Source organism: Ictalurus punctatus, unplaced genomic scaffold (genome assembly GCF_001660625.3).
Source record: "Ictalurus punctatus breed USDA103 unplaced genomic scaffold, Coco_2.0 Super-Scaffold_100, whole genome shotgun sequence".
Lineage (NCBI taxonomy): Eukaryota > Metazoa > Chordata > Actinopteri > Siluriformes > Ictaluridae > Ictalurus > Ictalurus punctatus.
In genome coordinates, this window is record NW_026521086.1 from 3,005,245 (window position 1) to 3,077,333 (window position 72,089).

At 39.6% G+C, this 72,089-nt stretch overlaps 4 long non-coding RNA genes across 18 annotated transcripts in view; all 4 read right to left on the minus strand.

The window, feature by feature from the left end:
* The window catches only part of LOC128629761 (uncharacterized), a 2,916-nt gene extending 886 nt beyond the window's left edge, over nucleotides 1–2,030 (minus strand). Inside the window, exons 1-3 of the long non-coding RNA XR_008394146.1 lie at nucleotides 1,912–2,030; nucleotides 403–1,369; nucleotides 61–306 (exon numbers count right to left, since the gene is read on the minus strand). This is a non-coding gene — a long non-coding RNA (uncharacterized LOC128629761). The remainder of the gene's footprint in view (nucleotides 1–60; nucleotides 307–402; nucleotides 1,370–1,911) is intronic.
* A 3,586-nt stretch (nucleotides 2,031–5,616) lies between these two features.
* On the minus strand, nucleotides 5,617–36,965 carry LOC128629751 (uncharacterized). Of its 13 annotated transcripts, none has more exons than XR_008394123.1 (14): nucleotides 36,658–36,931; nucleotides 35,712–35,765; nucleotides 35,485–35,600; nucleotides 32,492–32,599; nucleotides 32,292–32,391; nucleotides 32,023–32,190; nucleotides 31,501–31,833; nucleotides 31,056–31,215; nucleotides 22,393–26,013; nucleotides 21,593–22,213; nucleotides 20,837–21,394; nucleotides 20,206–20,339; nucleotides 19,949–20,079; nucleotides 5,617–5,700 (listed from the first exon to the last, which is right to left on the minus strand). It is a non-coding gene; the product is annotated as an uncharacterized LOC128629751 (long non-coding RNA). The 13 variants fall into 13 exon arrangements; XR_008394121.1 differs by lacking the exon at nucleotides 5,617–5,700 and adding an exon at nucleotides 17,251–18,929; XR_008394124.1 differs by lacking the exon at nucleotides 5,617–5,700 and adding an exon at nucleotides 18,990–19,429.
* An 820-nt stretch (nucleotides 36,966–37,785) lies between these two features.
* LOC128629756 (uncharacterized) lies at nucleotides 37,786–45,709 on the minus strand. Of its 3 annotated transcripts, XR_008394140.1 has the most exons (4): nucleotides 45,232–45,709; nucleotides 44,376–44,589; nucleotides 39,652–40,992; nucleotides 37,786–39,528 (listed from the first exon to the last, which is right to left on the minus strand). It is a non-coding gene; the product is annotated as an uncharacterized LOC128629756 (long non-coding RNA). The 3 variants fall into 3 exon arrangements; XR_008394141.1 differs by lacking the exons at nucleotides 44,376–44,589; nucleotides 45,232–45,709 and having other exon boundaries at nucleotides 39,652–39,798; nucleotides 40,686–41,461; XR_008394139.1 differs by lacking the exons at nucleotides 44,376–44,589; nucleotides 45,232–45,709 and having other exon boundaries at nucleotides 39,652–41,461.
* A 5,973-nt stretch (nucleotides 45,710–51,682) lies between these two features.
* On the minus strand, nucleotides 51,683–64,126 carry LOC128629759 (uncharacterized). Its single transcript, XR_008394143.1, has 4 exons — nucleotides 64,058–64,126; nucleotides 63,584–63,704; nucleotides 53,231–53,330; nucleotides 51,683–53,117 (listed from the first exon to the last, which is right to left on the minus strand). It is a non-coding gene; the product is annotated as an uncharacterized LOC128629759 (long non-coding RNA).
* Between the last annotated feature and the right edge of the window lie 7,963 nt (nucleotides 64,127–72,089).

Genomic DNA, 72,089 nt, shown 5'->3' on the forward strand with positions numbered 1-72,089 from the left:
TCACTTTAACGTTTAACACATTGGAATGAATTTGTTAAAAAACATTTTAATCATGCTTACGTAGGTTGCTAGAGCTGTGGGGATGTCCGACACAGTGATGTCCCTTCCCACGAGTGCCCGCAGGGCAAGCTTGACATGCGCAGAAATCCTGGCCTGTGTGCCAGAAAAGAAAAGCCACCCCACAGAAGTCTCATATCCCGGCATATGCTTCCTCAGGTGGCAGAAAGCTTTCAGCCACTTCAGCTCCAGCTTGGTGACGGCTAGCTTAGCGAGTCCAAAAGCAGAGGCAGGTTTGTGCTGCTTCACCTGGGAGAAAAGGACAATGAATGAAAAATATTAAACACCCCCATGTACAACACAGCAGCCCCGGAAATAAAAGTGAAATACACAGAAGTTACTTACATTGATCAGAAAGATTCAGCCTTCTCGAGGTTCTCAAACTCCTCAGTCGTGAGGTTCTGCAGGACTCCGGTCCTGTGTCCGCTGACCGAAAAGAAGTGAGCACACAGCAGCCCGATGCAATGGTTGAGCATGTCCGGGTCTGCTGGACGAGTTCAGATCATCCAGTGAAACAGGGACAGCGTCCGACAGTTTGCCGTGCAGGAGCTGTAAGTACTCCCTCACTCTTCTCCGCTCGCACGCCTTGCCTGTGGAGCACGACTCGACCGGACAGATGTCTGCACTCCCACTGCAGCAGTCTCTGGAGACTCCACAGCCTCGTGGAGCCAACTCGGCCCTCGGACAGCCTCTCATCAAGTTAATGGAGGAACTTGGAAACACGCGTCAGAAATAACTTGGCCGGAGTGACCTTGTACCGCTGGCACAATGATTTCATCCATTCAAGGACTCTCGAGACATTGTCAATGTACTTCAGGTGGGCTGTGTTGTGGATAAAAATGACATGAAATAAACATGAGGGACACTTAGTATGAGTAATATGTAGTTTTATTGATAATTCACAGGACTGGTGGGTGCGTAATCTTGAGGAGAGTGGTGGGGGGAAGAAAATGGGGTGCGTCCTGGGGACATGGGAAAGTCAGCAAAGGTGAAGTGAGAGGACCACTGAGAGTGGGGCGGACTGGCAGGTGAGAAGTGGGAAGAATGGTCGGGGACCAGGTCAGAGAAGGTGACATCTTCCTCAGACTGAAAGCTGGAGGGGGGTTTTGGCTGTGTAGAGGCGTCAATACACACGTTCACGGGGCAGATTTTGTATCGGGGGGGGGGACGGACCCCGCATTTCCATTTCCAGAGGGGGTGCTGCGAAGATAGTTAAGTAGCACCATGATATCAGCAGTTAGATGCGCAAGCTGATAATGAGTGTCCAGATCCAGATCCAGTAAAGGGGAGAAGAAGGAATGACGATGGGCACCTAGACATACAGAAGCGGTATTAGGCAGATATTGACAAATTGGATTTCCACTTTAAAGATCTTTAAGAGTACTACACTATGGTTTAATAGTCGAAGAGTCAAACAGAAGTATAAGAGCTGAGGAGTGCTAACACAGACACACACACACACACACACACACTTACACACACACACACACACACACACACACACTCTCGTACAGTCAAGGGCGGGCATGTAGACATAATACACACACACACACACACACACACACACACACACACACACACACACATATAACATTATAACTTTATAAGAATAATAAAAAGGAGTATTAAGATATTATAAGGGTAATATCTTATAATAATAGAAAACTCTATAAAATACAGAATAGTAGGATATGTAGGACAGTAGAAGGGTAATATAATGATTTTATGAAGTAGGAAGTACAGTAAATCGTTTTTCAAGCAGTATAACTATATATAAAATAATATATAAAATAGAGATATAGAGCAAATATGAAAATAAATTATAAACTAGAAATACAGGAAAATGTAACTTACTCATAATTCAGATGGTGAAGATTCTTGTCTCGCAAGGAAGGCCTTAATTTTAAGAGAAAACCATGAGGAGCCATTTATAAGGGTAGCTGAGTCAAGCTGCCCCCCCCCCCCCCCCCCCCCCCCCAGCGAGATAATAGTAAGACCAAGGTCACTCTAGATTGTTTTATCTCTCCACTTTTGAAGCTAATGGTTATTTGAAAACCCTTGGTTTTGATTATATTTGTAAGTTGAAAAGCCCTGTTTTTTGAGCTAATGGTAAGTTGAATAGCTCTTTTTTAACCCTATTGGTATTGATATCATAGTCTTCTTGAAACATATGGGTTATTTACTGTGTAATTACAGTATAAATACTGGAGCTTAAGCTCAGGGTATCAGATCACTTCTGAGAATTCTCATCGGTGTGGATCTCGTGTGGTGGAACGGAACAATAAATCTGGACCCTTGCTTCTTCTCACTCACGGCTGGTGTCTTTTTTCTATCTCCAACTGGGTTCAGAGGTTGATGTGAGTATTGGCTTCTATGTTAAATTTTAAGTGTTTTTGGGTAATGAGCCAGCAGCTGCCAGGGGACTGTCTGTGTTGGCCCACATAAAGTGAAGGAAGCGCTCGACGTGTCTCCTCTCCTGCTTGCCATTGGCCGCGGCTTTGGGGACATCTCTGAGACTTGTCAGCCAAGCCGTGTACACTTAACATTGGCTCTGGAAAAGAGAAAAAAAAAAGGGGGGGGGGGGATCAGTGAAAGAAAAACAAATTTCATCCTGGGACGTCCACCCCGGGCGACCACCTGGAGTCCGCCGCCCACACACAATAAAAATAGGCCTAGAGATAGTTTAGGTACTCACCCACAGAGCCACTACTCTTTCCGGGCTACTAGCGCTTGCAGCCGCTCAAATTCTGCGGAGAGTTTTGCTACTTTTCGATCAGTTCAGAACATTTGCAACTTTTAGATTTGTTCGTCTCACCGAAAGCTTGCAGTTGTTGCAGCTTTATTTTGGCGCTGAGCAGTAGCTTCCTGACCGTGTCCCCGGCGAGCTGGTGAAGGTGGAACAGGTGGCAGTCTAGCCGGCGGAAACCTTTCTTGCCACATGCAGACACCGGGCAGTCCAGAGCACCCGCATATCACCCGCTCGCTCGCTGCCGCCAGGTGAAGCCAGCGTTCCTCTGGACCCTGCTGATGAATCTGGGCGAGATGAGCCTGCACGTTGGTGTAGAAACGCCGACAAACTGGACACACTCTTCTCTGTGACATCTCGCTGCTCAGCACCGCTAGAGCGGGTGACTTTATAGGCAGCCAGTCAGGAGGGCGGTCCCATTAGCAGACCTAGTAGGAACCACCCTGCAGCAAAAAAACGGCATGCTCTGCCTATTAGGGACGTTTAAACGCTTAAAAATGTGCCCTTAATAGCTACTATGGTGGAATAAATTACATACTTAAAAATTACAATGTTTCAGCTGTGTTCTCTTGCTATTTAAGGACGTTCCGATACTTTCGCATGCTTACAAATGTGCTCTGAACAACTGCCATGGTGGAATAAATAACATGTTAAAATGGTACAGAATGTTTCAGCTGTGTGCACTTGCTATTAGGGACGTGCCGATGCTTCCGCACACTACCAAGTGTGCTCCAAAAAATTGCCACGTTGTCATAAACAGGGTTCCATTCTTTCCTCACACAGTTCTTTGACTATCTGCACAGGCAAGTTACCAGACATCGCATGCTTCGAACAGCCAGTGTGCAGGGAGTCAGTGTTTTTAATTCAGCACTTGAGCACCACTGGGCTGTTCATTTCAGGCTCTCCGTCACATTTTATGTGAATGTGGCCATGACATTCCTCACAGTTGCCTCTGATTTCTATGAATTTCTCTGCGGCTGATGGATAGACCTTGGCTCTTTTAAAGACAAATGTGCAGGGACCTGGCTCAAAATGAGTGTCATCATTACTGCCACTTGTTTCATGATCACTTTCATAAATAAACCCTAAAGCAGTCCAGATGTTGTCTGTTCAATTTAACAAAAGTATATAGAGCCTTTGCAGTGATCTTGTTTTCTAGCTGCTCACTAAGCTCTGTCCAGATGCTCTGATTAGGAGTAGCTATGTTGACATTTTGGACTATGGCCTCTTTTGATGAAGGGAGGACTGTGAAAATGGAATCCCTGTCCACTGCTGGTTTCTTGGGCATCTGGCATAAGCAAAACATAATTACCCACTGAAATAATCCTGATGCAAAAAATGTCATGTACAGTATAAACATGTTTTCATGTATGACTGTATTTGCCAAAATACAAGGAAAATATAATCTAGTAATAATGTATAAGGATATTATATCTTATATTAGGACCAATATGGTAATGTGGACCCTTAGATGCACAATGTATTAAAAAAACTAATATGGGTACCATGTGCAGCGGTAATTAGCATTTCATAGCTACATTAGCCATATTAGTATTAGCAGTGAGATTTCTGTTCAATAAACATTGACAATCTTAGCTCTCTTGAATGTTTTACCATTATGATTGAAGTTAACTAATATTATTGTAACTGACAGTGTTAAAACATTGTACTTACACTGGCCAGAATTTTGATTTAGTAACTATATCGACTTTCCCTATACTAACACTAATTTCCACTAGAGCATCGAGAACAGAAGTGTCCCTGACACCTAGTGGTGGGAGTGAAGTGTAACATGATTCTCCTTGTAAATAAATGAAAAGTTCAATCATGAGAGACCAGTGAATGAAGTAAAGAGAATTGTTTATTGAAGAAATGATGATATGATTTGTCTTGAAAAAGTCTTCAGCACTTCGACTCAAAGTGTGCTCACACCAAGGAGATTTGTGCATATAAGTCAATGTCTAATATTTTAAAAACAAAAGCAGCACAAACGATTGAGAATATTTGTGGTGAATTAGGAGCATGTGGGGAGTCTGAGAGACCTCAGAATGACCTATGAATATTCTTTTAAATATCTTCAAAATCGAAGCAGCACAAACGAAAATTTTTATGGCACAAACGGAGCACAAACGATTGAGACAATTTTGCCGACATTTTGCATTGGGTGAGGGTGGCAACTTCATGCAGGTCCAAACCCAAGTTATCAGAATAAGTTTTACTGGCCAAGTATGCTGGAGTATACAAGGAATTTGTTGCTGGTTTATACCGATCCTACAGTGCACACTTACACACACAGTTCTGGATGTAAACAAGACACCCAGTAATACAAAAGAGACCAATGACAGATACCACAGGACAGTTTACAGTGAAAACAATCTTAAAAACCACTCACAAAGAACAGTTAAGAGTAAAGTGATATTACTTTAAATGACTAAAAGCTTGTATGAGCCCTGATGAGCCTCATAAATAAGAGTTTGAGACTCTTTAGCTTTTATTCACAGGAACTGTAAGAGAATTGTTTTCCATTGTCATAAAGAGTCAATTTAAGGCAAGCTGAGGGATCCATCCTGTCATATCCATGTTTAAAACGCAATAATGGAGATTGTTTAACGTGTAAGAAGTATAAACACTACACTGAAGGAGCGAACTAGAGGAATAATAATTACTACTACTACTACTAATATTAATAATAATAATAATAATAATAATAATAATAATAATAATAATAATGCGCCTGTAGTAAATCTACGCTAATCAGAATCGTGATGTGTTTTATTCATACAACCAACAGAAGTACCTCAATTTACCTGAATGGAGCTGTCTCGCGCTGATTCTCAACGGTCATCTCGCTCGGTTTGAATGACGCACCTGCGCACTCAACCACGCCCACCAGATGACTAAATCATAGAAATGAATGGAATAGGGATATAAACAAATAGATCAATAAAGAAGATTGCACTTTGCATTCCATATTTTCTCCATCACAGTGATTGCAAATGTTATATTATATTTAGAGCTGCAACAACTAATCGATAATAATCGATTATGAAAATCGTTGGAAACGAATCTCATTTTCGATTAGTTGGTCTGCACGGTGCGTTTACTCATTACATTACTTCTGTACTGAAAACACACTTCGGAGAGTAAATATTAAAGTAGTGTCCTTAATGAAGTACTGTACACTTACACCATGTACTTACACTACGCACTACTCTACCGTCTAGTGCAATAAAGTCTAAAACCATCTAAGCCTAATCCGTTTGCAAAAGAAATCTGTGATCTTCAAAATACCTTCATTTTTATTTATCCTAAATACTGAAAACATTTGTTAAGTTGCTAGACATGACTGAATGCATTGCTGTCCAACTAAAATGAAGACAATATTATTTGTATATTGTAATATAGTACATAGAATAACACTTCCATGTAGAGACACTTAAAGACTTGTATTATATTTGAAAAGAGACATGGTCAATCGTATAACTGTACACAAGCAGTTTGTGCTTGGATCCCGATAATCACCGCTTGCGGCTATATCTGTATGTTGTCTTTCTTATAAGGTATCCTTGAGTGTTATGAAAGGCGGCAACAAATAAAATGTATTATTGCATAGTTCTCCCATCTGACCATGCAGAGTCCATCAGTGGTGTTGTCCCAGGAATAGCAGCTGGCTGTGTGTAGTGCCGTGTCACTCTTCTGCATTATAGCCCAACTACCAATGTACTTAATGCTTTTCCATGTCTGTTTTTTTTAAATGAGAGTACGCGCTGTGATACTCTCTGTCCACTGGTTCAGTTTGTTCCGACTTTAGTCCAACCCTGACACCTTCACATTCATCAGGCACTTACGTAAAGAGACGTTTTAGGCTGAGCTGGTGCTTTGGGAAATAGTATACTGGCCTGTGTGCTGTTTCTGTGAGCAAGGGGTCTCACTATTTGGAATGCTTTTGTGCAGCTGTGCCTTTCCCATTTTGACTCCTGTCCTGGAGTCAGGATCACACTGCTGGTACTGGCAGTGTCCGGCTCTTTTAAGAACTCACTTACACATGATGTGTCACTCACTGTAGGCCAATCAGCTACCCATTACCATTCTGTTTCTTTCCAACAAAAAGGGCTTTTTAATGCATTAAAACTTGTGTTGTGTTTCACTAAAAGAGAATGCTGCATCCATGGAATTGTCACTGCCATATCATGGCACATAGGATTAAAACAAATGCTTCATTTCTCCATATGTTGCTTGTAGCATTTTAAGACGTATTAAGGCACAAGTGAGTTGTAAGAGGCTGTGCTACACCTCGCACAGTCAGCAGAGGACAGCAGAAGTGCACCGCAAGAGTTGCCGTGTGGGGGAACTCAGTTACCCAGAATATTCCAGGCTGATTAACTGGGATTGCCTGCACTTGCCAGGCCGGATGCTTAATCCCAGACTTTGAGGCCACTCTTTGTCATACCTTTGTAGAGGGGAGAAAAATTGCCTGATGTGGGAACTACTGGGGAAGGGAATTTGGGTCAGAGCCACTCAAATGGCTCAATGCCAGGTGCCCCCTCAGGAAATTCTTTGAGGAGGGGGCTCACAACCTAGGTAAAATCATCTCCCACCCTCCCTGCTCCACTTTGGTTGCTCTGCTTCCTTACTCAGCTGAAGTCATTACTCCGCTGCGTGGTTGCACTGAGGACATCCCCCTACCCCTCTGCTCTGCAGAAGATACCATTACAGCTCATGGCCTCACCACTCTGTCTCTCTGCTCTGCCTCCAATGTCACTACATCACCGTGTAAGGCCTGACATTCAGTGTATTCTACGTTACACCCATACTGTTCCTCATTATATCAATATCATTCAAAAATTGACTGTTCTGTCTCAGATGAGTGATGAACTTGATTTTGAAGCTGTGTTTCCTGATGTTGGTGTTGCACTTCCACCAAAAAGTGTTAGTGAACCTAGTAATCATTTCTACATTTGAATAAGATCATGAGGCACATGGCTCTCACTTCACTTATTCTACAGGGTTCAGCAGGGATTTGGTTCAACCTACTAAAGAGTGGAGAAGCGGATACCAGAACTTTGCATGCTGAATGCCCAGTTTTTGTGGGCAGTACGTGGGGTAAATTTCCAGTAAGCACCTCTGCAGAAAATGCTTGGCGTATTTGGTTATTTTTATTAATGTACTCAATTTTACTGAAAATTGGAAACAAAATCAGTGCTCACTGATATCCAAGCAACTTCATAAATCTTTTGTAAATATTTCTTTTAGTCTTTGATTTAGTTGCCAATAAGTGGCTCTGCTGTCGGGGACAAGAGTTCAGGAGAAGGTGCACTCTGTCCAGGTCCGACTGAGACTGAAAATTGAAACTCTACCTAAAGCAAGCTGAAAAGATTTTCAGAACTAAGATATTTGGCATAGATCAAAGGGGCTGATTAGATTTGTACTATTTTTTGTAATGTGTATATGAAGAATAAAATACAGAATTGATATGAAAGATAAATATATTAGTTTACTATTTTACAATATTGTGTAATCTCTAGATAAAGGTGATTACTGCACTTCCCTGTTTACTGTTTTATCAAAGGCTTGACACAGTGGATCATGAAATATTGCTGCATAGATTAAATAGATTAAATTGGTCTATTAAATCATTTAAAAATTACTGAAGTAATCTCAGAGAGGCTATTCGGGTTAAATAAAGGCTAAATAAATAAATAAATAAATAAATAAAATGGCTCTTTCCACAGGTGATGGCTAATTCCCTGCTTTTTTTGTAATACTTGATTTAATCTCCCATCCCTTCAGTTTTCTCATCTCCGTGTAATGTACTTCTCTAATCAAATATCATTCGTTGGAATACCCCCTCTCATAAAGGGGTCTTCTACTCTCATGTTTAGTTAATCTGTCAAAGAGTTCTAGTCTGTTGTCTGCAAAAATACAACAAAATACAACAAAGATTCATTCTTCTCCCTTCCTGAATTCCTTTCTTAATATCCTTCTGGTGAATGAAAAAACTAAATCCTTTAGTCTAGGACTATTTGTGATGTACATTAATCTAACATGTTAATATCCCATCTGTGCTAACGAGTGATAATCCCAATAATACAGAACTAAAATAGAGTAAATGAGGTTGAGATCTAGACATGTATTTACAGTTCTCTAGTCTCTTTTATCCCACTCATTTTTATTCAAAACATCCTATTGAATTTGTTTTTTACTGTGTACAACAATAGTGTTTAGTTTAAAGGGTAGACATGCACGCACCCCTTTGTCCCTTATTAACTTACAACTGTACCACACTCAAAATATCACTCAGACCCTTCATACATGACATTTAAACTTTCTTCACTTTCTGTAAATCTCTCTAATCAGGAGTAATGCGTATGTGTATTTAACTAGTCTAACAAAATTTATCATCTATGAGCTTGGTTTCAATTTAATACAAATTTGTTTCCTTCGCTGAGCACCGTTTGTGAAAGGCGTAAAAAAGTTCCATTATAAATGTATCCATTTCATTTAAACTGTATTTGATCCTATAAAGTTGGTGTTAAGTCTACTCATGTCACGAACTACATTTCCCATCCTGCACTGCGGCCCACAAACATCTCTGCCATGTACTGAAAATCCCAGATCACACACCTGCATTAAATTCACAGCACAATCACAGCTACAGTATAAAGACTTTCAATTCACTCACAGATTGTGCAGTATACGCTCCATTCCTCGTGTTTGTGACCATTGCACTGTCTTATTTAAATATTGAGACTTGTGTTTCGTATACATTGTATTACATATCCATAGCACACCGTATATAATATATATTTGTATATTCAGACATTACTTTATTCTATTCAACAGTCTACGGTTCAGTAAAGAAACAAGTCTCTCAAACTACACTGCTGCAAAGAGACTGTAACTGAACTAAACTAATAAACATGTCACTGCAGTGAGACCCACATCAGCACAACAACAGGTCACATCAACAGCAAAAGAAACCACCACGTAACATGCAACACTGTCCGATCCAGACACATGTAATCCATGCATATCCTAATTCAACATCAACTATTCATCTTATTCTAATGTGAAGGACTCCACACATCTGGAATAGACAGAAAATGTGTTACAAAAAGTTTGAAAATAAGTGTAGACTAATATTACCATCAAATCTTACTAATTATTCATCACTGGACATAGGCACTGTTTAAAGAGGAATATACAGCAAATTATTCATCATTGTGCAACACAAATACCTCACGCCAAAAGAATTTACACTTACACTGCTCAACTTAGAAAAACAGCAGTTACATTATTATTATTATTATTATTATTATTATTATTATTATTATTATGTATTTATTTATTTTTTTGCTTTGAGTTCCTTGCAATCGTGACGTCAGTGACCAGTTGGCATGGCAACATCAGGGCACGTAAAGATTTATAGACACATACAGGAATCAAAGATACACAAATTTAGTGATGGTTATTCCAGCTCTTTTCAGTGAGTCAGTTCATTTGGCTCAGCAATAAACTCCCAAACGACTCTTCATTCAGTACGACTAATGGCTTTTATAATTCAGCTAAATTTAGCAATATTTGGACCCATGATTAGTATGTGTGCACATATATCACTTAACTTGTTCAGTGTAGGCTAATTATACTAACCTTTAATTGTACATCATTTTGGATTATGTTTCGCGTAAAAACTTAAATAATATAAAAACAGACATTATTACCCATGTGTATTAAATGTTTTATTTAGCTTGATCTATCCAAAACTCAAACCATTCCAAACAAACCACACTCACTACACTGCTGGAGTACAGGTAACAGCAGCGCACCCCTCACTCACGTACTCCAGTTTTAATTGAAGGTTCACATTTCAAATTCCTGTTGGAATCTTTCTGACCATGTTCATGTACAGTTTGTATAAGATTTAGTTCCACTTATTCCTACTGATTATTGTGAAATGTTTAACAGAGGTACAGTATATTTTCAATTCAATTAAATTTTATTTGTATAGCACTTTTTACAATAGACATCGTCTCAAAGCAGCTTTACAGAAATATCAACATGGTATACAGATATTAAAGGTGTGAATTTATCCCAACTGAGCAAGCCACTGAGTGGCGACGGTGGCAAGGAAAAACTCCCTAAGATGTTTTAAGAGGAAGAAACCTTGAGAGGAACCCGACTCAGAAGGGAACCCATCCTCATCTGGGTAACAACAGATATTGTGAAAAAGTTCATTATGGATTTATATGAAGTCTGTATGGCGTTAGGAGCAGCCGTAGTCCCAGCAGTCTGGAATTAGAGAAGATTTGAGCTCCATCCAGAGGCAGAAAGGATCAGGATCTCTAGTATCTCCATAAATTCGTGTGGGGCTCGGCGAAAGGAGAGAGGGAGAAAAAAGATAATTATTACTGCGAAGTAGTAGAACAGAATCTAGTCAGGGTAGGCTTGAGTAAACAAATACGTTTTAAGCTTAGACTTAAACACTGAGACTGTGATTTTGAGATGTTTACATAACCTTTGAAAATAAATTGTTGGTTTTAACTTTGCTTTCTGTTTCCATTGTAGAGTTTTAGCTTATTTATTAAATGATCTGGCAGACAGAAAATGGGAGTGAGAAACTTTTGGTAGGTTTAGTATTGAGCCATAAGTTTTAAAAAAAATAATGTTGCAGTGGCACGAAGCTCAGTAGAATTTTCTGGCATAAGTTTAATTTCCCCAAAGTTCTATGATTTTGCTGTAGCAGTGACATTGATTTGGGACATCCATCCATCCATTTTCTGTACTGCGTATCCTACACAGGGTCGTGGGGGGAGTGTGGAGCCTATCCCAAGGGACTTGGGGCACAAGACAGGGGACAGCCCTGGATAGGGTGCCAACCTGTTGCAGGGCACAATTGCACACACACTCTCACACACTCACACACTACGGATCGTTTGGAAATGCCAATCATCCTACAACACATGTCTTTGAATTGGGGAGGAAACCAGATCACCTGAAGGAAACCCCCGAAGCATCGGGAGAGCATGCAAACTCCATGCATATGATAGTTGTTGTTGTTGTTATTATTATTATTATTATTATTATTATTATTATTATTATTATTATTATTATTATGAGGATCCCGTTGTGTGCTGGAGACACTTTTCCAGCCTGTCTCTCTACCACACCTTAAAGCATCTTAACATCACAGGACAACAAATGAAAAGAACTATCAGGAACACCACAGAGGCTGCTGAGAGAGCTTCAAGAAGGCTCTGGAGGGTGATCAGCAATTTGGACATAGGCCAGGTCCAGGGAGTCTTAGGATTAAAGACCTGAAACACCCAGTGACTCCAGGTCCCATCACTAATGTGTCCAAGAGCACATTGCAAGATGTTTGAAAAAAACATAATATTAATAATAAAATTAATTAATTAATTCCATAAAAATCAGAAAAGTTGACTGGACTAGAAAAAACATGCACAATGACCATCCAAGCTGTTTTTTTTATTTTATTTTTATTTATTACATTATTTTTGCAGACCCAGCAGATACAGTCAGGTTCATAAATATTTGGACATTGGCAAAGTTATTGTTTTTAAAAATATATATTTTTACCACAGTATATTGGAGTGGAAATAAAATATCAATATTCATTCTTTCATTTCAACTCCAATATACTGTGTTCGACAGCTAAAATAATAACTTTGTCAAGTAACGAAGAGGAAACATTAGCATTGTCTGTACACCAAAAAAAAGAGAACCTCTGTTATGTTAGTATCAGGGTACTGGTATTGCACCTCCCCATAGTCCACCTCCTCTGTATTAAAGGTCATTTTAGATAGCAACTATAGAAAATATAGTAGTTTAAAAAAACAACACCCTACTACACACACGTCTCCTCATGCTGCAAGTGCACACTGGTTTTGGCCTAGTAGGGCGAGTAAGGGAAATTGAACACAGGTTATTGGGAAAAAATAAAATGTAAAGCAAGGCAATGCTCCTAAGCATACCTCCAAAGTTGTAACGAGTTGTAAAGACAACAAGGTAAATCTACTCGAGTGGCCATCAAAAACACCCTGACCTGATTCCCAAAGAAAATTTGTGGACTGAAGTGAAAAAGCATGTCTGAGCAATGAGGCCCTCAAAACAGTTCTGTCCGGAGGAATGAGCACAAATTACAGCAAATCATGAGAAGCTTGTGGAAGGCTACTCCAAGTTCAATCAATGAACAGGCAATACCACTAAACACTAACAAAGTGTATGTAATTAATAATCTGTCATGTACATATGTTTATAGTTGAATCATTTTCAGACATGGTTTGGTAATTCTAGACAACATGGTTCAGGTTAATTGGGAAAGACTGGAAATACAGTAAGTGAAGAAAGGAAAAGTGAAGGGATTTACAGGAAGAGATGCATGAAACACCTCACACCTATGGTTAAATGATGGGTTGGTGGTTAAATGATGGACTGATGGATTTTATGTGTATTAAATGGTGTTTTTATGAAACATCATAATAAGCAGGGAAATGAGGTAGACTGGGAAATATAGAAGTTGCCTACTACTTATTTGTGGAGGCGGGGTTTGGTTGAACACCAGTTTGTGAATGGAGGGCGGAGCCAGGGAAAAGTGAGTGGTAAGGATCTACACCTGTGCAGGATTTTGTAACAGGTGTTCTGTGTTTCAATGAGCAGGATAAAAGGGGGAGAGAGGGGACAGACACCACAGGAGACCCACGTGTCTAGATCTGTGCATAGTGAAATAAAATTCCTGAAAAGAGACAGAAATATTGAAGGAAAATAAAGAACTGATTTTTGAGCCTGCTTCCCATCTCCTCATTTTCAGTCCACCCGTATGCAGAGATTTTTACTTAGTGTACTGTGTTCATGTAACCATAGAGATTAAAGCTGTTTATTTTTAAATCCACATTCATACCCAATCTTTTATAGAATTCACTGTAAACAGATTATGTTAAAACACACACACAGAGTTAGAAAACGCCATTAAAATGTAAGTAGCATTTATAATTTATTTCTTGCCATACCAGCATACCATAGAATAAAAAAGTAAAATAAATTAGAAAATAAAACCAGCATGAATTCTTAAAATGTATGTACACTAAATAAAACTCCTGGTATATTCAGTATTAGGCCTATTAAGTAATGTTCTATATTTCTCAGTCCACCTTATTCCACTGCTTCTTACAATGTTTCATAAAAACACACACTGTAATGCACAGAAAATCCATCAGTGCATCATTTAAGCATGCAGCCATTATATCCTTTTACTTTTCCTCTCTCCACTTATTGTATTTTATGACTGACAATTAACCTGAGCCATGCTGTCTAGAATGACCAAACCCTCTGGTAATTTCCAAACCAAACTAATGTTCTGCCTCTTTTGTTACAGTAGCACACCTTATACAGTGCCTTGTACTGATATTATAACTAGAACACCACCATGAGAGAATTACTATTAACTTTATGACTTTAGCAACACTACAGTTCAAAAGTTTGGAGTCACTCAGAAATTGCCTTGCTTTTGAATAAAATCTGAATTTTTAAAATAACATTGATCAGAAATACAGTCATTATTATAGCTGGATTTTTAAGGGAATATCTACATAGGCATGGAAAGGCCCATTTTCACCAACCAGCAACTCCTGTGTTCCTGTGGCACATTGTGTTAGCTAATCTGATTATCATGGTAAAAAGTTCATTCATCATTAGAAAACCCTTGTGCAATGATGTTAGCACAGCTGAAAACCATTGTGCTGTTTAAGAAAGCCTTACAACTGGCCTTCTTTGGGCTACTTGAGAACCTGGAGCATCAGCATTTGTGGGTTTGATTACAGTCACAAAATGGCCAGAAAGAAACAGCTTTCTTCAGAAACTCATCAGTCTATTGTTGTTTTGAGAAATGAAGGCTGTTCCATGTCAGAAATAGACAAGAAATTGAATATATCTTACAAAGGTGTGTAGTAATCTCTTCACAGAACATGACATGAATGAAGTTGTTACTTCTATCATGCAGTTCCACTGCAGTGGCTTAGTAGGTGGCTTTGTACTCTACCTATTTGCATTAAAGGAATTAGATATCATTTTATATTAACAATATTTTCCCCTTCACATATAGAAGCCATGGATTTCTAATAATCTGACAATTATATGAGTGTACGATATTGATCCATAGAGTAGATACAAGTAAAAAGCAGATGCAGTTTGTCAACTTTGCTCATTTATTTATCATCAGTAACCACTTCATCCTGCTCAGGATTGAGGAGGATCCAGAGTTTATCCAGGATTAATGGGCAGGAGGCAAGAATATATCTTACATCAGTCCATCACAGGAGACCACGGACACACACAGACACAGAATCACAGACTCATTCACACCCTGGGGCAAGATAGCATAGGAGATCCACCAACCAGTAGGTCTATGTGTGGTGGGAGAAAACCTGGAGGAATCCTGCACAGACGCAGGGAGAAACTGCAGTTCCACATAAACAGTATCCTGAGCTCAGGATCGAATCAGGGAACATGGAGCTGTGAGGTAAACTGGTCTACATGAACCATACTCATACACAATATATGGTAAATCCACTTGGAGGAAGGAGTGGGGATGATTCATTCATTAATAATTATTAGGGCTGCAACTAACCATTATTTTCATAATCGATCAGTTGGCCGATTATTTTTTAGATTAATCGGATGGGGCGGGGCAAACTTTCAGTACCATTTCTTCTTATTTGAAATAAAATCCACAAACTGAGTGTTACTTCAGACTAAAACTTTACACAAGTGTTTGTCCAAAACAGAAAAGAACCCAATACACACACACACACCAGAATGTATATTATTAATTAGGACTGTAGTTTAATTCAGTGATTTTTGTGCAGCCATGAAAATAATGGATAAATACTATAAAATAAATATAAAATTTTGTGTTTGAATTAGACATTACAGATCTTACTCGCTCTACACTCTGTATCAGCGCGTCTACACCACGCGTGATCGCAACGCGGCCTCATTACTAACACATCACTTCCGTTATAATAAACAACAGAATTTACACTGCAAGTGTGCCAATACAGTAATGAATGACAACAGTAAGCATTTTTGTTGGGAGGTCACACCTCAATAATTTTGCGATCGTCAGTGTGCTGCAGCCCTCTGATAGGCATTTTACAATTTCTGACCTTTTTTTTTTGGCCCATTTTCCTGAATTGGAGAAGCTAATAATTATGCAAACCTTATATAGGATGTTAATCACTTTAAGGTGTAGTGTTTATATGTGGTGTTCTCCCAACAGGTTATTTTGTAGACCTTGATTTTGTTTGATAACGAGCTTTGCTTTCATTGGTTGGCTTAAAGGAGGGCGGGGTCACGAGTACTCTACTTTTTTCCCCTTCTTCGCACTCTTTTTGATTATACTGTTCTATCTGCTTTTCATGCACAAGTATGTCCCTGTACTATTAAGGGGAAAAAGTGCATGTGCAAGGAGATGTACTACAAATATAATCTAGAATATAAACTTACACACATTTTTAACCAGACAACACCACAGGCTGTCAAAATGGCTGACGTGGCCAGTTTTCTCCCTGTTGGGCAGAAGGATAGACTGTTATCGTAACCATAGTGCAAAGTGTGAATGAGCGAGCAAAAAAACACTGATAAGACCGATTTGAAAACTTTCCACGCTTGACCTTTGTTGATGTGAAACTCTCAGCCTGCTATGGTACTATTTGATGATATCTTTTCATGTGACAACACTGAAGAAATAACACTGTGCTACAATGTAAAGTGTACAGCTTGTGGAACAGTGTAAATTTGCTGTCCCCTCAAAATAACTCGACACACAGCCATTAATGTCTAAACCGCTGGCAACAAAAGTGAGTACACCCCTAAGTGAAAATGTCATTTTACAGTTCAACAAACTCTCCTCCAGCCCCCCAATGCTGAGCCGCCCACAGAAGACAACGTGGTGTAACCTGTGATACATCTCCCAGCCTGAAGAGGGAGCACTGCTCAACGCATACATGCTCTCAGTGGGGGGAGGGGAGGGACATCTGCTTTGTGACTAAGTCAAACTTTCTGTGAATATTTAACTGTTTGTCCTCATTCTCACTAATACGACTGTTTACAATATTATTCATATGAAGTTGGAAACTGTGCAGAGGTTTAATGTGTTTCTAATTGAAAGTACAAACTCTGAGACAAACTATTCATGCATTAGTGTTGCTCCAGCTTTTTAGTGTCCATCACACTTTTGTGTGAAAGCATCGCTGTGTGCACCGTTAATCCAGAGTCTGTGATTAGATTATCCACATCATGTTCAAATAAATATTTCTGTAGGAAACGCTTTAGAGCAGGGAAGCCTTACTGTGGTCCTGTAAGATTACAGTCCAGTACAGTTTGGGAATTTTCCTGAATCACACCCGATTTAAGTCTTCGGGTTATTAGGTAGGAGTGTTAGATGAGAAATCATCACACTGTGCATGATCACAGGAATTCAGGACCAGAGCCAGGCTCCCCTGATTTATAAATTAATTGTTGATGACCTTAAAGTAATTCCCAGTGAAGATTTATCATCTTTTTACAAGCATCCTTTTCACATGTAAGAAAAATAGAAATCACAGTGATTTGTACATTTGTGCTCTGCATTTCTTTCAGAGCCGTGGGACTGAATTGTTGTGTATATAGGCAGTTTTTTTGTGCTCTGAAATTGACCGGACTTTTGAGAAGATAGCTGCTCATGGTTTAATTCACTTTTAAAAAGGGACTGACAATATGAAGTGAGTGTACGTGTATCAAAAGGTGGTTGTGTTGAAGAAACCTTGTTGACCGATCTTTGCTAACTTGCTCTGTGTGTGTGTGTGTTTACTGGTACAACAGTGGTAGCAGATTTTCAGAGCCGAGCTTACAGTAATGAAGACGCTCAAGTGTACTTGTTTGGAAGATGTGGAAACTCAAGTCTTACATGTTAGCACAAACATGTCTTTTTCCTTTATTAGGGAATTTGTGATTTGTGAAATGTGCTTTGCGTGTTATTCATGTTCAACTGGTTGTATCGGTGTATCTTTATGTACACTTGTAGCAGTGTAGCTATAGTACAATAGATTTCGTTAGCAGTCATATCAATGGTCATATGAAGTGTTTGGGCTCAGATTTGTGTCTTTTTGAATCATTTACACTCTATGGCACCTTTTTACGGTTTTGCTGTATGGGCTGTGTTCCAATTGATCTGTGTTTGATCATTTCCTCCCTTCGCTCAAACATTGTGTTTGAGAAGGCCTTCTTAGTTGAACGGTTGTTTTCCTCAGCTCTGGATTTAGCTGTAGGGCCCAGAGGTTTTTGGAGTTTGAAGAGGAGGCAATAAAAGATTTGGAACACAGCCCTGTTTTCCTTTCCGGGGTTCCCCGGCTTTTTCCGTCACCAGTCACCTCCTAGCCGAGCTCAATTCTGCTGCAGTTTTTTAGCCACAAGCTGCTGGTGCTTGACTTCTGAGGCCTTATCTTGTTAAGCGGCCGCACTATGGCAAAAAGGAGAGTTCAGTATGCTGACTGTATGAGCTTCAGTTGAATGTGTATGTGGACGAACTCTTGGTAGGACAGTCCAGTATATTACAGACGAACACAGACGAAAACATCCACAAGGCTTCTACTAAATATTGTTGAATGTCCGCTCGTATGCAACTCTCCAACAATGTCCTATCGAGAGTTTCAGTCGATGTTTATAATCTCACCCAATGGGATTTTTTTACTCTGGTGTAATTTTCTTGACCATTTTAACGCAGCATCTCTGGTGTTACTTTTGTCAAAAATGTAGAACACCAGAGACGAGGCAATGACGACGTGATCTCATTCCTTCGTGTGTTTTTGCCTCAGATTCTGGCGACTGTTCAGACTCTGTTTGTAGCGAAATTTCAAATTCACAAATGCCTTGAACAACGTACATTTTCAACAATCCGTTTAAATCGACTGGTCCATTTCCGTTGCACGGTGGATTTGAAGGATGCACTGTGATCAGTGTGGCGACGTCTGGGAATCGAGTTACTGAAAAGGCCACGAGTTGGAGGGTACATTTAGTTTCTAAGGACATCTGGGCTCTTGGTGTCTTTTGGATAGGAACTGCAAAACTTTTTCTATAAGGGTGAAAACAGATGCATGCTTAGATTCTTTATCTGTAGACAGTTTATCTTGCTTACTGCATTGACATATGAAGTTTGGACGGGTTCTGTAGAAAGAGATTAACATGAAGGGGGAAAAAAACAAAACAAAAAACAAGACTGAAAGTGAATTTGTCTTGAATTGTTTTATTAATTTTTTTCCATTCGGCTGTCAAAAGCTTCTTCAACTTGGCCACAAATCTAACAAAGTCAGGTACATTGTCAAGTACTGCCCCAAAATACCTCTATGGTAGATGGATGTGCTCACTGATCACTTGTACATGTGCTCATTCATACAATTATCCAATCAGCCAATCATATGGCAACACCACAATGTACAACATCAAGCAGGATCAGATGAAGAGCTTCAGTCAATATTCACATCAAACACCAGAATGCAATCCAGTGATTTTATCTGTGGCATGGTTGTAGATTCTAAGTGGTCTGGTTTGAGTATTCCAGAAACTGCGGCTCTCCTAGGATTTCCACACACACACACACACACACACACACACACACACACACACACACACACACACACTTGTCTGAAAAACATCCGGTAAGTGGCAGTTCTCGGGGTGGAAACACGTTGTTGGCGAAAGGAGAATGGCCAGACTGGGTCAAGTTAATAGGACGGCCATGGTAACATCAAATAACCTCTCTTTACATACATGGTGAGCAGAAAAGCATCTCAGGATGCACAGCATGCCAAGCCTTGAGAACAGTAGAAAACCTCATTGATCCAAGATCCATTTTTAAGTATTAAGGATTTATAAAATGTGACACTAGGTTACTTCTCTATAGTTAAAAAAATTGCAAACAGGAATGTGTGTGTGTGTGTGTGTGTGTGTGTGTGTGTGTGTGTCCGCTTCATACTCATCCACTCCCTACTTGTGCCCGAGTGTATTCATTGAGTAAAGACAGTGTGTGCTCTTAAATGTATGTATGTGTGTGTGTGCGCGTGTGTATTTAGACGGCAGTGTGAAGTGGTGTACCACTATGTGAGGAGGGAGAAGTATGCTCTGAGGATGAGGAGATGGAGCAGGATGACGTGGCCTCTCTCTGGAGCTCCTCCACGTTCTTCACGCAAAAACAATAACACTCTCAGATTCTGATGGAGCGGCATCTACATAATCAACAAAGCACACAAACATCAGTTTCGTTCTGGGACACCGATTTTCTAAATCATTCCATTCGCTTTCTATTTATTTATGTATCATTATTAAAAGATCAGTCATCAAGCCGGTGTAACCTTAATCTTTATCGCTAGCTGCTCCTGAAGTGTTTTGGAAATCGTTTCAGCCACGTCATGTTCACTCACCGTCCACTTTATTAGGAACACCTGTACGTTCATGTAGTTTTCTAACCAGCCAATCATGAAATATACTGGAATATAGAGGAATCACAAGAAAACTCCATTTCAACACATTTTTAAAAAAAAAATCTCACAATGTTGGATTTGAGTTTGTAATGCAGTGAGCACAACCAAGGAGTGCATTTTAAAAAGAAAACTACAATGTTGTTGAAGACTGAAACCTGTACCTACAAACTAGAACTGAAAATAGAACCACTGAAGAGTCAACAGTGTCAGAGATCCTCGTGTGTCCAGTTCCACTGTGTACGGCACTTTTTATGCTTACCGACCCATTACTCCAGCTTTTGTGTTTTTTTAGCTTTGTGCTGATAGAAATGGTTTTGTTTTTTTTAAAGCAAACTTGGTGTTAAAACCCAGAAACATCTAGTAATAAAAAGTGACATTCATCATGTGTCTGAAGTGACACTGTTCAGTTATACAAGTAACTAGGTATTTTGGTATATATTGGCAACACTATTTTTGAGCATTTCCCCAGAATTTCATAGAGTGTGGTTTGCAGTATAAGCACCTGAGGTCTCATGCGTGGGTTCCAGTGCACATAATAACCCACCCAGAGCTCCAGATGTGCGAGACTGGCCAGTGGATACAGCACCTGGTTTTTACAGTCCACATAGAACGGGTTAGTGAAGTCCTCCGGCTGACTGTTAACGTAGGACCACAGTGACCGTTTTACCCTGTACTTCCTAAAAACAAAAGAGAGAGAGAGACAGAGAGAGAAGTCATAAGACACTTAGACAAATTCATTTCCATTCAGAAAAATCAGACAGGCTGGAAAGCCTCCGCCCATTAGTGGAGAAATGTGGAGCGTATCTTTTCCATTCTCTCCTGCTCACTGCTGTAGAGGAATGTACCAAACAGGCAGCTGTAGGGGCGATCCAGGATGGGGATGAGAAAAAGCTCTTTGAACTCAGTGTATAGTAAGATGCTTAAATGTGGATCTGCACAATAACGCCTGAACAGATAATCAGTCTTTGTTCAGTACGGAAATTATATTTAATTCTTACAATTAGAGTCCTCTTCAAAAGTATTGGAACATCAAGGCCAATTCACTTGCTTTTGCTGTATACTGAAGACATTTGGGTTTGAGATGAAAGACGAATATGAGACGATAGATCAGAATTTCAGCTTTCATTTCCTCATATTTACATCTAGACGTGTTACACAGCTTAAAATATGGCAGCTTTTTTGAAGCCATCCTATTCATTAACTGTTCAAAAATACTGGAACGAGTGACTGATGTTTTTTTCTTGCTGGCCAGGTGTACCTCGTTAAATGGACTTTAAAGAATGAATAGCTCTGAATGTCTTCTCTTGGTTTGAGCCCTGGGTTTCACCTGTGGAGACAGCATTTGTTGTTAAAAAGAATAAACTGACATGAAGACCAGAGAGCTGTCTATGGGAGAAAAGCAAGCCATTTTGAAGCTGCGAAAAGAGGAAAAACCGGTCTGAAATATTGCACAAACATGGGGCATAGCCAAAGAACAATTTGGAATGTCCTGGAAAAGAGAGTTAGTTCTCATTATGATCTCTTACTTTATAACATTAAAATAAAACAATAGTTCCCTCACAAGCCTCTCTTTCCCCACCCTAACTCTTGAAATGAATAAGACTTGCAATGTTACTGAGAAACTGGAAAGTGCAATGTCCTCTCTGCCGTGACACTGGAGAATACTTCCATAAAACTTCCATAAATAGATAACTTATAAATCTTAACTAGATCACAATGATCATACGTCTTTTTCTTTAAGTGACATGTTTATAATATGTTTACGATTAAGCTTAGAATATGTATTGCGTACGCCATACTAGACCTTGTGTCCGAAGCTGATCCACTCCTTCTCGATCAGTACCTGGAACTTGTGTCCGAAGCTGAATCTAACTGATATCTGATATTAAATTATTGTGAATTATCTATATTTTACACTTTATTACCCCATATCTATCTAATTATATATATATATATATATATATATATATATATATATATATATATATATATATATATATATATATATATATATATATATATGGTAAATCGTGCACATCGGAGCAACTTCATCCCGACCTTTGTCTGCATTCAGGGGTGCTAAGGAGCTCCTCGACCATGCCCATGCCCAATGTAAGTTACATTTTCACTGGTGCTGGCGCGTCTACCGAGTTTTGGGAGTTTTCAGCCATGTTTAGGTCCTTAAAAACGACAAGAATGCATGAAATAAACAATAAACACCAGAAAATCAATAGGGCCCTGCACATCCGGTGCATGCGCCCTCCGGTGGTCACCGGAAGCGCTGCACCTTCGGTGCTCTGCCCCAATAATAAACAGCAGATCCAATAGGGCTTTGCAGCAGCGGTGCTCGGGCCCTAAAAAGCAGAATAAAAGCACCAACAGAAGACACAGAAGCACAAAAGCGCAAAGGCAAGTAAGGATAATTACAGAAACGGTTACATTACAGGAGATCCCCACAATGTGATCCATGACCACAGTAACATGACAAGAAGCTTCACCTCAGACCAGTCACCAGTTGTTGTAGGAAGGTGAAAGTGGCTGCCTTAAAATATTTTTACCTCAAAGTGATTTGTAGCGCACACACACACACACACACACACACACACACACACACACACACACGGTGGAAAGGGTGTAGCAAAAATCATGCAACTATTGTGGGAAAAAGAGGGGGGAAAAACCCTGATACTTTGTACCTGATGCATCATCTTTTATAATTGTGATTAATGGTCCATTAGAGAAGAAAAAATCCATTCCATTCTTTGATTACTTATTTGGCATACGGTGAATATTCACACTTTAAGGCCATGTGGAACAATTTCCAAAATGCATTTAAATGGGGTAAATTGTGTACATTGAACCGAGAGTACTAGACATGTTTGCTAAAAGCAACACAAAGGCTTTATTCATACTGCAGGAATTTTATATTGTGTGTTTAGATTTTTTATTTTAGACAGACTGTTCAACTGCAAATTTGTTCTGGTGAATGACAGGCATTCAAAATCTTTCTGCAGAACTCTGTTGAAGATTCTGTACATCAGAGATTCATCTGAACTTCAACAAAACATTTCACATTTATAGAGTTCTGTCTACGTTCATCAAGTAATCACATTTATAAGTTTATTTATTACCTCTCCCCTCTGTTGGCTCAAATATAGCCTATTACCCAAAAACACTTAAAATTCAACATAGAAGCCAACACTCACATCTACCTCTGAGCCCAGTTGGAGATAGAAAAAAATACACCAGCCGTGAGTGAGAAGAAGCAAGGGTCCAGATTTATTGTTCCGTTCCACCACACAAGATCCACACCGATGAGAATTCTCAGAAGTGATGAGCTTAAGCTCCTGCATATCCTCCATACTGTCCTGCATATCCTACTATTCTGTTTTTTTATAGAGAGTTTCTCTATTACAATAAGATTATTAAAGTTATTCATGTGTGTGTATGAGAGCGAGAGAGTGTGTGTGTATGTTGTGTCTACTTGCCCGCCCTTGACTGTACGAGCGTGTGTGTGTGTGTGTGTATTAGCACTCCTCAGCTCAGCTCGTATACCTCTTTTTGACTTTTTTGACTACTACTGCTCTTAAAGATCTTTAAAGTGTAATTCCAATTTGTCAATGTCCGCCTAATCCCGCTTCTATGTGTCTAGGTGCCCATCTTTTCTTCTTCTCCCCTTTGCTGGATGCTAGGTCTCCCTTATGTTTATTTTATGACATTTTTTATCCACAACACCTCCGTGATGGATATTTACACCCCCCGTTGCCTCAGCAGAGGAAAAACCATCATTGAGGACAGCTCTCACCCTGGCTCTGATCTGCTGCCCTCAGGGAGACGTTACAGGTGCATCAGAACAAGGACTAATAGATTCAAGAATAGTTTTTCCCCCAAAAGCTATAATCATTCTAAACACACATGTACTGATTTCACAGTATAGGTATATAGTGTCTCAGAACTGTGCATTTTATAGTACCTACCACTTAACCATAGTTAAGAGCCAAATCTCCACCATTCTGAAAGCATAAAGTACGTATTCATGTGTAAACAAACGTGTTTTATCTATGGAAAATAAATGAACATTAGAACAGATTTACTTGTCTCTGACTGAACAAAGCAGGCCATATTAAACTGGGTTAAATATACAAATCCACACAGTTCACCAGTCCAATAGAATCTGTACAACATGTTAGCAATACTTCTGCTCTGTTTAGACCCAGAAAATATAAAATACTTACTTTAGTATGAAATTTCTGTCGAGTGTCTACCATGGGGTCGGGATTTACGGTCTGTGAACACGTGCTGATTACACGTGCAGGAAAAGCAACCCACACGTGCAACCCTGACCGAGTGAGAACGACTCAAACGATTCAAGAAGAGGATTCTGAATCGGTTCATTTAAAGAATCATTACCAAAGCGCTTATCCGATTTCAATGGTTTGATAACAACAGCCCGTCTTACAGAGTGCTGCAGGAATGAGTCGTGAAACCCAGAAACGATTCAGCGTATTAGCACTTCCGTCAATGGGGTTTTGGGTTAAATGCCGGAAATAAGGTCTGTGGTGAACACAAGCTCAAGATGTTTTCACGTTTATCTCGACACACAGCCTAGTGAGAGACTTTTTATTATTTTAAGGTACATTTCCTGAAGAAAATGTGAGTGGTGCGTGCCGTGGCAAAATTCAGATCGGGTGCCAATACTTTTGAGAACTGCCCGTGAAGGGCGTCAATAGTTTTGAGAGCTGGACGCATAGGGCACCAATAGATTTGACAGCCGGACGCATAGGGCGCCAACAGATTTGAGAGCTGGCCACGTAGGGCGCCAAAAGATTTGAGAGGCGGACGCGCAGGGCGCCAATACTTTTGAGAGGCGGAGATCTAAAAATAGTAGTGACACACAAGCTTGGTCGCAGTCGTGTTGATTAAGGAAAGCTACAAGGTTACAGATGTGAGGTTCTGACCTTTACGGTACAGTGAGGATGAGCAGAACATCTACACAGCATGGAACTGTGAATAGACTCAGTGTCTGTGGACTCGTGTACACACAGTTTGGTGAGATTATGCTACAGGAACAGTCAAAATACACCATGGCCTTGAATGTTTTGGCCCTGTCGTAAACACTGAACAATCACAACTACTCTGTTGAGAGCGAGAAATGACGTCACAGAGTGGTGCGTGTTGACGTCCATTTTATATAGTTACTGTTTCTGATAGAAAATCGATCTCCCTCGCGCTCTCAATACTGCACTGTAACAGTGTGGGACAGAGACCCAAACAGCAAGGTGAAAATGATCTCTCTGCAAAACATGTGTAAAAGTCGTTTAAACAGATTACACAGGGTCTCTTTCTCCTGCAAGGGGTATGTCAACTTCCGACCACAACTATATACCCACCCAGCTACCAACACGCACGCACACACGCGTGCACACACTAATTCAGCCACTTAAAAACAGCAAGGACTTTTATAAACAATTAAAAATAGACTATAATATGAACATTTTAACAAATTAATAAATAGCGCAAAAAACACACCAGTTAAAACACTGTAAATACCCTCCTTTATCAAAAGTCTGCTCTTGCGCCCACACTCTCGATCTGATGCCAGCTGGAGCCGCCTCTTCATGGACCCCTCGACCTCCATCTCTGCAGCTTTAGCCGTGAAGAGGTTTCTATGAACTGCAGCTTTGGAATAAAGCAACACATATCGTACAGTCATTATGAATCTTAAGCATTAATTACACTTATACCACGGTCAGTGTGAATACTGGATTCTGATTGGCTGGAAGGTGTGCATTATACAGTGAGGGAAAAAAGTATTTGTTCCCCTGCTGATTTTGTACGTTTGCCCACTAACAAAGAAATGATCAGTCTATAATTTTAATGGTAGTTGTATTTGAACAGTGAGAGACAGAATAACAACAAAAAAAATCCAGAAAAACGCATGTCAAAAATTAAAAAATAAAAGACACCTGGGAGCCAGAAATCTTTCTGATTGAGAGGGGGTCAAATACTTTTACCTCATTAAAATGCAAATTAATTTATAACATTTTTGACGTGCGTTTTTCTGGATTTTTTTGTTGTTATTCTGTCTCTCACTGTTCAAATAAATCTACCATTAAAGTTATAGACGGATCATTTCTTTGTCAGTGGGCAAACGTACAAAATCAGCAGGGGATCAAATACTTTTTTCCCCCTCACTGTAACTGTTTATTGCACAGGTAATTCCAGCCAGTTTGATCACCGTGATCATTCCTAAATCTTATCACACTACTTTATCTGTGTGTCTGATTTACTTCAGACAAAATTCCAGATCTAACCACCTAACTTATGGAAATTAAAGTTTATTTTAAACTACTTTTTTCTTTCCAGTTTCATTTTTATTGAACATTTCTCCTGAACACGTCTACAGGTCAGCTGAACATCACCTTTTCTCTTCTCTCCTCCCCTCCCTTTCCCAAGGAAAAGAAATTGAGCAACACACAGCAGTAAACATTCACAGGTTTTTCTTCTTTTTTCACTAACAAAAGAAAACAAAATTAAAAATGCAGAAAACCCGCCCCCCGCCTCATCATGGATACCCAATAACTGTCGCTGGTTATAAAGATATTGTAAAATTCAACAACAGGCACAAAAATTTAAGTGGGAAGTGTCTAACTCCATAAAGTATACAATAAAGGGATGCCCTTTATAAAAAAACTTGTCCGTACAACCATTCATCCTATATGTTATTTTCTCGAGTTTCAGAAAAAACATCACGCCCTTTAGCCGCTGGGAGATAGATGGGTATTTAGCAGACTTCCACTGCAACAGTAGGGAACGTCTTGCTATAAGGGATGTGAAAGCAAAAACATCCTTTTGTATCAAGCTCAATGGAACTGAGGCATCAGGAATCCCAAATACAGCAATCAATGGACAAGGATTTAAATCTACCCTGAGAATAGTGGACATGATGGTAAAAAACCAGTCCAAAAACCATGGAGATCAGGGCAGAAGAAAAACCTATGGCCAAGATGACAGGGAGAGCCATGGCATTTATCACACCTGTCCTCTACGTCCGGATACATCACAGAAAGTCTCGACTTGGACAGATGGACTCTGTGTAAAACTTTGAACTGGATGAGTCCAAGACGAGCACAGGAAGTGGTAGACTGTACCCTCCCTATAGCACGTTCCCAACACCCCTCACTTATCTGTACTCCTAACTCCGTTTCCCACGCATTCCTAACTTTGTTACACGACTCACTACCTAACGCCAGAATGAAATCATAAATCCTAGAAATCATTCCTCTCTGATGTGGATTGTATGAAAACAAGCTTTCCCAAGATTGTTCAGGAGGCGCAGAGGGGAAATCAGGAAAACATCTAGAAACGAAATTCCGAATTTGAAAATACCGAAAAAAATGAGTCACAGGGAGGTCATAAGTGTATGCCAGATTGGCAAAGCTATCGAACACACCTTCGTGATACAGATTTCTAACTTGTTCAATACCCTTGTCATCCCACACTGAGAATGTGGAGTCCAAACACGATGGAGGAAATAGATGGTTGTTGACTAAAGGACACAAAGAGGATGCACCTACAAATTTAAAGCGCCGTCTAAATTGATACCAAGTCATAAGTGTTGAGGACAACTAGATTATCAGTATATAGGGAGAGTTTTGTAGGTAAAGAGGAGTAAAGTAAAGCAGGTAAAGAGGATTCCCTACACGACAATAGTTCCAATTTAGACCAAGAAGATCCAGGAGATTTAACCCAGTAGCAGAGTTTATGGATGTGCGCAGCCCAGTAATAGAATTGAAAATTGGGTAATACAAGTCCTCCACTAAGTCTACATTTCTGCAATAATTTACTAACCCTTGGTGGCTTCCCTCCCCAAATAAAAGTACTAATTATCTTAGCCAATGAATCGAAGAATGATTTTGGCAGAGAAAGAGGCACTTGCTGGAACAAGAAAAGAAACTTCGGTAATATATTCATTTTGACGACATTGATCCTGACAATTAGAGAAAGGGGTAAGTTACCCCAATCTGAATGTTAGATTTAACCTTTGAGATAAGGGGAGTGAAGTTAGCTGATGAAAGATTAGATAGAGAACGTGTCACGTTGATACCTAGGTATTTAAACCCTTACTGACTAAATCGAAACGGTAAATCTGACTGTTGGAGAGAAAATGCTGCAGTATTGACAGGAAAACAGTCGCTTTTATCCAAGTTTAATTTATAACCAGAGACAACACCGAAGGATTCCAGAACAGCCAAGACAGCAGGCATAGAGGCAACAGGATCGGTTACATACAATAACAAATCATCAGCATATAGCGACAATTTGTATTCTACACCGTATAGAACTATTCCTTTAAACAAGGGAGAAGATCTTAATGCGATAGACAGAGGTTCGATAGCGACAGCAAAAAGCAGAGGGGATAAAGGACAACCTTGACGAGATCGTTTGTCTGAACCCTGGCATTAGGGGTTGAGTAAAGGAGGCTAATCCAAGAAATAAACTCATCCCCAAATCCGAACTTCCTCAAGACTGCAAACAAATACTCCCACTCAACCCTATCAAATGCTTTTTTCAGCATCTAATGAAATCACAATCTCAGGAAGCACTGCCGAATGCTTTGAATAAATTATATTAAAGAGCGTACGGGTACTGAAAAACATCTGACGTCCCTTTATAAAACCCTTCTGCTCTTCACATATAATATAAGGGATAATGTCCTCTAAACGAGATGCCATTACTTTCACCAACACCTTTACATCTGCATTAAGCAGAGACAGCGGCCTATAAGAACCACAGGAGGTTGGATCCTTACCCTCCTTAAGAAGCAGAGCTATCGTGGCTTGTGTCAGAGTCAGAGGCAAAGACACATTCCAAGGATTCGTTGAACACAGATAAAAGCAATGGAGCTAATTTTCCGATAAACATTTTAAAAAATTCAACTGGAAACCCGTTCGGGCCAGGAGCTTTGTTAGATTGCATAGTTTTAACTGAATTCAAATTTCTTGAAGAGAGTGGGGAGTCTAGTTGCATGGCAGTATTCGAATCAATAACAGGGGTACAAAGGTCTTGAAGAAATGCATTCACTTTAGTATCGTCTGCAGGAAATTCAGATTTATAAGGTGAAGAGTAAAACCATTTAAAAGTAGCATTAATTTCCATGGGCTCTGTAGTGACGATATTATGAGTGTTTTTAACACTAGGTATGAGACGGGAAGTGGCCTGTCGCCGTAGCTGACGTGCCAGTAAACGACTCGGCTCGTCGCCATGTTCATAATATGAACCAGGAGTACGTAACAACAAGCGTTCCGCCTCTTTAGTCGAAATAAGATTGAATTCTGCCTGTAAGTCGATTCGCTGTTTAAGAAGTTCTGGAGAGGGGTTCAACGCACATCTTTGATCGAGACTACTGATCGCAGATGTAAGTTCATTAACCCTAGCAGTGCGCTTTTATTTACAGAGAGTGGAGTAAGAAATAATCTGCCCTCTGATATAGGATTTAAGTGTCTCCCATAACAATGAATAAGAGGTGGAGTCATTCTGACTGAAGAAAAGAAAGTCATCCATAGAAGTAGAAATGAACTCACAGAATTCACTGTCTGCTAAAAGAAGAGAATTAAATCTCCAAGGCGGTGGGCTACGTTTATAAATAGAAAGATGAATATCTAATTCATGATCGCATGGTCAGAAATTACAATACCCAAATAGTCAGAAGAAACTACACAAGAATCAAGAGTGCTGTCTATAAAAAATAATCAATCCTCGAATAGGATTTCAATAGGATAGCACCTGGGAGAAGAAAGAAAACTTTTTAAGAGCAGAGTTACGGGATCTCCAGGGATCAACGAGACCGTTCTGACCCATAAAATCGGAAAATGTTTTAGACATAGCAGATTGATTCAGAGTACGGGGATTAGACCGATCAAAGTTTTGGTGAATTACACAGTTTAAATCTCCACCGAAAATCTACAGGTGAGTATTTAAAAAGGGAGATTGCTCAACAATCTATTAGCAAATTCCACATCATCAAAGTTTGGAGCGTGTACATTTACCAACAACACCTGTCTTTGCATCAGAGTACCAGCAACTATAATATATCTACCGTTCAGCAACAACGTTAGTGGAGGAAAACTGTGACCTTTTGTCAATTAAAATAGCGACTCCTCTTGCTTTCGAATTAAAGTTCGAGTGGAAGACTTGACTCACCCAAGGGCAGAGTAACCTTTGATGATCTTTAATACTTTAAGACGTAGGTGCGTCTCCTGTAAAAATACTATATTGAAGTTTAAATGTTTCAAATGTATAAAATCCTTAGATGTCTTGACAGGATTACCCATACCTCTGACGTTCCAACTAATAAATCTTAAAGGCGTGCCTGTCCCAGCTATCCTGGGATCCATATGACTACTAACCATTTAAATAAAGTAAACCAGAGAAATATAAATAGCCAATTAGAGCCGAAGTGGGACCTCCCAAAGTTTATTTTAAACTTCTAATCAAAGTTTGCACTTCTAAACCAATGACAGCTTTAACGTTATTAATTGTGGAAAGACCATGGTATAGGCGGGTAATCCATGGCTAGGTGTGCATTAAACGATTTGAACGAGTGGTTCTTTTCCTCCACATCATGCATTAAATCGTTTAATGCACATCTAGCCGTGGATTACCCCTTACATATCATCTGAGAGAGACAGCTAATTCTGTATGTAAACAGATATACTTACCAATCACGACCTCTCCGAGTTGGAGAGCGGACAGTGAAGTCTTTCCATCGACTCCCCTCCAATTGAGATTCTTTGCCAGGGAGTTAGCAATCACCCTCTTCAATATGCGCCAGGTGCAGTCACGCACATACACCCCGTCAATAAGCGCCAACCAGTTTACCTGAAACCGATGTAAAAAATAATATACACTAGTATAAAAACAAATAATTAATAAGCATGTATTGCCTCGTCAACTGTGTCAGTGCTTCTCACTACTCCTACAGTTACCCTGCCCTGTGTGTTTTCCATCTCTACTAAAGAGTAGGTCATAAGTGTTCCCTCATATCAAAGTGGTGTTCAGTGTTGTGCTTTGAGTACGAGTGTGTCACCTTGAGAAAACAGAAATGCTCTCAGTAGCTGTGTAATTGTGCAAGTAGTTGTTAACAAAAAGGAAAAAAACTCTCACCAGATTTTGCTTGTAATCTGGGCTCTGTTGCATCCTTTGCTCCAGACTACGCAGTCGAGGAAGGTCTTGCAGGGGCAGTAAATCTTCATCAATATCCAAAGGCTGCACCTGGACCTCCTGTTAGTGCACACACACACACACACACACACACACACACACACACAGGAGCCACTGCTTCTTTTTTATTTGTGCACTGAAAGTGAAAGAGGCGGAACAGACACCTCGGTGATATTGACGATAAAGACAGGGTTAGATGGAAGATTCTCCAACTCAATGGAGCTGCTCAGAACCCCGACAGGGCTCACTGACTGATTCTGAAAATCCACATTCACCCTGAGAGAGACACACACACACAGTGAGTGAGAGAGACACAGAGAGAGAGACCTGTAACAGAACAGCACTAATGTACAGAACATCATCTAAACATCACACTGTCTAGGGGATTTGGTCACATGACTACTCTCACTTAAAATGTAACTATGACTCATCTGATGATGCTCGCTGCAGAGTGTGTGTGTGTACCGTGTATATCTGAGGTGTGAGATACACTACCCCCCTGCCCAAGTCTCAACCTCTCCAGTGGGTTAAACGTTGAGATGGAGAGGAAGTCTCTCCTGCGTGAGAGACAGAGACACCTCTGGGAGAACGCCAGAACCTCTCATTGACGAGCGGTAGAACTCTACATAGGCCCTGATACACACAGACCCACAATACATGTTTATAGAAAATCACAATTAAACACACACACACACACACACACACACACACACACACAGTGGTGTCACACACACCTGGAGCTGTCAAAGGAGATGGATTTGATTTAACCACAGTGTCTGAAGAGAGACTGGAGCTGTTTATAGTAGAGGAATGCAAATGGAGGGAGATTACACACTTGAGAGAGAGAGAGAGAGAGGGAGGGAGAGAGAGAAATATTATTAATAATAATAATAATAATAATAATCCCCTAGTTAAATGGAAGCTGACTGAATACCACTATGGTGGTCCTGGGGTCGTTTCCATAGAGTTCCTTGGAGGCGAGCTCCTCGTCCACAGTTCCCTGGAGGAAGCAGTTCGGATAAAATGCGCCTGCAATCGCCACCTGAACAACGGAAACATCACTGATACTTAATAATAATTATTATTTATTTTCTGCAGGAGTAAGTTACACTTCTTGGACTTTGTCGTCATGGTGACAATTTTAAACTCTGCATTTGCAATTTTACTTTGGATGCTTGTGCTTCTAAGGCTGCGAATTATGACTAATATTTATATTTACTGTACATCAGGGGTGCCCACACTTTTTTGACTTGCGAGCTACTTTTAACATGACCAGTCAAAGAGATCTACCTACACTAAAAATGCTAAACATATTTATTTATATACTGCGTATACTTATATATATATATATATACATATACACACACACACATACATACAATATATGTTCATGTACCTTGCATAACTGCATGAACCCTTATGGGGCGCTACAATTCAGTACATTTTTGGTCATTACCTTACTCTGACGACGTGCACTGAATAGAATCAGCCAGGGTTGCATAGTCCGGACAGTAGCCGCTGGTAGCCAGCCTCAAGCAGGCCTCCAAATGATGATCAGTCATTGTGGTCATTCATGAGGGAAAAGGCTGACTCACATAAATAAGTAGAGCCAAATAATGCAGTCAAGGAGGTGGCACATTTCCTCATGTTTGGGTACTTTTCCCCTGTGAGTAAGTTCCAGAACTGTCCATGAGCCCTGGACTTCAGCTGAATGTCAGTCTGTAGTTTCAAAAAATGTCATCCTCCACTTCAGACGAGTTCAGGTGAAACAGCGCTGCAATTTTCGATGCGAGTGAATCAACCTCAACATTGTCCCTAAACGGGTAGCACATGAATGTGGCGAATGCCTCCAGTAAAGCAAAGTCTTGAAAGCGTCTGTCAAACTCTGACCGACAGCTGTCAATCTGCTCCGTGTAGCGTGCAATGTTAAACTGCGCACAAGCCGCAATTCCGCTGCGTCTCCAGATCTGATGCAAGGTTTTGGAAGTTCCCAAAAACATGGCGTTGCAGCTTTGAGAACAGAAGTTGCATTTTCTGTTTAAAGGCATTAACTGCCTTTAATTTTTGTCTTTTCCTTGCAGCTCCAAATTAAGTTGGTCAGATCGGTTAAAAATGCTCGGTTAAAAAAGTCCAGCAACCACTGATCATCATTGACTTGGGTGTATTCTGCATGTTTAACAGCAAAAAGAAACTCGCTTATCTCCGGACAGAGCTCTCGAAATCTCTGCAGGAATTTACCCCTACTAAGCCGTCTCACGTCAGTGTGTAGCAGGAGCTGATTGGTCGTAGTCTGCCTTCTCCAGATGCGCACGGAACAGCCGTCTTTGAAGTGAACTAGCACGTATAGAACAGGCGATCTTTGTTTCAACATCCATGATCTCTTTCACGTTTAGCATTCTTGTGCATAAGGCTTGTTGGTGTATTATGCAGTTGTTGGCTCAAATTTAGCCTATTACCCAAAAACATTTAAAACTCAACTTAAAAGCCAATAAATACTCACATCTACCTCTGAGACCAGTTGGAGATGGAAAAAAGACACCAGCCGTGAGTGAGAAGAAGCAAGGGTCCAGCTTTATTGTTCCATTCCACCACACGAGATCCACACCGATGAGAATTCTCAGAAGTGATCCCCCTACCCTGAGCTTAAGCTCCAGTATTTATACTGTATTTACACACTAGATAACCCATATGTTTCCAGAAAAGGCCTATTTCACTTACACATAGAATCAGAACCCAGGCATTTCTAATAACCCAGAAAATAAAAACCCAGCGTTTTGAATTACATAGAGAATCAGAAACCAGGATTCTCATTTACCTAGGTAAATAAAATGACGTAGACAAGACGACTAAACAACCGGGAGGGACCTTGGTCTTATTGTTATATCTGGGTGGGGGGTTTGGGCACAGTTTGACCCAGCCACCCTTATAACTGGCTCCTCATGGTTCTTTCTTAAAATTAAGGCCTTCCTTGCGAGCCAAGAACCCTCACCATTTGAGTCATGAGTAAGTTTACATTTTCCTGTATTTCTAGTTTATAATTTATTTTCATATTTGCACTATATTTCTTATTTTATATATATTTATACTACTTGAAAAGCGGTTTACTGTACTTCCAACTTCTTAACATCATTACAGTTCTACTGTCCTGCATATCCTACTATTCTGTCTTTTTATAGTTTCTCTATTACTATAAGATATTATTAAAGTTATTCATGTGTGTGTATGAGAGCGAGAGAGTGTGTGTGTATGTTGTGTCTACTTGCCCGCCTTTGACTGTACGAGCGTGTGTGTGTGTGTGTGTGTATTAGCACTCCTCAGCTCAGCTCGTATACCTCTTTTTGGCTTTTTTTGACTACTAAGATCTTTAAAGTGTAATTCCAATCCGTCAATGTCCGCCTAATCCCGCTTCTGTGTGTCTAGGTGCCCGTTTTTTTCTTCTTCTCCCTTTTGCTGGATGCTAGGTCTCCCTTATGTTTATTTTATGACATTTTTTATCCACAACACAGTGGTAGTTAAAGAAGTCAGGGAAAGCATCGTCTTCCCTGCACTTGGCAATGAATCCATTTGCACTGCTCAACCATTGACTGATATCAATTTGCACACTGGAGCTGGGTTTTGTCAATGAATTCTTTAAAAGACTGAAAAATGTCCTCTCCCCACGATTTCGCTTGCTAGCCTTTAGCACTGGCGTGCTTGATCGCACACGCGTGGTGAGAGAAAAGACGAGATCTCAGACTGGCTGCCCTGTACGTCAACTAACTACGTCAACTAGCGATCTACCTGCACTTCCTTTGCGATCGACCAGTCGATCGCGATCGACATATTGGGCACCCCTGCTGTATATATTTTGACCTGAAGAAAAAAGCCTCTTTATACACATATGCTGTTAAACTACACCTGCTCTACTCGTGTGTGTGTGTGTGTTACCTGCACTATGAATTTCTGTGCGTGCGTGCTGGTGTAGTCAGAGGGAAAAGTTTCGCTGATGTGCATGTTGAATTGTGACACTCAATTCTTTAGATCCTCAAACAACTCGGCCACCTCTAACACACACACACCAGAAATGATAGTTAGGGGTCTGTGTCGAGAAGTGTGTGTATAGATGTGTGCGAGTGAGTGAGTGAGTGAGTGAGTGAGTGAGTGAGAGTCATAACCTCTTGTATCCGTTTGATCTGAATGCAGTTCTCTTTGCCCCACTCCAGCTCATCCTAAAACACACACACACATCAGTACCACTTTATTTATTTCTATAATCCAACACGTTATAATTCAACATAACTGTCACGATCTCCTGCCTCCCATACGCCGTGTACCAGTTTAATCTATTTCCTTATTTGGTCAGTGCTTTCTGTTCTTATTTCGATGTCCTCTCTCTGACTGGTTCCTATTTCTTAAATTGTGCACTCTATCTGTACACTACACACTTGATCATCTAACACCTGGATATTTGAAGAGCACACACACACACACACACACACACACACACAACCTGCGTGAAGTTGGCCCCCCCACCAACACAAAACATCGGCAGAATAGTTTGTGCTGGTTTGTGCCGTAAAAATTTTCGTTTGTGCTGCTTCAGTTCTGGAGATATTAAAAGAATATTTATAGGTCATTCTGGGGTCACTCGAACCCCCCACATGCTCCAAATTCACCCCAAATGGTCTCAATAATAATAATAATAATAATAATAATAATAATAATAATAATAATAATAATTCAAAAGAAGAGAACTATAGCGCCTTAACCCACACTGCGCATGCGCGAAGCCGGATGACTCAGCCATTAAACTAGTAAAAGAGCTCTAATTAGCCAGTGAAGCTAAATGTCGTTCTGCCACGTCCATTTATAAAAGTAAATCATGCAATATTCTCAGACTGGGCAGTTATTGACAGAGTGAATTCATCGTTTTAAATAGAATCAAAAATAACATCGACCTATTTGCTAATCACATTTCGAATAGCTTGCTCATTAATTACACTGCGCATGCGTGGACTGGACTGCCTCCTCAAAAGCTAGCACCGCTAGTATATTTGTATAATATTAACATTAATACTGAACCAGAGTGAATAAAAACAGTTTTAAAATGTTATTTCTCACTTCTCCTCCTCTTGTTCTTCTTCTCCGTGCGGGTGTGAGTTATCTTTGGTCGGTTCCTCGGTGATTCGGTCATTAGTGAACCGAGCTCCGAGAGTGAATCAGTGCGCCGTCACCGCCTGCTTCATACTGATACACCTGAAACACAGGTGTTAACACCGTTAACTACACACATACACACAATACAGAACAGAACGGGTTCGGTTACACAGAACCGAATAAACTCGCTTTAGTCTGGGTCCAAACGGGCCAGAACTAACACTAACACCGCTTTCTGCTCCTACCTTCGACTTCTCGCGCTCGTGGTGACGTCACCAACGTAACGGACGTTGACGTAAATTTGAATCTTTGAGGAGAAAATAAAATAAAATAAACCCAAATATTATTTCATAAAAAGCTTCATTATTCTCTTCTTCTTAAACACGATAGAGGATAAGATATACAAATACATTAAAAAAAACAGCTTTATCATTATTTTAAATCAAATCCACTTTAAAAGTGCTCCTTTCTAATTACATTTTAATTAAAAATATACTTCATCTTACTCTTGTTTAATTAAATTTTTTAAATTAATATTTAATTCATCGATGATTGTAGACGTGTTGAGGTTTCACGTTCTTTGTGCTTTATTATCATAAATATACACTTTGTTTAAACTTTTGAGTTTGGACACAAAATGTAAACATTCCTCATGAATCCAGAACATTCATTTGTTTATTATTTAGAAAGTAATAATTAAACAGCTGAATAAAATGATCAGATTAATCACTTGCAACATTTAGGATATGAATTTCTTGTATTGAGAGAGGTTTTTAATTATACACAGATATAAATAGATGTTGTTTATTTGTAGTTTTCATATTTGACTCAGTACATTACACCACATTTATTTAATCAACTATTTATCAAGTTTTTTCAATATTGAACTGAATGATTGTTCAATATCAATAAAAATCTTCAAATAATCTATCAACACCATCAATACATCTCATCAGTAAATAAAAATCTACATTTATCCAGCTGATCTATTGACTGGTTTATTGAAAGTTTTACAGCTTCGGCAGGTAAAGAAGCCGTGGCTTTAATCTGATCTTCTGATTTCTAATGATAATTAAATGACAAAATACAGAATTAAAGAATATCTTTATTTAAATTCAAAATCACGAATCATTTAAAAATATGGACTACAAGTCATTTCTACAAGTGTTCATACAGACAGAAAGACCAGAGATGAAACGGATTTAACAGATACAGGACAATTAGGACAAGGAAAGTGAGAACTAGAATTATCATTTTTTTATTTATTTTTTTTAAAAATTACAACTGTGTTCAAGATCACAGCAAAAAGACAGTAGAGGAAACAAAGGGAAAAAATATTTCACATTTCCTGTTTAAATTCAACAGTAAGACATCGTGACTTTTTGAAACCGGTCGTTACATTTTTGAGTCAAACGGAGCAGGTAGTGATGAAGAAGCTGCCTCGAAAGATCATTTCTTTTCCTCGAAGAGTAAAAAAAAAAAAAAAAAAACATGAAATCCTAAATGCATGAAAAATAAACTATGTACATTTTATGTCTAATTACAGTGAACCCTACGGAGAGTGAAGCTCACAGAGGCGAAGTGTTCACGCTACAGCAAATTTCACCGGTTGACGCTAAACTCGCTCACTTAGAAGGTGCGTTTCTCTGTCCCGGGATATTCCTAGCACTGTGTGTGAAAGCTCCTGAGATGTCCAGCATGGAGACGTGTGTGTATGTTGATGTGTACACAGTACCAATGGTCAGGATGTACTGTTGTGTGCGAGTTTCTCGTTCTCCTGAAAAACACACGTGCGCGCACACGCACACACATACACACACACACACACACACACACACACACACACACACACACACACACACACACACACACACACACACAATGGAATTGTAAAGCAAAACATTGGAATATATATCTTAATCACATCTCATAGTCCTTTTATAGAGTCTGAATCAGTTTGACTGATTCATTTCGAGTTGATTCAGAGTCGAATCACTTTCTAGTGAGAATCAAATACTCATCTCAGTCTAGTTCGTTTGGAAGTGTGCGACTCTCACTAGAAAATTATTCGACTCCGAATCGTCTCGAAACGAATCAAAACCGATTCAGACTGGACAAATGGACTAATAGAAGAGAAAGAGCAACAGGAAAGAGGACAGCCTTCCTGCTGAAAGCAAACCGGATCAGAATCTTACATTAGATTATTTTCTATATTTTTATTTTAAATCAGTTGTGTTGTTTTTCTTCTTTCTGCACTCGATTGAGGAAACACAGCAATGATAAATAAATAAATAAATTTATCTGTCCAGCTTCCTCCTCTTCGTCCCCCAGAATGACGTGTGGGTGACGGATTGACGGATTTAAAAAAAGATGTCTGGGCAAACTGTGACCTCCACGAGTTAAAAGTGAGCATCCAAGGAAATTTAATGTGTTAACTGCACTACATTCTGCAGTCACAGCACCAGAAAAAATATGTCCATCTACTGTACATGTTAACACACAAAAAAAGCTTTGGAGTATTAGTTACCCTGTCTTACTGTACAAGGCACCTGCAAATAATAAAGCAAGTAAATAAAAGTTCATCTATCATTTCACTTCCACTAATCAGTCTTTTTACCAGTCTAAAAATAAAAAGACTAAAAAGAAACAGACTTAGCAAGAAGAACTGAAGATATGTGGATGATGATGTCTCAGTTCCACCGCAGCTTCAACAGCCCTGGATCTTCTCCTTTAAAGCTTGGAGAAGGGCACGTCTTTCGGACTCTTCTTTTCCAGGGCTGCCTGCGCTGACTTCATAAGATCCTGTGTCTGCAACATGTTCATGTTCCAAGTAGCCTGGAGACGCAGAGGAGAAATCTCAGATTTCGACCGCTCTACTTTGTGTTTGTGGCCATGCTGTGTGTGCATGGGTCTACCTTGAGGCTAAAAATGCTTTTCATGTCTTAAGCAGGTTCTTACCATGTAGTCTAGGCTCTCAGTCACACTGTGGTCTCAGGAGTAGAGGAGGTTGATTTTGGTTCCTTGGACAGCGACGGGACTCCGGCCTGCAATCTCACCTGCTATTTCCAGAGCTCCAGCAATCATGGACTATCAGGGAACACACGACTGCAGAGATGAAGAACAGAACACACACTTGCCTTCATTTATACTAAATAATAAAGGTACATGAAAAAAATACACGGTACAACCCAAAGTCACATTCTTCTGTTATCATTCCATATCTTCCATGTGTCAGTCCAGAATTTCACCTTTTTGTGATCACAGAAATTAACGCAAAATCAAGAAACTCCACAATATTCAGAGGAGCTTCCACTTTTTCAAAGTCACTGCAGATTTGGGCCAAAACATGTCATGACACGTCATCACCACAACAGGCCTTCAGCACAGGTTACTCTACTTCCTGAAAAAGTGCAGACCCGGATACAAGTTACGTTCACATTCATGGGACAATTCACATTCACAGTTCCATTGTAACTGAACTCGGACCACTTTCTACAGGTAGTCTCGGGTTTGGTACCGCAGTGCACTTCCCAGTCCACATTACGACGGTCACATTACCAACTTTTCATGCAAACTGCTCTGTGTTGGACTAAACATCCAGTGGGAAAGCCCACTAGAAGAGCTACACTGCAGAATTTTTCTGTCTAAAAATGAACAAATTTCAGGTTTTGTAGCTCTTCTTTGATAAATGACAAGATGGTAATATCATAAAATAGTTCATCATAAAACTTTGTATTAAAACCAGACATCTGATGCTCACTGTGGTTTATTTAATCTTCAACAAACTGCAAATGTAAATAATTGTTCAGAGTGTGCCCCCTTGTGGTCAACTCTTTCATAGGGGCTTGTATGAGTCAGAACAATCAGCCCATTCTTATCTTCTCATCACTTACTATCTCTATATATGATCATATGGACAAAAATAGCTTGTTTACAGATCTTGGTGTAAACATGTAAGCAAGCAATGTATGGCAAGTTAATGTTCCTCATACCTTCACCTGAAACCAGGCATCCTGTGTGCACAGACGAATATCACAGGCTGTGATTAGATCCACTCCTGCGAAAGAAGAAATCAGATCCACAAAAAAAAAAACTTAGTAATTCAGTCTCCTGCAGCTAAAAGCCCCAGTAAAAGATAACTCTCTGATGGTTAAAGCTTTGCAGGAAAAGTGACAGCAAACAATATGGATGGAACTTCCCAGAGTTGTGGTGAGTGTATGAGATGATGGTACTTAACACTCCCAACAGACCTGCTTCCACACAAACGCCATGCACTGCCACCACCACGGGCTTTGGGCACTGCAGACACATCAAACACAAAGTTCAGTTTATATACCACAATGTATTACTCTAATAGGTTATTGATTGTACAAATACTACATGCATGTAGAATCCCTACATGCTTTGTGTTTAATTTATGTAAGGAATAAACATACGGTTATAGGAAAACAGTCAACGATCCAATGAAGTGGAGTGACCGTTATCACCCTAAGGTAGAACTGCACATTCTGAAGTGTTTTATTCCCCTTACACCACAGCAAGTTGTCAACAAGCGCATTTCGTTATTAATTAAAGAAGATCATGTCATACACATTAATCTATTTTAAAGGCTGATCGACAGTGGATCTTACAGATGCCGATAACCAAGTCGGGTAGCACCTACTAATAACCGATTACTACTGAATGAAAATATAACACTCAGTGGAAAAATTAAGTTCACTTTATTACAAAAATAAACAGTACTGACCGTACCATGAAAATGTACTGCACTTTTACTAATGAAAAAAAAAAAAAAAAAAAATATATATATATATATATATATATATATATATATATATATATATATATATATATATATATATAGATAGAGCATCAGACTTTTAAGCTGAGGATCCAGGGTTCAAGTCCCTGGTTGGGTGTTGTAGTACCCTCCAGATCCTCTGAGAGGTCCAGTGAAACCATCTAAGGTGCCTCTTTCCAGCATGTTTTGTTCAGCAAGCAAAATGGGCAAACTAAGGGGAAACATTCAGCAGGATGTCAAGTTACTAATGGTTACTAGGTGAGAGTGTTGCTACCTAAGCTTTGTTACCTTTTAGCATGAAGTTGACAAAGACATGGGTGGTCATCATAGAGATTGGAGTCCATACAACAGCATCCTTATTAGACTGCGCAGAAAATCATGGGTCTGTGTGAAAAAGAGCACATTGAATGACCCCGACATGATTTGAACCTTCTGATCTGGAGTCAGACGCACTTCCGTTGCGCCACGAGGTCCCAGCTCGAAGCCTATAGCGCATCATGGTGCAAGGCATACTTGTTCATCGGCGTGGCGATCAAGACGCATTGGAACTCGGAGACAGGTGGTGGGCTGTGACTGTTGCGACTAGTGTCTGACATCTGGGCAAGAGCTCTTTCAGAGGACAAGGCACGAGCCCTTTAAAGGGATAACCTGCCAGGTTTCCCTTCCCTGGACATTAAGGGAGATTTTCAAGATCAAATGGTAGATCTCACCCCAGTGCGTGAGAGTGAAGCGTGGACAACTTATACCTGAAGCGCAACTCAGGGACTCAACTGCCTATGCGATAGAACCATGGTTCAGCCTTCTTCTGGGTAACTTCACACATTTACCATTTGTACGAGGCCTTTGTGTCATTATACGTGTCAGACGATGGGCAATCAGTGGCAAAGGTGGCGTAAACCTGCTTTTTGCGAGGCATACAGAGCCAAGATTACACGTCAGTTTGTGGTGTGGAATTAACGTGTTTGTTAGAAATTTTGGTCTCCTTGTGCAGAAAAGCCAAGTTTAATTAAAAATGCTGATGCTATTCTACTTGTTCTCATACCATGACACGAAGGCATTCCTTGAACCAAGACAAGCCTCCAGAGTGAGCCTTACGAATAAGAGTTATGCTGGTAACGATTTCCAAGCGACATGCTGGTCAAAAGTGTGCTAGTTGTAAACAAAAATACGAACAAGGTGGTTAAACAGAAAGCACTGGGGTTAAGTTGATCTCAACTTAGAAACTGGCCAACATAATAGATAGGACCAAAGTTCAACATTCTCTTGGTTAACGTCACCATTTTACAGGTTTCACAAGAACCTTGTCTCTTTGTATGTCTCAGACTGCAGGCAGTCAGTGGGTAAAGAAGTATGAAGGACAGAGCTGTGGTTGAACCCTGTTGGTTTGTATCCTTGAATAGTGGTGCCGAGCTGTGTTAATAGTTTGTAGAAAGCCATGAGAACCAGATGGGATGGGCCCTTTCCAAGCCAAGGGCTGAGCACCATTTATGTCTGTGAGAACCGTTGAACTAGAGCGTCCACAGGCCTGACCTACAAGCTCGAGGGTAAAGTGCGCTCTCGCTCCTCGAGCCCAGATAGCTCAGTCGGTAGAGCATCCTACTTTTAATCTGAGGATCCAGGGTTCAAGTCCCTGTTTGGGTGTTGTAGTACCCTCCAGATCCTCTGAGAGGTCCAGTGAAACCATCTAAGGTGCCTCTTTCCAGCATGTTTTGTTCAGCAAGCAAAATGGGCAAACTAAGGGGAAACATTCAGCAGGTAGTCAAGTTACTAATGGTTACTAGGTGAGAGTGTTGCTACCTAAGCTTTGTTACCTTTTAGCATGAAGTTGACAAAGACATGGGTGGTCATCATAGAGATTGGAGTCCATATAACAGCATCCTTATTAGACTGCGCACAAAATCATGGGTTTGTGTGAAAAAGAGCACACTGAATGACCCCGACATGATTTGAACCTTCTGATCTGGGGTCAGACGCACTACCGTTGCGCCACGAGGTCCAAGCTCGAAGCCTATAGCGCATCATGGTGCAAGGCATACTTGTTCATCGGCGTGGCGATCAAGACGCATTGGAACTCGGAGACAGGTGGTGGGCTGTGACTGTTGCGACTAGTGTCTGACATCTGGGCAAGAGCTCTTTCAGAGGACAAGGCACGAGCCCTTTAAAGGGATAACCTGCCAGGTTTCCCTTCCCTGAACATTAAGGGAGATTTTCAAGATCAAATGGTAGATCTCACCCCAGTGCATTGAATGACCCCGACGTGATTTGAACACGCAACCTTCTGATCTGGAGTCAGACACGCTACCGTTGTTCGCTCGCTCTATCTATTTAATATAAATATAAATATATATATATATATACACATACATATACATACACACAAACACACTATGAATAAATATTAAAGTAAATAAAAAGATGTACAGTATTTCACAATAAAGTGAGAACTCCCCTCACATTTTTGTAAATATTTGATGATATCTTTTCATGTGACAACACTGAAGAAATGACACTTTGCTACAGTGTAAAGTAGTGAGTGTACAGCTTGTGTAACCGTGTAAATTTGCTGTCCCCTCAAAATAACTCAACACACATTAATGTCTAAACCGCTGGCAACAAAAGTGAGTACACCCTCAAGTAAAAATGTCCAAATCGGGCCCAATTAGCCATTTTCCCTCCCCGGTGTCATGTGACTTGTTAGTGTTACAAGGTCTCAGGTGTGAATGGGGAGCAGGTGTGTAAAATTTGGTGTCATCACTCTCACACTCCCTCATACTGGTCACTGGAAGTTCGACATGGCACCTCAAGGCAAAGAACTCTCTGAGGATGTGAAAAAAAGAATTCTTGCTCTACATAAAAATGGCCTAGGCTTTAAGAAGATTACCAAGACCCTGACACTGAGCTGCAGAACGGTGGCCAAGACCATACAGCGGTTTAACAGGACAGGTTCCACTCAGAACAGGCCTCGCCATGGTCGACCAAAGAAGAAGTTAAGTGCACGTGCTCAGCGTCATATCCAGAGGTTGTCTTTGGGAAATAGTGCTGCAAGCATTGCTGCAAAGGTTGAAGGGGTGGGGGGTCAGCCTGGGCTTTGGACACTGCAGACACAAACAAACACAAAATCAAGTTTATATACGACAATGTATTACTCGAATAGGTTATTGATTGTGCAAATACTATATGCATGTAGAACCCCTACATGCTTTGCGTTTAATATGTATTATGTAAGGAATAAACATGCGGTTAAACGAGCTTCATTTTGGTAAAATTCAAACATTCAACATTCAAAGATAGGGGGAGGGGGGGGGCTACAGAAATCATTTGTTGCCTCAGCTGGTAAATACAGTAGCAAATGTACCAGGTCATAAATTGGCTAACGTATTGGAGAGACAATCCAAAGTGTTCAAAGAAGAGTTGGGTCCACTACTGGAGAGAGAACTCCAGAGGCTGGTGGAAGACAAGATCATTGAACCAATGCAGTTTGCAGAGTGGGCAGCTCCCATTGTTCCAGTCAGAAAACTGATGGTTCTACCCCAATTTGTAGGGATTATAAATTCGCAGTAAATCCAGCTCTAGTGTGGAGCAGTATCCAATTCCCAAGGTAGAAGATTTATTTGCTCAGTCGGCAGGAGGAAAGAATTTCCCAACTGGACATGACCCATGCGCATCAGAAGATAATACTGTACAAAAATTCCAATAAGTATGTTACAATCAACATGCACAAGGGATTATGTACTTACAACAGGCCACCATTTGGAGTTGCTTCAAGTCCAGCGATCTTCCAGCACACAATAGAAGGGATTCTGCAAGACATCAAACGCGTCAGTTTATCTGGATTGCATTTTAGTCTCAGGGGCTAATGAACATCTGCAGAACTTGGATGAGGTACTAAGTAGGATAGAAAAGAGTGGACTGAGGCAAAGAAGGAGCAAGTGCGAGTCCTTGGGAGAAGTAGAGATATTTTTAGGTCACAAAATTAATGCCATAGGATTACAGTCGAAAGACAGGTCCTATATTATGTTTGAGACAGCTGGCATTGTAGCCGTGAAATCAGCTAACATTATGTTCCATGTAATGTTTGCGATATCCAGTTATTTGTTAAACGCTAACGCATTGCAATGTTATAAACTACCTCCTAATGGACCACCATGCATCTCCATTCAGCCCGTGTCCTGTCAGCTAAATGTAGCATAATGTCACTAATAATTATTCACGTTCATGCTTTTAATAAATCTTTTTATCCTGACACCGTATCAGTGAATTTAAACTAATGCCTGCATTCAGAGTATAAGGGGTGTGTGTGCGTTCAGGAGTGCACCTTAGCACTTATTAGTCATAGTCAGACAGTGTTTGAACTAAAATATCTCTCTCTCTCTCACTCTCTCACTCTCTCTGCCAGAGGAGGATGCCCTCCAGGAGTTTTTAATTTTATAGGTTTTTTTTTTAATTCTCTGGGTTTTTAAAAAAAAATAAAAATCACACCATGGTACTGAGCATGTGTACTTTTGGTGGTATCGTTACCAACGACTAGATTTTTGGTATCATGACATCCCTAATATGTAAGGAAATAGGATGAACTCTGCATACAGGGAAGCTTAGTTTTATGGGGGACTCGCGTAGTGGTTCCACCTCCGCGGCGTGCGGCTCTTCTAAGACATCTACACGAAACCCATCCAGGAATTACCAGGATGAAAGGCCTGGTGCGTAGCTATATGTGGTTGCCACACTTGGATGCAGAGCTGGAAGCATTGGTCAAATCGTGTGCAGTCTGTCAGGAAAACAGAAACGCTCCGGCAAACGCGCCACTGCATGCGTGAGAGATACCAGAGCAGCCATGGAGAAGGATTCACATTGATTACGGTGCACCGTGGATGGGTAGAATGTTCTTGATCGTGGTAGAGGCATTCTCAAAATGGATAGAGGCTTATCTGTTAATCAAGTCTACATCCACAGTTACCATTCAGTGCTTAAGACAAACCTTAAGCCAACACAGGATACCAGAAGTAGTGATGTCAGACCATAGCAGTTTTTTTGTTTTTTACCAGTGCTGAATTCCAAGAGTTTATGGAAAGAAACGGAATTAAACACAAGCACAGCACCCTACCATGCATCTTCCAGTGGTCTGGCTGAAAGGGCCGTTCAAACATTCAAAACCCTGATGAAAAGAGTGCTGGAGAGTCCATTGAAAAAGCTAGGCAGAGTGCTGTTCAGTTACCGAACGACGCCACAGTCGACCACTGGCAAATCAGCCGCTAATCAGCTGTGTGGAAGGAAACTGGTCTACACAGGGTCTCATTGAGATACAAATAATTGAGAAAAATGGTACCATGACCAACATGCAAAGGAAAGATATCTCGTGGTGGGTGACCCAGTGTATACTAGGAACTTCAGCTCTGGACCTACTTTAATTCCAGGTACAGTTCAGAAAAAGACTGGTCCTGTATGGTGCACAGTAGCATTGGGAAGTGGGCAAGTAGTGCGGTGACATATTGATCAGGTGAGAGACAGGCACAATGCAACATCCATAGCACCAGAGTTGTTAGACACTTCACAGCCAGATGTTGACATTCCAGCGCATTCTACAAAAGACTCAGGTTCTTCATTCTCTGAGGAAAGTCACAAACAAAAACTGGGAGGAACTTCTGAAGTGGCTGTGTCAGAAACTTTCCTTGGGATGGAAAACCCTGAGTTGAGAAGGTCTACATGTACTAAATCTCCAAGCTATCTGAAAGATTATAATTAGTGTAGTGGTGAGTTCCCCAAACGCAGGGCAAGAATGAACCCAGGAACTGAACTGAATCTCAAGAGAAAGTGGGGCATGCAATAAGACAATGGCCCAAAACAAAGAATGGTTAAAGAACAATAAAAGTTATTGGTTTGGAATGGCCAAAACTGATGTCCAAGCCCATGTGCAGGACTAATCAACAGTTACTGGAAATGATTAGCTGCAGTTATTGCTGCACAAGGGGGTCAGACCAGATACTGAAGGCAAAAGATTCACATACTTTTGCCACTCCCAGATATGTAATATTGGATTATTTTCTGCAATAAATAAATGACCAAGTATAATGTGTGTCACGTTTGTTTAAATGGGTTCTCTTCGTGTAGTTTTAGGACTTGTCTGAAAATCTTGTGTCTATTTATGTAGAAATATAGAAAACTCTAAAGGGTTCGCAAACTTTCAAGCACCACTGTAGCTGTGATGTGCAGCAAAAGGTTGTTGAGCTTCACAAAATGGGAAGTGTCTATAAGAAAATAGCACAAGCATCGAAAATGCTCATTTCCACCATCAGGACAATAATTAAGAAGTTCCAGTCAACTGGAAATGTTATGAATTAACCTGGAATTGGACGCGTGTCTATATCGTCTCAACACACTGAAGAGGACGGTTCGAGTGGATAAACATCTCCAAGGATCACAGCTGGAGAATTGCAGGAGTTAGTTGTGTCTTGGGGTCAGAAAGTCTCCAAAACTACAATATGAAGTCACCTACATCACCACAAGTTGTTGGAAGGGTTTCAAGAAAAAAGCCTCTACTCTCATCCAAAAACACACTCGGGTGTCTTCAGTTTGCCGACACTACTGGAACTTCAAATGGGATCGGGTTCTATGGTCAGATGAAACCAAAATAGAGCTTTTTGGTAATAAACACCAGAGGTGGTTTTGAAGCACACAGATAGGTAGCCATATGGAAAAGTACCTCATGCCCACGGTTAAATATGGTGGTGGATCTTTAATGTTTTGGGAATGTTTTTCTGCCAGAGGACCTGGACATATTGTTAGGATACATGGATATTAAATAAAAACCTGACTGCCTCTGACAGAAAGATTCAAATGTGCCGTGGTTGCATCTTCCAGCAGGACAGTGATCCAAAACATACATCAAAATCAACGCAAAAACGGTTTACTGACCACAAAATCATCGTCATTTAACACTAATGATCAGTATTGAAAATATTAACATGGATATCTGAGTCTGATAATAAAATTAACTTCTACTTGCAGTCAAATTTTGTAGTGTTTAGGACATTCAACACCCTTCCGTCCAAAAGAAACCAAAAGGGGGTACAAACTTTTACACTCCACGGTATTTGGTTGAAATTGCGCTTATAGAACAACTGAACAGCAACGTTTCCATACAGGTTTTAGTGAAGTGTTTATCAATAGCAACTTGACTTGAAATGGATGATGTTTCATTAGCTTGGCCTGTGCCCAAATCCTGCACGACTGCGTATCTAGGTACACTACACACGGTCTGAACGAATGGAGTCTCTACCGCACTCTCCACTCCTGTAGTTCTCCGTCATTAAATGCGGTTCAGAGACGGCTTCCATTACACCAATCACCAACCCTCAGTGAGTAACCCGCTCGCCATGTACAACCTGCTACCTTTAACAGACAGACGCGGTTAGTCACGCCCATGGACGCCAGAGAGGATAATATGATTGGTTCGAACGTGCGTGGTGGGTGGAGCCACGAGAGAGCGCTCTACATAGAGTTTAAATCTATTACTTCATCCCCAGTGAAATCCTCTTATACAGAGACTAAGGGTCCATAGAGTAGGATTCAGTCATTATCTACATCATTTAATTCGCTTGAGTGACACCTGTTTATAATAGTTTCACATAAAATCACAAATATTATAGCTTAAAAATGCAACTCATACAAATTTTTTTTGAAAATAAATTATATATTTTGTAAATGTATAAAATAAAACTTGTGTCCTATGTGGTGGTGTAGTGGCTAGCACAAGGACAGATTTAGTGATTTGTCGGATCCTAGACAAAATATAGGGATGGGGCCCTCATTTCAGTGTTTTAACATCAATATTTAAAATTTCAGCTTATGTTATTTAGCATTAACAGCAATAATCAGGCGTGTACGGGGCCTAAAAGTGGCCCTGGACTTTCTGGCCCCGAGTGGATCACCACACCTGGTCCACAATACGCCACTCATGAAGTAAGCATTCTGATGGCATTTTAGAAAAAAAACACAATTAATTAGCAAAAAGTAAAAATAAAACTTTCTTAACTATAAGTTTATGCAGCGTTTTGGGGGCCCTTGCTAGCTCGAGGCCCAAGGCAATTGCTGCACGTACGTTATCATGTTTGCCTTGCACCTCCAGTTTTGGAGGTTCAATTCCTGCCTCTGCCCTGCATCGTAGTTCTCATCGTGCTTCAGGGGGTTTCATCCGGGTACTCTGGTTTCCTCCCACAGTCCAAAGACATGCGTTGTAGGCCGATTGGTATCTCTAAAAAATGTGTGCAATTGTGCCTTGCAATGGGTTGGCACCCTGTCCTGGGTGTCCCCCCACCTTGTGCCCCGAGTCCCCTGTGAGTCTTGACTCTGTGTAGGAAAAATGGGTGGATCTATGTGTCCTGCTCTAAAAAAAAAAGAAAAGAAAAAAAAAAGAACCTGTTTGAATATTAGTACTTGCAAACAAGCTAAAGTGTTGTGTGAAGTGTATTAAAGAAGACAGAGCACTTGTGAATTTTAGACTTGACTGAAAATCACTTACACACAAACAAACAAAAAACCTCAAAAGTGTAAACTCTGGGTTTAAGTATCTGTCCAGTGAAGTATTTAGCAGAGCATTTATCTCCATATCAGGTGTGTTATACTATTACACTGAGCAGACTGACCTATCATAACAATCAGCATATAGTCTCATATTCCATATTCTATTATATACTAGCAGTATTATTTAACTGAAAGTCAAAACTTTTGCTACTAAAACCATGCAGTAGAACTGCTCGATAGAAATAACATTGCTCATGTGACATCCTATTAAATGTAAATATTATGTATATGTACTTTGGCTAGTTGTTTTTTTCTCCATATGGTTATAATGTTCCCAAGACTAATACATCACAGGTATTCATCATGTATACATAAGATGGACTACCATAACAAAATGAGCATAAAGTTCAAGTCATGCATAGATGTTTAAAATCGAATCATTTTCCTATATGTCACAAATGACCAAATAGTCTTCAGTAATTCCAGACAGCATGGAGAAAGTTAAATAAAGTGAAGTGAAGGATATAATGGATGCCTGAAGGGTTGCATAAAACATCTCAAAACTATGACTACACAATAAATTGATGGGATTTATGTGCATTAAATTGTGTTTTTATGAAACATCTTAAGAAACAGGGGAATAATGTCGACTGAGATTGATTACTTAAAGTGAAAAACAATAAGAATAATTTTATAATAAATAAATAATGTACAATGTAAAATAGATAAATTATTTACAATAACCTGATTGCATAAGTGTGCACACCCTTAAACACATTTAAATTTTATCACAGCATTTCATCTTTTTGGATCAGAGTAGATCAGTTTGGAGCGTCTTGATTTAGCAATATTTTGCCATTCTTCCTTGCAAAAGCATTCTAACTCCGTCAGATTGGCTGGACATCTCCTGTGCACAGCCCTCTCCAGGCCACCCCACAGATTTATGATTGGATTTAGGTCTGGACTCTGACTGGGCCATTCCAAAAGCTTGAACTTGCTTTGGTGAAACCATTCGTTTGTTGATCTGGAGGTTTGCTTTGGGTCGTTAACATGCTGAAAGGTGAAATTCCTCTTCATCTTAAGTGTTTTAGCAGAAGCCTTAATGGTTTGCACCAAAATTGACTGGTATTTGGAGTTATTCATTATTCCCTCCATCCTGATAAAAGCCCAGGTCCAGCTGAAGAAAAACCACTCCAAAGCTCAATGCTTCCCTGTGGGGATGGTGCTCTTTTGGTGTTGTGCTGGGCTTTTTTTTTTTTTTTTTGCCAAACATGTTTTTTGGTTATAGCTAAAAAGTTCAATTTTGGTCTTGTCAGGTATCATAACACATTATTCCACATGGTTTTGGGAGATAAAAAGGAGTAATTTTAGATGTGTAATTCACAACCTTAAACTTTTCATTCAAAACGTTGCTAAATGTTTGAGATTTTTCTTTATTCTCTCGACCATATAAACAATAATACTTAAATACTTAAGAGATGATAAGTGAATTTGTGATATTTGTCTTTGTACGGAATGAATGAACACAGGATATTCCAGGTGAAACCATCAGGGTTGAACAGCATTAATAGGCACTAGATGGGACAGTGATGTGAGAAGTTTAAATAGACCCTGTAATGCAGCCTGGCTGGGGTTTTGAGGTCATTTAAAAATCCACTTAAAAATGATATTATATAGAACACAGATACATTCATGGCTCATTTGTTCACATTTGATCCGCACTGAATCATTTGTCAAGTACTGAATAGAACCCATATTCTGTTCATTAAAATTTACTCCAAGTACGTGCATACCATGTGTGTAAAAAGAAAATCAGTACCATCATGCCCTTCTTTAGAGATTTTATATTGATTAGTTTCACTTGTCCATTTGCTCTTACTATATTAATGTTTACGAGGGGCATCTACACTCAGATTGTGTTTTTGCTTTGTGCAGGATAATAAAATACATCAAAAAGGCACTCGGGATAAACATTGTGTACATGGACTTTTTAATAATGCTGTAAAATGATTAGCAAAAGGAGACTTCATAATCTTGCTTACAAATCAGAATATATAACTTCAGATAATAATAAACACAGGAAGACATTTCTGTAACCCATCATTCACAACAGCCTTTAAATCTGTTTGCTGGTCCATCTGTAAGAGAAAAAATATTATACATGCATACAAAAATAAATTTCCAGCCCAGCTACACATTTGAGGTTTCATGCTAACTGCAATTCTATCTGCTTTTTATAGTTACAGGTGTGGGTCACATTTCTTCTGTCATATTCTGCAGAGAGCATAATAAAGCACACCCTTCTTTTTCCCCCTGGTTTCACAAACAAGGCTTAAGCCTAGTCCCAGACTAAAATGTATGTTTGAGCTGTTTTAACTGAAAGCTACTTGCACGGACGGATCTTAAAACACGTCAGTGCCATTGTTTTATCTCAGGATGTGCACCAGAAATATTTTTTTCTAAAGACACGTTTATAAAAGCTACTGAAATGTCCTAATTTATTGAAGATCTAATCCTGGCTTAATGTAAACCCTGTCTGTGAAACCGGGCCTTTATCTTCTAGTGAAGGAGAAGAACATTCATTGAGCCTGTAATAAACTTTTAAACAATCTTTAAATAGTAAAAAATTAAGGACACTAATGTAGTAACCGCTGAAAGTATCATGGTGAATATAGTCACAAATAAGGTCAAATATTTCACAAGACCTTGAGCGGGGATAGTTGTGACTTTCACAATATAACATCCTCTACACAACACCAGCAACGATGAACTAAACCTGTTCTGAGACCAGGAGCTATGCTGAAAGAAGAGAGAGCAGCACCTTGCACAGGAAGAACCTCTCCTCCCACTCGTCAACCCCATCATACTTACACTTCTTGCAGCATAACTGGACTCACCTGTGTGTAGCACAAGTCAAACCACTGAACAGAAAAAGGTTGGTGGGTGGACTACAAGACACAGTCACACTTTATTTATAATAATAGAGTGTTTATTCAGAGTCGTACCATCACCTCTTGGGAGAGGGTGAAGATGGCTACCTGTGTTGGAGTGTGATGGAGAACAAGATCACTGCAGCACAAGCACCATGGCCAGAAATCCTCTTGACCTAAAAAAGAAAAACATGTTTGGTAAATCATGAGGCTGTCTAACAGAAATTAAATCAATACATAAAAACATGACAGGCATTCTGGCTAGGTCAGCTGATGGAGGACAACATACCCCAGCCCACTTAGCTTCCACATGACAGCCAGGAAGTCTTTCTTGGTGGCCTCCAACACAGCCAAGCACTGCATGTGGAAAACAGCACCTCAGTAAGAATCTGAAAATAAAAGATCATCACCTGGGACTCACAGAGGCCAGAAATGCTGCTTATGTAGAAAGTTTAAAAGCAATTCAACATCCAGGTCATAAACACACACTCAGCAGGAATATAGATTTATAATCTGCGGCTTTAAACAACGTTTGGGGGAAGGTGCACTTCCTAAACATGACCACACGATGGCAGTCAAGATCCATCCAGAACACCACGCAGCGCTGCTATTTTATTTATTTTATTTTATTAATCACCCTTTCTTCTTCTTCTTCTTCTTCTTCTTCTTCTTCTTATTATTATTATTATTATTATTGTAGTATTCATATTAGCATAAGATTAGGAAATAATTTCTAAAAACTCAGTCACACCTTCATGCTACCTCTGTGCATGATGTCAATGGTGCACTGCTCCTCTTTCTCCATAGATACTTACAGGGACCCTCGACTTTAAGCCTTTTTATTGCAAAAGCAGCTGCTACAATAATAATTATGTGTAGATGGAAAAAAAAGTATTAGGCTAAGCAAATGTTCTGAGTTTTTTTCTAGCAGTTTTTGACTTTTTATTTCAATTTTATTTGTATAGCGATTTTTACAATAGACATTGTCTCAAAGCAGCTTTACAGAAATATCATCACGGTATACAGATATTAAAGGTGTGAATTTATCCCAACTGAGCAAGCCACTGAGTGCCGACGGTGGCAAGGAAAAACTCCCTAAGATGTTTTAAGAGGAAGAAACCTTGAGAGGAACCCGACTCAGAAGGAACCCGTCCTCATCTGGGTAACAACAGTTAGTGTGAAAAAGTTCATTATGGATTCATATGAAGTCTGTATGGCCTTAGGAGCAGCCGTAGTCCCAGCAGTCTGGAATTAAAGAAGATTTGAGCTCCATCCAGAGGCAGAAAGGATCTGGATCTCTAGTATCTCCATAAATTCGTGGGGGGCTCGGCGAAAGGAGAGAGGGAGAAAAAAGATAATTATGACTGCGAAGTAGTAGAACAGAATCTAGTCAGGGTAGGCTTGAGTAAACAAATACGTTTTAAGCTTAGACTTAAACACTGAGACTGTGTCTGAGTCCCGAACACTAATAGGAAGACTGTTCCATAACTGTGGGGCTCTATAAGAGAAAACTCTTCCCCCTGCTGTAGCCTTCACTATTCGAGGTACCGTCAGATAGCCTGCATCTTTTGATCTAAGTAGGCGTGGCGGATCATATAAAACCAAAAGGTCGCTTAGATATTGTGGCGCGAGACCATTTAGTGCTTTATAGGTCAATAAAAGTATTTTATAAATCAGTGTGAGATTTCACTGGGAGCCAATGCAGTATTGATAATATCAGTGTGATATGGTCGTATCTTCTGGTTCTAGTTAGGACTCTAGCAGCTGCATTCTGGACTAACTGGAGTTTATTTATATTCCTACTGGAACATCCAGACAGTACGGCATTACAGTAATCTAATCTAGAGGTGACGAATGCATGAACTAGTATTTCCGCATCATGTAGTGACAATATGTTTCTTATTTTAGAAATGTTTCTGAGATGAAAGAAGGCTATCCTAGTAATATTATCTACATGAGCATCAAATGATAGACTGGAGTCAATAATCACTCCAAGGTCTTTAACTGCTGTACATGATGAAACAGAAAGACCATCCAGAGTAACCATGTGATCAGAAAGAATACTTCTAGCTACACGTGGGCCTAATAAAAGTATTTCTGTTTTATCAGAATTAAGTAGAAGGAAGTTAATTAACATCCAACATCTAATGTCCTTTACACATTCCTCAACTTTACTAAGCTTCTGTCTGTCCTCTGGCTTCGCTGAAACATACAACTGTGTATCATCAGCATAACAGTGGAAGCTAATTCCATGTTTACGAATAATTTGACCAAGGGGTAGCATATATAAAGTAAAGAGCAGTGGGCCTAAAACAGACATGTACATGTATTTCATCAACACTGCTACGAGCTTATTTTTTCCCCATAACAATAATATAGCCTTATTCTCTGTTTACTCAGAAAGACTATAACTTTATTCCCAGTTCCTCTCCTTAATTTCAGTCACTTCTTCACTGAAACCTATAATCAGAATAACTCCAAAGCTCAGGACCCAAGTCTCCACTCTAAATCCTGTGTCTAGAACACAAGCTCTGAACTTTTATCTAACACATTTGGTGTTTTATCTGCTCTAAAGCACCCACCTCAGCTCGTGCAGGCCGCTTAATTAGCTGATGACTTGAACCAGGTGAGTTTGGTGCAGGTTCTAATTGAACATCCTCAGGAGTGTAAAGAAGCCTCTCTCTAATATCTTTCTTACCGGTTCAATTCCAGCTTCATCACCACCCCAAGAAAGCACTGCATGTTAGTAGTGTTCAGGGTCAGTATCTAAACTGATAATCTATTCACACACACTAGCACTACTGCACTTCACATCCAGTATTTCCTTCTCTAATGTAGTGGGTTCATAATAAAACTGCCATATTTAATCATCAGCACCAAAAGTCATGTTTATTCTCATCACTGCTCCTGTGTAGCTTAATATGTTCTGTAGGAGGCCTCGACTATTTCACTCGAGAATATCCACAAATAGGGAAGAAGATTACAGAGATAAATGTAATGTATACATTATTACATTAAAACAACGATTATCAAGGGAGAGAAAGAAAGTGAGTTCTAGACCTCTGATCTGTACATGACGTCATCAAAGATCTTATGGTTCACTGCTCCAATTTAACTGTCTGTGTGTGTTAGGGATGCACCGATGCCGATACCAGTACTCAGGTGTCGGCCCGATACTGTGTTCATGTATCTCGTACTTGTAAAACTACCCCGATACAACCGCACCGACACCACTTTATGACAACGTGACATAGCCTAACCTCTCGTCACTTGAGCAGGTAGTCGGAAGAGGAGCAATGTCAGAAAATCGTCACACGCACGTAATGCGACACCGCTAGCTTTAGCCTCAGAGTCATCGACACTGACTTTCTTCAATTTACTTTCTGTCAGTGTTATCTTTTATTCCCAACATGACCTCAGTCCTCAGCAGACAGAGGAGAAATCATCACGTGACTGAGGAAGAAAGTGTGTGTCCTCTAAGTCAGGGATTAAACACCTCTGAGAAGGTGTATAAACTTTATAAAGCGGAGTTTGTGGAGCACGGAAGCATGATAGTGATGCGGTCGCAAGCTGCTCAAAAGGTTTAGTTTAATTTAAGTTTGTAATTATATGCTGTATCTGCGCGCTTGCAGTGTAAATTCTGTCGGAAGTGATGTGTTAGTAACTGGTCACGCGCGTTACTGGTCACGCGCGTTGCTGGTCACGCGCGTTGCTGGTCACGCGCGTTGCTGGTCACGCGCGTTGCTGGTCACGCGCGGATACAGAGTGTAGCGCGAGTAAGATCTGTAATGTCTAATTCAAACATTATGATCAAAAGTAAAATCATGTCTAAAGACACCGAGGAACAGAAACCACAAGGTGCAGTGAAAGTGAGTTTTTATTATTCATTTAGGACTGGAGTTTAATTCTGTGCTTTTTGTGCATCCATAAAAAATAATAATGCTATCTATCTAACTCTATTTATAAATGTTTATATATATTTATCTTATATAGTTAGTTTACATTTATATTATATAAGTACTTATGCATTATTTTTTTTATGGATTCACAAAAAGCACCGAATTAAACTACAGTCCTAAATTAATTTTATATATATATATATATATATATATATATATATATATATATATATATATATATATATATATATATATATATATATGTATATGTGTGTGTGTGTGTGTGTGTGTGTGTGTGTGTATGTATTGGGTTCTTTTCTGTTTTGGACAAACATCTGTGTAAAGTTTTAGTCTGAATTTGTATTTGTAACACTCAGTTTGTGGATTTTATTTTAAATCAACAAAAAGGCACTGAAAGTTTGCCCCGCCCCCATCAGATTAATCGAAAAAATAATTGACCAATTAATCGATTGTGAAAATAATCGTTAGTTGCAGCTCTAATAATAAGCTGTATCATGAAATTGTTTTTTTTTTAAATAATAAAAACACCTTAATTCTTTTCAAAATAGAGTTGTCTTTGATAAGAAGAATGGAGTGTAATATAGTGTGAATCATAAAAATTCTATTTCATTTCTATTTGTTTACAGAAAGACTTCAGCAATAAAAGCAGTATTTTGCTGTAGTTGTTAAGGGGCTGTTTACACCACAACGTTTTCAAATAAAAACCGAAAACGTCTGATGCGGTTTGGCTGTTTGTTTCCATGACGACGGCGTTTCGGGGCCTGAAAAGTTTGGAAAACGGGTTTCAAAGGGCAAGTTTTTGAAAACGATGCCGTTATCATCTCCGGTAAATCATGTAAATTATTATCCAGAAAAACCACAGCTCCTCCGTTTACTTGTATTTGTTTACAGCGCGGTCTTTCCCTCATCAATATGGCGGACACATACAGTTGGTACGTGGTTAAAGAGAGTGTCGTGTTTATACAATAAACCAGTATGTTTATTAGAAACTACTGTCTGCAATATATAAGTATATCATATCAAAGTCCATATAACATGGCTATCATACTTAAAGCGACTTATTAACCCTAGAATGCATGAACCAAAAAGCCTACACAAATGCATAAAGTGGGTCGAAAATGAACCATACTGGATTGGATGGTTTTCTTAATTAATTTGGTGTCCTATTTAAAATAATTATTTGATATAATGTATGATACACAAATGCCTGCAGTCCGGACCTTTCACCAATTGAAAACATTTGGTGCTTCCTGAAATGAAAAATACGACAAAGAAGACTGAGGACTGTTGAGCAGCTAGGATTCTGTATCAGACACAAATGAGACAACCTTCCTCTCCCAAAACTCCAGCAACTGGTCTGCTCAGTTCCCAGACTTACACAGACTGTTGTTAAAAGAAGAGGGGATACCACACAGTGGTAAACATGGTCCTGTCCCAACTTTTTTTAGACGTGTTGCTGCCATCATATTCAAAATTACCTTTTTTTTCCTTAAAATGGTACATTTCCTCAGTTTAAACATTTGATGTATTCTATGTTCTTTTGTGAATAAAATATGGGTTTATGAGATTTGCAAATCATTGCATTATGTTTTTATTTACATTTTACACAGCGTCACAATTTTTTTAGAATTGGGGTTGTAGAAAACAAGGCTTGGATGCTAGAAATGCACTATAAGATTTTACAAAGAAACAAAGAGGGGTATACGTAGACAAACTAAACAAGAGCTAAAGAGTGATAATCATATGACTTGCTCAGTATCTCTCTGTGTTGTTCTTTCCAGCTGTAGTGCTTTTGAATGCTGTTATGGTGGAAAGTATAAGGAAGGGATTTGATTATCCAGTGTGGCTTGGGGAGACTGACACTTGTATACAATCTTTTTAGAATCTGTCTCAGTCTGGCTCTTATACAGAAAAAAATAAAATATTTGGTTATTTGATTCAAACAGAAGCAGATGTTTGTCTACTATATGGAACTGAACTTTCAAAACAAAATCATAGGAAGCTTAACAACCCAAAGTTTAATCATTTATACTCTGCAACCTACAATTCCAAGCAAAGAATTTCATCGTACTGGATTATGTGTTACGTTATGTGTTTACAGTACTTTTCTGGAAGCCCGGGTCTAGAATGTGAAACATATCTGAAATATATTTTACAAAACATAATTTGTTACTTAACTCATTTAAATGTGGCAACCCCAAAAAATGGTGGGTGGTGATGAAGCTAAAAGGAATATTCTGAAATGTTTTTAGAGATCAGGTATGCAGATTTTGAGGAATGCAGAAAGTTTTTAAATGTGCAAGAATGTAAAGTGTAGAATTTACACTGATTAATTTCTCAGAATTTGTTAGCGCTTCACTGACTAATGGACTCTTACCCAGTCACTGACTGCTGATGGTTGGCGTGCTCTAGGTAGAATGACTGTGCCATATTCTTTCTATTTTTGTCCTACTACAAACATTTTTAGGAAAAACACTTGTGGCAAGGTGGGTGTAGTCGATGAAGGAGGGAAACAAACAAACAAACAGTACACACACACACACACGGTTCTATAGTTCCACAGAACATTATACCACCAGCAGCAGTCTGGACTGTTGACACAAGGCAGGTTCATGCTGCTGATGCCAATGTCTGACCCTATCATCTACATGTCACAACAGAAATCAAGATTCATCAAATCAGGCAATGTTTTTCCATGCTTCAACTGTCCAGTTCCAGTGAGTCCACACCCACTCTAGCCTCAGGTTCCTGTTCTTGGCTCACAGACAGGAGTGGAACCTAATATGGTTGTAGCTTATCCACCTCATTTGGTTAGACGTATTGTATGTTGCAAGAGGGTTTTCTGCTCCCACACTTGTAAAGAATTATCATTACCATAGCCTTTCTGTCAGCTCGGACCAGTCTGTCCATTCTCCTCTGTCCTCTCTCATCAACAAGGTGTTTGTTTTTCTCCACCATTCTGTGTAAACTCAAGAGATTGCTGTCTGTGAAAATCCCAGATCAGCCTCTAAAATTCTCAAACCAGCTCATCTGGCACCAACATTCATACCATCATCACTGAGATCACTGAGATTCTGATGTTTGCTGTGAACATTAACTGAAGCTTACTGAAATACTTACCTGTATCTGCATGATTTTATGCATTGTGCAGCTGCCACACGAATTAGTTAAGTTCTTTTTCAAACACATCCTGCAGAAGCAAATAAGATCGGCACTCCAGCTGCTTTGCGCAGCCTAATGCAAAATGTATTCAAAATACTATTTTTCCTAAAACAGATCATTAAGAACTCCAAAACACCTGAAATTGGATTCAAGGCACTGTATACAGTGTTACCACCACTGAAATCACCGTTTAATTACATATGCTTCAACAGTTAAAATATATCATAAATAAATAAATACATTATTATTATTATTATTATGTGTAATTTATATAGCTCCTTACTCATAACCAGTGTCGCTTTACAATTACAATGTCTCAACAAAACATGGAACATGCGGTAGACTAGATTTGAGAAAAAATATGATTTATAGTTTACAAAGAAATATTAAATTTCTCATCAAAACACGATTTCACTGCTTATGCTAAGCTTAATTTACACAAGTTTCTAATTACAAGATTGAATTATATAAAGTGAGCGTGATCGATTCATGTAGTATTAATGTAAATCCATTACATTATGAAATCTTGGGGGATGTTGGCACTAATAGGTACTATAACTATAGTATTTAAATTAACATGATTCAAAGGTGTGTGATAGAATAGCACAGTGTTTTAATAAATTCAATGCTAATGAATATTAGTTGCTATTATTAATTAATATTATCCTGGTGTCTAATATTTTTTGAGAACAGTTTCATATTGAAATACAATGAATCTGCACATTTTAACAGTTCAAATGGAGAAGTTATTAATGTTTTGTCACAGTAATGATTCTGTGTCTCATTGCCAAAAATGAAAACTTCTTAACTCTGAAAGTCAATTAAACAATGTTTGAAGGAGAATCTATAATAAATGTATCATCAGATGACTAAAGGGAATGCTGGATGATCCGTCACATCAGTTTTAGCCTGACATTTTTGCTTTTGCGTCACACATTTGTACAACAGTTTTTATGAATCAGACATTGATTGATTCTTAAATCAATTATCTCCCTGGATAAAACCTATACCTATATTATATATGTATATATTTATGTATGTATAAAATGTAAATGGAAGCTTTTTGCTTCATGTTTTTTTAAACTTTTCTGTAGACTGTCGTTTGAGTCAAACTTATTTGCATTTGAAGAACACAAAGTGCATTTGCCTTTTAAATAAACTAAATAACCATTTAGTGATACACCAAGTGGACAGGTCAGAGTTTAAAGGGTCAAAGAAATGACTTTCTGATCTATGTCAAAGAAGGTAATGAGAAATCTCTCTAAACTGTGCCTTTATTTTGGCACAATGAATGATATATTTGTTATATGATGCTCTTCATATAATTTGATGTGCACAGTTAAAGTCTGATTATTAAGTGGTGGATGGTACATTGCTTCCTCAATTGGCTATTTTCTTTTTAATCCTTGAGTGCTCTTATAAATTGTCTAAAGTTGGTATCTTTCTAGTTAAGCAGAAAATGGAGAATTCACAGAGGCCCATGCTTTTTCTTTTACTTGAAACTCTGATTTCAAGTATCAAACTGATTTCAAGTATTTTAAAAAATCTCGTTTTACAGTACACTATGATTGATTTAATATCACTTGTAAATTGTCATCATTTAAAAAGACAATACCTTTTATAGATAAAAAACACAACCTATCAAATGTTGCCATAATGTATATTTTTTACGCAGGGATATGCATTTTCTCATTGCAGTCGATTCTGACCCATCAGCAAGGTAAGAATACAGTATAGTAGAATACAGAAATACACACACACACACACACACACACACAAATGTCTGAGACCACATTGAAAATCTCTTACATTTTGAGATAAATTGGTTTTAGAATTTATTAATATTTAAAACAAAGAAAGTAAATGTTTAATATTTTGGATATTTTTTTTTTTTAATTCTGCAACTGTAAACATTAAGAAACTCTGAATCTCTTGTAAATATTTTAAAGATTGTACTTTATTTATTTTTTTATTGAAGTTGCAGTCAATAATACAATTTCTAATGAAAATTCTAAAATTAAATAATAAAAAAATGCAAAATAGAAACATTTTCCACTAGTGCTCTCAGACTTTTGGCCCCGACTGTGTGTGTATGCGTGTGTGTGTGTGTGTGTGTGTGTGTGTGTGTATGCGTGCGTGCGTGTGCATGTGTGTGTGTGTGTGTGCGTGTGTGTGTGTGTGTGTGTGTGTGTGTGTCTGTACGTAAACAAACTATTAATGAAAATAAAATTTTGTGTAAGATAAATGAATGAATAAATATGTTCTCTTCTCCCCTCCAGTCGATGTGGCCTTAGGAGGAATAGCAGTACAATCTTCTTTACATTAACAATTATCCTGCTTACTTTGCTATCGATGACAACAGAGCATCTAACATGAATTTCAACTCGTGTGATTACGGCTGCTCCTAACGCCATACAGACTTCATATGAATCCATAATGAACTTTTTCACACTATCTGTTGTTACCCAGATGAGGATGGGTTCCCTTCTGAGTCGGGTTCCTCTCAAGGTTTCTTCCTCTTAAAACATCTTAGGGAGTTTTTCCTCACCACCGTCGCCACTCAGTGGCTTGCTCAGTTGGGATAAATTCACACCTTTTAATATCTGTGTATATATTATTACTCTCTGGCCGGCGCTCAAAAGTATTGGGACCCCGCACGGCCAGCTGTCAAAAGTACTGGCACCCTTGACGGTCGGCTCTAAAAAGTATTGGCGAACTACACGGCCGGCTCTAACAGTGCTGGTGCCATATCTGTCCGGCTCTCGAAAGTATTGGCACCCTACGTGGGCGGCTCTTGAATGTATTGGCGCCCTGTCCAGATTTCACCACGGCAAGCACCGCTCACATTTTCTTCAGGAAATGTACTGGTCTAGTTATAATTCTTCTTCTTCCACCTTCGTGCCATTTTACCTCTAAAGAAAATGTTAATATATTGAGATTTTCAGTCCCTAGTGATGTTCTGAGTAAGAAAATAACCATACCCGTGCTTGCTAATAACTGTGCTGAGTGAGAACCTGTTCTACACACAGATCACAGCTCAGCTGCGGTGTTTAGAGACGCAGAATAAAAGGAGCGCGCTGTAGTTACAACATCGAAGCACATCACACCACCGCCCAGCGCTTTACAGATTCATAACAAACTAATAACTGGAACTAATGAGCTGGGCTCGGTCCAGACTACTGTCCACCCTGTCCTCGATTTCAGAGGCTTTAAACTCAATCCAGCGCTCAGATCGATAACTATTTAGGAAGCCTGACTCTGCTATTTATAACCGAACTATCCGTTACATGGTGAAGCTAGTTACAGAAGTCGGTATAACACTAAATATTCACATGACATGACAACCACCAAAGTCTATTTAATATATTAACTTCATTTTATTAACTTATTGTACTTACTAATGTGCTGGATTGGTTAAAGTGTGTGCTAACTCTGGCTAGTAAAGTCCGCTAGCATAACAATTACTTTAATATTGCGATTCAATTATAAATAAAGTCTTAAAGCACGGAAATAAAATTACAAACTTATAAACTGCAAAAAAAATTATAATAATAACTTACCTTTCGTTGTATTTGGTCTCGTTGCAGCAGTAGAATCACTCCTTAGGGCAATGGAAAGCAGCTGGTGCTATTAATCTGTGACAGCCAGGGCAGATGGGAAATGTAGTTCTTTTCCTACTTCCTGTGTGGTGTTTACGAACTATTAGTGCAGTCAAAAAAACTACACTCCGCCATAACCCGACTTAAGGATTTCGTTTTACTGTTTGGAGATTTTTAAATAGTGTCATTTCGCTGTGCAGAAATTTAAAAACTCAAACTTTAATTACTATTAAGACTTATAATTATTTGGACAACATGATAACTATCTGTTCTAACTTATTAATGTTTATCTTATGCTAACAATCTAACCTTCTAACAGTCTAATTAGGCTTTTAACTTACCAGTCACTTTTTGTACACTTACATTTTCTGTTAATTTTAACTTAATTAAATATCAATATTAATGCCTAGTTGAATAAAACTTTAAAAATATTACCTCTTTGTTTTAAATCTTTTAAATCCGCTAATAGGTAATAGAGCTAATGTGCATATGCAGATTAGCCACAGTCCTTTACTAAGTGGGTGGTACCATAATTTGCATAAATTAGATTTGCAGAGTGTGTGAAGTGGTTGGCCAAACCCCGCCCCCCAAAAATACCGGTTCCAGACTAAAGGGGGCGAAATAGACCAAACCGATCACACACAGTTTGTCCAGATCATGCGTTATATGCCAAAGATAAAAATTTGTGAGGCGTCTATTTACAGCCTCCTCGACACTTTTCAATGCATCACCCCTGTGAGGACGTGGATTTTTGTCCCCTTGATGTTTTTGGTCCCCATGAGGTTGCTGTGTAAACATGATGATGTCCCCATGAAGTGATAATTACAAACTCTCTCTCTCTCTCTCTCTCTCTCTCTCTCTCTCTCTATCTCTCTCTCACACACACACACACACACACACACACACACACACACACTCACACATACACTCTCTCTCACACACACTCTCTCTCTCACACACACATACTCTCTCTCTCTCTCTCTCTCACACACACTCTCTCACACACACACTCTCTCTCACACACACACACCCTCTCTCACACACACACCCCCTCTCACACGCACATACTCTCTCACTCTCTCACACACACACACACTCTCTCTCACACACACACACCCTCTCTCTCACACACACCCCCTCTCACACGCACATACTCTCTCACTCTCTCACACACACACGCTCTCTCTCTCACATGCACACACCCTCTCTCTCACACACACATACTCTCTCACTCTCTCACACACACACACACACTCTCTCACACACACTCACACACACTCTTACACACACATACTCTCTCTCTCTCACACACACAGACACACTCTGTCTCACAGACACACTCTGTCTCTCACACAGACAGACTCTCTCTCGCACAGACACTCTCTCTCACACAGACTGACACACTCTCACACAGACACTCTCTCTCTCACACACACAGACACACTCTCACACAGACACACTATCTCTCTCTCCCACAGACACTCTCTCTGTCTCTCACACACAGACACACTCTTTCTCTCTTGCACGGACACTCTCTCTCACAGACACATTCTCTCTCTCTCTCACTCGCACAGACACTCTCTCTCTCACACAAAGACACATTCTCTCTCTCTATCACTCACAGATACACTCACTCTCTCTCTCACACACACACAGACACACTCTCTCTCTCTCTCAAACACAGACACACTCTCTCTCACACACACTCTCTCACACACACAGACACACTCTCTCTCTCACACATACACACTCTCTCTCTCACACAGACACACTCTCACACACAGACAGACACACACTCTCTCTCTCTCTCACAGACACACTCTGTCTCTCACACAGACAGACTCTCTCTCGCACAGACACACTCTCTCCCTCTCACACAGACACTCTCTCCCTCACACACAGACGGACACACTCTCACACAGACACACTCTCACTCTCTCATACAGACACTCTCTCTCACACACACAGACACACTCTCACACAGACACTCTCTCTCTCTAACACACAGACATTCTCGCACAGACATTCTCACTGTCTCTCACACTCAGACACTCTCTCTCTCTCTCTCTCACTCTCTCTCTCTCTCTTTCTCTCTCTCTTGTGTGCGCATGGATTGAGTGAGTGGGCAGAGTGGGAGCGGTAGTGAGTGTGTGCGGAGCGTGGCCGAGGCCGCTGCTCCAAAGTTCGCTTGTTCTTTTTCGATCTATTTTTTCTTAAGAAATACGATTTCCTTTTAGGTCTTTGGTTTCTGAGGGAGTCTTAATTTACTCTTGTTTGTTGTGTGTGTGTGTGCGCGCAGGTGTGTGTGTTTGTGTGTGTTTCTCGCTGGCCTGGGCGGCTGTTTCCATGGTTGGGAAGCATGGCTGCCTCAGGTACGGGGAAGTATAATTCTCTCACCCGGCGGCATGCTATTAAAGTAGCCACTACCGCCAGCGTTGAGGAGGTTAGTCTGGCCGTGGGGGAGAGTGTTGGATACGACAACATTCTGTCTGCGGCCCGGATGAATAGTGCCGTCGTGCTGTTTCTGAAAACGGTGGAGTTAGTAAACGACATGGTGGACAGTGGAGCTGTGATTGATGATGTGTTCCACTTAGTGCTTCCTTTATCAACCCCGTGTAAAAAAGTCATCCTGTCGAATGCTCCTCCTTTTATTAAGGATGAGGTTCTGTCCCAAACTCTATCCCGCTATGGAAAACCGGTCTCCCAGATCAAGAAGATAGCGACTACAAGTAAATCCTCTCGTGTAAAACATGTCGTTTTAATTATGTTTTTTTTTTTTTAATAATTATGTTATTTACGCTACTACTACTACAATGAAGTGTTGTGGGTGTGGTTTATCTGGTCATCTGGTGAGGGCCTGTCCGGAAAAACGGGTAAATCCCGAAAATAATGATAATGCTAACGCGGCCGCTGGTAACGAGGTTACTGCTGGAGAGGGCGTTGGGGTGGATGGGGCCCACACACCGGGAGAGGGAACAGCAGCACCTTCTCAGGTGGAGACACCTGAAGCTGGCCCCTCTCACCAGGGTGTCGGTGCTAAACCAGGTGAAGAAGAGAAGGCTGAGACTGAGCAGGATTTAGGTGATAAGGATACACAGGTCACTATGGTGTCACTAGATAGTGTGGATCTGTCCCTTGTTGATGAAGTTGTGGATGATAGCTCTCATATGGAGACAGAACAGAATGTGTTCAAGGTGCCCCAGAGAAAGAGACAGAGAAATCGTCCTCATGCACAGGCTAAGAGGAAAGATGTCGCAATTCTGTGGAGGTAGAGAGCGACAGCGAAGCGTCTGACTGTAGTATTACATGTAGTGTAAATCTAAGTGGCTTTTCGAGCCATGAATATAGTGTGGACGACATCAAGGCTTTTCTGAAAAAGACTAAGCATGCTAGGAAAGAGAGAGAAGATAGTTTGTATATATTGTAACCCTAGTTTTGACAGGTATAGGTCAAAGGTCAAAAAGATACACATTCTAACTCTCTATATCTAGATCAAAGGTCATGATCATAAAAATATGAATAGTTATGTTAAATCTGGATCACATCCATTTGTGACCATATATGGTGCTGCCATGTGTGTTTTTCCGCCCCACACGTTGCGCACACCTGGTACATCTTTTCACATAGAATATGAAACTCTCTGTGGTAGGACATAAAAATATATATAGTTTTGTTAAATCTGGTTCACATCCAAATCGTGACCATACCTGGTACGACCATTTGTCCCCCCCACCCCACCCCAACCCCTCCACAACCCCTCCCACACAGACAAAAGTTGCATAGTCATGATTTTCCTCTTCACATAGAATATGAAGCTCTCTGTGGTAGGTCATAAGAATATATATAGTTTTGTTAAATCTGGTTCACATCCAAATCGTGACCATACCTGGTACGGCCATGTGTATCCCACATTCAAACAAAAATATGACGCACACAAACGCACTTTATTTTCACATTATTTAAAAGGAATTTAAGTGTTATGTACTAAATTACCATAATTATGAGCACAAGTTGTTAAGTTGACAATCATTTTTAAAATTACGTTTCTCCATTTAGATTGTCTGCAGTAGAATGCAGTCTTTTAAACCAGGAAAAATGACTGCCTTTAAGTTTTATAACAATAGTAAGTAAAATCCAGCGTGATTTACATTACAAATCTCATACGTAACATCTCTGCAGGATTTATAGACGTTAAAGCACTGAATGAAATGAGCAATATAGACAAAAAATAAACACTCTGTGTCTACTACTTTTATCTCTCATAGAACTATCCACAGTCCAAAGGCTGTGGAGCTAGAAGGCTACGTGTGCGAATGACAAAAGATTTTAAAAAATAAAATAAAAAATGTATCAATACATGAAATTAGATTACACAATGTAGTTGAGGTTTACATGAATGAGCAGAAATGTAATCATGCTTATCTTTCCTATAGCACAATTAAAAGCCCTCTCTAGATGAACAGATTTGTCAAATGAAACTTTTTCCTTCTTTTCCACTGCTACGGTAAACTAAAGAGTGGATATTCAAATGACACTGCTAAATATGACTAGCATTAGCTACGTGTACTAGTGCAAAATAGTCCATCAAATGTATTAGCAGGTGTAGCCTATACACGAGTCCACTATTGGTCATATCACTATTGAGAACACGCCCCAAATTCATTGCTTTAGTAGAATTTAATGGTAAGTGAAATGATAATCACATTGTAATGTACTTAGTATTTGTTCAGTCTACAGGTCCTCTAACACTCTGTTAAATGAATAAATGTAAATGTACTACAACGTAAATTTTGTTTTAAATCAATTAATTCAGAAATTACACACAATATTAAGTTGATGTAATTATCAACATTATTATGTCAACACCACTCATCAGAGTAATGTGTACAACTTTAAATATTTAATTAATTCAATAAATTAGAATTTTTATCTTGCAACCACACATTAAATTTAGATTGTGGGGGTTTGTTTTGTATAGCTCCGCTGTTAGAAAATACATGATGGTTGAATGTGAACATAAATGAGCAGAATGTAAGCTTGTGAAATAAATTCAACTTTATTGATTGCACTTTTTGAGAAAATGGCATGACTTTGAATAAAACTTTACTGAAATAAATACTCTAAAACATTGATATACCCGAAGAAATGTAAAAAAGAAAAAATAATTTAAAAAACTTTTTACATACCTTCTAAATAGGTCCCTTTAGGAGGTAAACGTTTTAAAGACGGTGTTTTATAAGAAACGCGCGTATTACATGCCTTCTAAACCTAACCCTTTAGGATGTAAAATGCTGCTTAAAAGAATCGAGAGTTTTGTTTAAACTAGAAGACACATTTTCCGGGGAATGTCTTGTAGGCCTATACACAGTGTCCTACACATCTGAGGTGTGTGTGTGTGTATGTGGGCATGGGGGGTGTGCGTGCGTGCGTGTGTGTGGGTGTGTTAGAGAGAGAGAGTCGAGTGTTTCCTGGGGGTTTGCTGACCAGACTGCTTACAGTGTGTTTATGTTCATGAATCAAGGTACGAGTCGTGTGTTTTAGGGTTTAACGATCCCTACCAATGTGTACATTTGTGGTTTAAGTGAATCTTTGTTTCTGAAATTACTTCTGTGGTAATTATCAGTTTGTGTAACTAATCTATCAGAAATACTAGACCTGGTGACTGAATGTGGTAGATGTATTAGAATTTTGGACATGTTATGCATGTGTAGCTCCCTATGTGTATGATCTATGTGTAATCCTTCTGTCAAGAAATGAACAGACTGAGGTTTGTGAAATAATTGAACTGTTTATTGGCTACGTTGTTGAGAAAAACAATGTGATGTGTAAAACATTTCTACAGTCCTTCAAGGCTGTATGATGTCGTTGTTCTCTTTTACTGAAAGAAAGGTCAAAACCATCGGTGTTATTCGTTGTGAAGACTGAAGTGACAATATGTCTGAAGGAAATTAAAATATGTATTACATATCCTACCTGCTAACCAGGTTATTTTAAGGGTGAAAAAACCTTTTTAAAGACGGTGTTTTAAAAGAGTCGTGCATTTTGTTTAAACTATAAACAAGATTTCAGAAAATGGTCCGCCAACGAGGATACTTACACAGAACTGTCGCTAAATACATAAGCTTTCGTCTATGCTTTGACATCCCGTGTCCCAGCAGTACATTTATGACCTCTGATGACCATGTGGGTGTGCGGGGGTGGGTGTGTGAGAGAGAGACACAGGTGTTCTTTCGGGGGTTTTGCTGACCAGAATTCTTACAAATGTGTTTGTTAACGAATTAAAGGGAGTCGTGTGTCTCAGTGTTAAAATAGTGGTTAAGACGTCGTAGTGGGTGTGGGGGGTGTGCGTGTGTGTGCGGGTGTGTTAGAGAGAGAGAGTCGAGTGTTTCCTGGGGGTTTGCTGACCAGACTGCTTACAGTGTGTTTATGTTCATGAATCAAGGTACGAGTCGTGTGTTTTAGGGTTTAACGATCCCTACCAATGTGTACATTTGTGGTTTAAGTGAATCTTTGTTTCTGAAATTACTTCTGTGGTAATTATCAGTTTGTGTAACTAATCTATCAGAAAATACTAGACCCGGTGACTGAATGTGGTAGATGTATTAGAATTTTGGACATGTTATGCATGTGTAGCTCCCTATGTGTATGATCTATGTGTAATCCTTCTGTCAAGAAATGAGCAGACTGAGGTTTGTGAAATAATTGAACTATTTATTGGCTACGTTGTTGAGAAAATCACTGTGATGTGTAAAACATTTCTACAGTCCTTCAAGGCTGTATGATGTCGTTGTTCTCTTTTACTGAAAGAAAAGTCAAAACCATTGGTGTTATTCGTTGTGAAGACTGAAGTGACAATATGTCTGAAGAAAATGAAAATATGTATTACATATCCTACCTGCTAACCAGGTTATTTTAAGGGTGAAAAAACCTTTTTTTAAAGACGGTGTTTTAAAAGAGTCGTGCATTTTGTTTAAATTATAAACGAGATTTCAGAAAATGGTTCGCCAACGAGGATACTTACACAGAACTATCGCTAAATACATAAGCTTTCGTCTATGCTTGGACATCCCATGTCCCAGCAGTACATTTATGACCTCTGGTGACCATGTGGGTGTGCGGGGGTGGTTGTGTGAGAGAGAGACACAGGTGTTCTTTCGGGGTTTTTGCTGACCAGAATTCTTACAAATGTGTTTGTTAACGAATTAAAGGGAGTCGTGTCTCAGTGTTAAAATAGTGGTTAAGACGTCGTAGTGGGTGTGGGGGTGTGCGTGCGTGTGTGTGGGTGTGTTAGAGAGAGAGAGAGAGAGAGAGAGAGAGTCGAGTGTTTCCTGGGGGTTTGCTGACCAGACTGCTTACAGTGTGTTTTTGTTAATGAATTAAGGTACGAGTCGTGTGTTTTAGGGTTTAACGATCCCTACCAATGTGTACATTTGTGGTTTAAGTGAATCTTTGTTTCTGAAATTACTTCTGTGGTAATTATCAGTTTGTGTAACTAATCTATCAGAAAATACTAGACCTGGTGACTGAATGTGGTAGATGTATTAGAATTTTGGACATGTTATGCATGTGTAGCTCCCTATGTGTATGATCTATGTGTAATCCTTCTGTCAAGAAATGAGCAGACTGAGGTTTGTGAAATAATTGAACTGTTTATTGGCTACGTTGTTGAGAAAAACACTGTGATGTGTAAAACATTTCTACAGTCCTTCAAGGGTTAGGAAGCAGAAAAACATTTAAAGACGGTGTTTTAAAAGAGTCGTGCATTTTGTTTAAACTATAAACGAGATTTCAGAAAATGGTCCGCCAACGAGGATACTTACACAGAACTATCGCTAAATACATAAGCTTTCGTCTATGCTTGGACATCCCATGTCCCAGCAGTACATTTATGACCTCTGGTGACCATGTGGGTGTGCGGGGGTGGTTGTGTGAGAGAGAGAGACACAGGTGTTCTTTTGCTGACCAGAATTCTTACAAATGTGTTTGTTAACGAATTAAAGGGAGTCGTGTGTCTCAGTGTTAAAATAGTGGTTAAGACGTCGTAGTTAAAACACAGAAGAAACGCTGCAACAATCTGTTACAATGTCTGCTCCGAGAAATCCTAATACCCTTAGAAGATTGCTGTGTATTCACCAACAAGAGGACCTGTTGAAATGAGAGAGGACCTGACTTTTGCTCCAAAAATTTTTTATTTTTTTAAAAACCAAGAGGTTAGTTTGACAATTTATTAATGAAGGTAATGTAAATACGTTGTTGTTTAACCCTGAGCAGGGCGTCAACAGCTCCAAAGATCCTGTCTTAAGTCGGAGGGTTTAGTTAGGAGATAGAAAAACATTTAAAGACGACGTTTTAAAAGAAACAAGTGTTTCATCCTTAATGGTAAAAAAGAAAAATGGTCGTACTCCAATATGAAATAAAACGGCGGAGACACACTGAGTACATTTCTGTTCCACAGTCTATAAGGATC